The sequence below is a fragment of the Populus trichocarpa genome, chromosome 4 (genome assembly GCF_000002775.5).
Source record: "Populus trichocarpa isolate Nisqually-1 chromosome 4, P.trichocarpa_v4.1, whole genome shotgun sequence".
NCBI classification, from domain to species: Eukaryota; Viridiplantae; Streptophyta; class Magnoliopsida; order Malpighiales; family Salicaceae; genus Populus; species Populus trichocarpa.
The window spans coordinates 11,620,463-11,692,551 of NC_037288.2; the positions used below are offsets into that span (position 1 = coordinate 11,620,463).

Here is a 72,089-nt window from a genome sequence, read left to right on the forward strand (position 1 = left end):
CCATAATCACCATCCACATGTCAAACCGTGATATTCATAATTCCATTAACATAGTTTCCATTCTTCGGCTAGTTTTTCTCATACCATAATCATTTATATGATATGTTTCTTATTATTCATAATTGATTACCGTTGTTACGGTTGATTATGAATAATTATTAGGTTTTACCATTGCGGTCAATCACACAACATCCATGGAATTTCCATTATTGCGGTCAAAAGTAAATTATAAATTCTTCTTGCTGTTGTGGTCAATTACACATCATCCATACTACATGTTTTTCGCCTATGCATTTCAATTACAAACACATGTCGATTTCTTTCTCAAAGGCATGCCTTCAATTAATAATATCAATACACAAAATAATTTAATAACCATTATAATTTAACAATTTCAAAAACACATAAATAGGCAAGGGAGGGTCAATCCCTTACCTTGACTCCTATTATCCATGTTCCTGAGAAGTCGAGTCTCATCCCGCACGCCTCTCCTATAACTCCACATAATAATCACTATCACTCACCCATTCCAATATGAATTTCATCCATACCATCTTTCCATACAACACATTCAAACATAAGTTCGCAACCCAATTATTTTATGTATTTACACATAGTCTATTCATAATCCATTTAGTTCTCAACACTCATATACATCGGAGTTTCTTTTTAATATTTCATAATTTTCATCTTTCATCTCAAGCAAAGAACATGAAATTTATTCATTGAACCAAAACTCAATTTACCAACTTAATCAACACTATTCACATTTATCATATACATATTTGCACAATAACACAACCTAGTAATTTCTATAATACTCGCATTTTTTTTAATCAAATCACATTATAAAATCAAACATAATAATTTTATTCATTTCAATCATAATCGACACACCGACACATATCAAAGACATACAGCAAACACATATTCAATGTGATTTTGATAATTTCTTCATTTCTTCTCATTATGGCCAACTATTTATTTAGCAAGAAACATCCAATTTCTTCCTCATTTGTTTATTATCTTGAGTTATTTCTATCATATTCCATCTCAATTACCTCATTCTATCACAATTTCATAATATCCCCAATTACATACATGTACACAAATTAATACATCATAAAAGGTTCTTTTCCCACTTTCCTTTATTTTAGCCAAAACTTAGGTCTTGTTTTATTTGGCATCCTTTCAAAAATAATTTAGCAAGTTTATAAAATTTCAAGTCTTCATAATATTTCTCAACTATCTATTACATTTACTTATATCTCATGTACCCAAATGTCTTCCCATTTCTCAATTGAAAATTATATTCAACTACACTTAAGTCATAATTTACTTCGTAAAAGCATTTTCATCCATGAACATACAATGCATCTTAGTTAAAAGAAATTTCCCTTTATTATTTTCTTCACAACCGAAGATTAAGGTTCCTAATTCCTTTAATACATTTTCTTGAAATCATTATACTAATAACACAACAATCCATACCTATTTGCATTTATTACATCCGAAACATCATTTATTATGTTCACCATTAACAAGATGACTTTAAACTCATTCAATAATGTTTGTTTTGCCCCATAACATGCATTTACACACATTTAGTAGATTATACAAGATTTATTTCTCTTATTCCCTTACTTGGTCAAAGCTTAGGTTCCATTATTTAGTGTTCTTCTTGTCTTAACATGTTTTTAAGCCAGTACCACATTCCACAATAATTACATTAAAAGTACATCCATTTAATTAGAAATAAAGTAAAATGTTATATATAAAAGGGTATATATATATATATATATATATATATATATATATATATATATATAAAGTTGGTTGTATCATCTTTTCTCTATATCTGAAGACATTTTTTATAATATGAAATCTTTAAAAAATAAAAATCTAACAATTAATTGACAAATTTTTACTTTTCCTTTTTAATGACAAATCTTGAATTTGGTTCCATTCTTACATATGCAAGATCTTTTTTTTTTCTTGACTACATTGATATATTTTCATTAAAATTCTCAATTTGACCAACCTCTTTTCATTTTATTTGGATCTATATTTTAATAAAAATAATCTTTATTTATGTTTTCTTATGCAATCAAATTTCTCCTTATATTATTTAGCCCCCATTCATCTTGGTCCCTCTTTTTTTTTTTACCTCTCATTCCACCCCTAAATTTTTTGTTTTTTTTTTCCTTTTTATTATTTTCCTATTTTATTACACATAACAAAAGTACTGAAAATTATGAAAAAGATGGAAAATGGTTGAATTTCATTGAGAAAATATTTTTGAAAATCTATATCCTTGAAAACACATGAAAAAATTAGGGGTCAAAATGGGTTAAAATCACAAACACTTAATTGATAAATTTTTGAAAGCAAGTAGAATCAATTTCTATAAAATCAAATACTCTCAAATAAAAAACAAAATAAAGTACATCCATTTGATTAAAATTAAAGTAAAATGTTCAACAACCACATAAACATATATTTGATAAAATCTAACAAAAACACTTAATTGGAATGGTTTGAAAATTTACAAACTAAAATAAAAAAAATTAGAACACTTCAATTGAAAAGATTAAAACGTTTACATACCAAATATGTAATAATTTTGGTTTTTCATCATGATTTTTAGTTGTAATATGTTTAATTATTTTTTAAAAAATATTTTTTCCATGCAATATTATATAAAATAATATTTTTTTCACGAGATATGTATCCATAATTTTGCATGTACACTATCTAGAATAAAAATAGAATTAACAAAAACCTCAAGCTTGTGGGAAAAGTAATTTAGAAATGTCTTGATTCACTAAAAATTGAAATAATAAAATTATTATTTTTCCCTTCTAAAATAACTAAATTGTCTATTAAGGATAATTAGATCTTTGCACGAGATTTATTGATCATTTTAGAATTAATTGGGGATAACTCGATCTTTTTATATTTTTGCACATTATAATTACTTGCCCTTAAAAAATATTTAACTTGGACCTTAGGGAATTTTTGATATTTTACTTTTCACAACACAGTAAAATGATTGTATTGTCTTTAAAATCAAAATTTTATTACCTTTTTTTCAAAGGGCTTATTATTACTTTATTTTTGGTTTTTTTTTGTGTTATTATCATGTGATACTAAAACACTTTAATATTTTAATAAATATAAAAAAATAAAAGCTAGTGGCGCATACATTGAACATTCTAGTGAGTAAATCGCTGCATCATGTTTAAGCAGAGCTTACGACGGCTTAAGATGGTTAAAAACAACATTTTTTGGTGTTTTTCAATTCATCATTACGGGGCCCACCTCTTAGGTGGCACGAGTGGTGTAATTTCCTCCCGTTTGGTGTTAGTTTGCTTTTTTTATATTTCTTTTTTTTTTCTCCTTATTGATTCTCATGCTTGACCTTTCAAAATTTCACAACCCTTCAATTTATTTTTCTTTTGGATTTGGTCTCTGTCCTTTCAATTGATATTTTTTATTTGAATTATCTTATAGAATTAAAATTTATTTTCATTTTCATTTTCCTTTAATTTTTAAGTTTGTGAGATTTTTTCTCCATTCTTTTAATTGCTATTTATTTTATTTGAGATCATTTTAAACTTGATTTTTTTTTTACAATTTCATCCTCTATTTTTTATTGCTATTTGCTTACTTTGGCAAAACTTTTAAATTGATTTTTTTTTTCGTTTTCAACCTTCAATATTGAATTAGGCTTCTTGATTGAGTTCGAGTCTACGATTTAATGAGTTATAAATTTTAAAGATTAACCCAAGTTTAGGAGATTCGTTAAAGTTTATTTTTTTTCTTATAATCTTATATTTTTTCAATTTCATCCTTCAACATTAAATTTAATTGGAGATTGAGTTTCATTATTATTATTTTTATTTGCTTTCTAAAGGTTTTTTCACCAATCTTAAAATAACATTTGTCGGTCTTTTTTAATTTTAATTTTTTTTTGTTTTGAATTAAATTAAATCAATTGCTTAAATATTAGTATATCATGCTCACTTCATTATTTTTTAGTTTGCTTAAATAAATCTTTTTTGGGTTATTTTTTTTTAATTTTCAACCTTCAATATTTAAATTGATTAAATTAGGCTCCCTATTTTGTTTTGATTGAGGTTTCATAGGATTAACATAGTCTCATATCTTGGATCAAGGGTTAACCATAGTTGGCTCAGGTCGAGTCAATATATCATCGTCTTAATATTTTTTTTTAAAAATATTTTGTTTAATATATCATCATCTTATTAATATTTGATAGAAAGACCAAATACTTATAAAATGTAAAGTACAAGAATTGGATAAAACAAAATTTAGGGATCAAACTAACAAACAATTGAGTAGAGGGACCAATTGCAAAATTAAGATTTAAGCCCTAGAAATTCTAGCAGTCTATACTACAAGCAAGAGGGAACCCTAGCAATTCTGTATTAGCTAATGCTCTGCCATGCTCTTCCGTAACCGGCATATTGCCGCCTCCAATCATCATCACCTCCTATAAAAACACCAATACGCCAACCTGTTCTTTCTTTTTCTTCACAGATGGTTAAGATTGAAATCTTTTCTTGATCTTAACAAATCAACACAAATAGTTTCTGACATTAATCTATGGAAACGATGTCTAGTGGTGACACAAACATGATGCAAGATTCAGATTCAAATTCGCATCAACAACCCCATATTTTGCCTGGAAACATAAGACAAATATTCCAACATGCCATCAATGATGTTTTTGCAGTAAGAGCAGCCATTCGAAGCACAAACCAAGATGGTAATAGCAATACTACTGCGAGGCGGTTGCCAGCATCGAGGGACGCAATTGATGCCATGCCAAGAATAACAGTACAAGAAGGTGGGAATGATTGTGCAATTTGTTTAAATGAGATTGGAATCGGTTCTGAACTTAGAGAGATGCCTTGTAAACATGGGTTTCATTCGGGTTGTATTGAACAGTGGTTGAGGATTCATGGGTCTTGCCCTGTTTGTCGGTTTACGATGATGCCTGTGGAAGGAGCAGAGGTCGGGGCTAGTGGATCTGAATCTTAGTTTAGATTTTTTGATTATGGGTTTTGTTAAAGACTTGTCTGGAACATTGTAAGGCCATGCTTGCTTTTACTAAAAATTAATAGGAATTGATAAGGTTTTTTTTTCATTTCTTATTTTATGTTGTCCTCAATTAATTAATGAAAAGTGTAAACATAATGTATGCTTTTTTATTTATTTATGAATTTTTGTATAATGTTCTTGTTACATTTTGATTACAGAATTTTTTTTAGTTCGATTGTGTTGAAGCCTAATTGAGGCTCTCTCATTTTATTTTTATCATTCATCTTTTATTTTTTTAAGCTACCATGTCCAGCTCTGCAAGCTACAACTTCATCTACCATTGAACTAGCATTTCCATCTTTTAGGGTGAGTTATAGGTGACATGGACAAGCTATCCTGTGATATGTGATAGGATAAGCTATACAATATAATTGCCATCTTACCATGTAAGTTGCTTAAGATTTTTTTTTATAAAGTAAGCTATATATTCCTAAGTTTGTGAGAGAGAAAAATGATTTTTTCTCATCTCAACTTAAAAGAAAATTGTCTATTTCTCTATGTCTACTCCTTTTACATAAAAATCCACCTAAAAAACCCTAAATTAACTTTAGTATCATAGGGTTCTTTTGCAAGCAACACTCACCATCTAGCCTATTGTTTTCCGCTAAGAAAACCCAGATTCAGTGAAGTTTTTTCAAGTCTTATCAGTGGCGCCATCCATAGAAAATTGAATATAAACCTTGTATTTTTCTTTATCACTCATTTATAACCTACTCATAAAGCTTTCATGTTGGATAGCATTAAAACACCAGGAGGACGAGTTACTGACCTCCTACCATCCTTATCAACTCTAATGGACCTTTAACAACTCGCCTAATAGATGAGAGAAGTCACTAAGGCTGTGCTAGCTACTTAGCAACAACTCAGGGCTCTCTTTGCTTATCCACAGAGTATACAGACTATTATACAACCACCTGCACCTCTTTCTGTTGTACCAATTTCACCTCATATGCAATGACAACCCTAATTCTCATAAATGACAACTTAAATTAAGGTGTAAAAGATAATAGACAACATATTATTTATCCTGTAATAAGTAGATCACGTTACCACGAAGAGCCTTCTCATGAAGGATCCTTGAGATATGATCTTCATCAATCAAAAGGCAAGGCTCAAGGCCATAACCTTCACCATCGACCTCGTTCTCCTACAAAATATCATTCCAACACCCCACAACCTAAAAGGCTACATATTGAAAAAAGAGAAAAGACTCAAGTCAGATAATAGATTCATCACTATGACAGTTTTTTGAATACTCATCTTTTTAGAGACTTCATAGTTTCCAAGATGAACTTAAACTATTATGATGACTTGTCTAACCCTATGAAACATCTCTAAAATGTAAGAAACAGCTTGGAATTAGTGATTTAAGATACCAATTCCACGTGTAAAATACTCCCTATCACTTTTTAAATATTTACACGAGCTTGGTATCACAATTTAAAGCCTGGTTCCATATCTAGTTTTTAAAACTTGTGTAATATATTGATCACTCATTTCAGCACGAGTATTCTTGTAAAAAAAAGTTCAACTGAACTCTTCTTCATCACTCAGCTTGAGGGAGAAATCACAAGAGCCTACTTGAAAAGATTTAATGAAGAGATGTTAAAGGTGGAAAACTTGCTAGAACTAATGGTTATAGAAGCCTTGATTAATGGCATACACAACTACTTCTTATGGAAATGTCTTATGCACTACCTGATAAAAGTCTTTTCAATATGAAACAAGCTATGAAAATCATACCTATGTGGAAGAAGCAAATGTATCACGACAAAAGTTGCCAAGATGAACTTGGACCACCATGATGGCTTATCTGATCCCATAGAGTATGTCCAGAATACAAGATTTATCCTTTCAATGTGTCTCCACTACCAGTTTCCTCCTATTTGATACCTTTAGGGTTGAGGCCTTTGATGTTGTTGTGGCAATATCCTCTTCACATGTTTGTTGATGAATGCGGGTTTAACATTTCTTCTACTATCATTCTTCATATTCAAGTTTTTTCCAACTTGTTGTTTTTGGAAGTAAGGCCTTTCTTGCCTTTGCCATTGCTTCCTTTTTTGTAAGTTGTCTCTCAATTTTAGATATTTGAATTGAGGCCTTACTTGTCCATGACTTGTGTTCCTTATTTGCTGGAACACTTTCCTTGTTCCTCCATTTATGGAATTCCAGCGAGAAGCCTTTTTAGGTATCTTTTTAACATTGGGTCCTTGTTTGTTTGGCATTTTACCTTTCAGTACCCACAATAATTTTTAAGAATTCCATTTTTCTTTAATCTACATTTATGCAAGAAATGGTCTTTTTTATTGCAAAAATCACATATAGAAAAACAACTATACATAGTAGATTGATTAACATGCTCATTTGATTTTTGTTTTTCTACACAATTAGAACCTAAACCACTTTTATTTATGCTTTTGTTTTTTCCTCCTAACAAAACATCCAAGTTATCTCTACCTTGAGTAAACTTGGCTAAAGTTGAAGTCAAGTCTTCAACTTGTTTTTTAAGAGCATCATTTTTATTTTTCAAATCTTCTAACGATGATGGACAACTAGCAATAACCATTATTATGGTGGAATGGTTCAAACATAATCATATGGAATAGTGGAATGGTGAATCAATATTCTTGACATAACTATTGTTATCATGGTGGATTAAGATTCACCAACACAACCATATGAAAATGGTGTACCAAGAATCTTGACATAACCACAAACTTTTACTCCTATAACTATCGGGTCTTAGTGCCATAATATCAATCATTCCTTGTAATAAGCATGTCACCAGTATTCACATCCTAATTATAAGTTCACACTTCTCACATTAGGATGCAAAACCCCCCTTTACATTTGAATTTTTTGTAAAGTAATTTTTTAACAATGTAGTTGTTAAAATTTACATGGAGGGAAAATGATAATATAAATACAAAAAAGCTTCGTTTTTTTTTTCAACTCAGATGGGTCGAAGCTTGACTAAGCCCACAAAGATTGGTTGGGCCCCATAAAGATTGGTTGGGCTGAGACCCAACCAAGCCAATCAAAGCTCAGTTGGGCTGAGGCCTAATAAAGCCTTAAAAGGCTCGGTCTTGCCCTAACCCACCATCTTTTCTCCCTTATTACCCATCTCTCATTTTTTTGGGTTGCTACATTGAGTTGTATAAGCTAAAAGTTCATCTACACTTCAACTAGAATTGCCACATTTTAGGGTGAGCTATAGATGGCATGGGTAAGCTATCCGTGATAAGATATGCTATGCAATAGAACCACCACCTTACCAGGTAAGTAACTTTAGATTTTTTATAAGGTAAGCTATATATTCCTAATTTTAAAAGGGAGAAAGAGGATTTTTCTCATCTTAATTGTCGCGGGGCGACGTCAAACAACGCGTTAATGCCTCCTAAGAGGTGTGTTGGAAAAAGGAAGGGATTTTGAGTATAATCATAAAATTATGATTATAAGATTCAAGAGTCGCCATCTAGTATTAAGGTTACTAGGAAACCTATGGTCTACGAGAGTTCGGATAAGGGACTGGATGTGTAAGAGAAAGGCGCATCAACTCCAGTGTACCCTACCTAAGGTAAGTTGCATTGTTCTTTGATTGTTTTTCTAGGTCAAGTTTCTATTTGTTAGTCTCATCTAAGGTTCAAGGTAGATCTCCTTTTGTGAGGAAGTATTTACCTTATCAGGTTAAATCATAACCATTCTAAGGTCTAAATTTTAGCATCGCATTTATTTTGCATTTTGTATCTTTAATACCTGAGGGTATACTCTATTGTGTAGTTTTACACCCTCAAATATTAAAGTCTACAGTTAAACTCTAACACTTTAAATATAAAGTGAACAAAATAATTGGTGAATGATTTTTTATATTTTGGTTAAACCTTAACGGATAATCATAAACTAGCTATGATATTGATTAAAAAAAAACAAATAAGAAAAATTTCAATTTTTTTGTTTTATTATGAAAATATGCTTGGAAAACTTTTAAGATTTGACTGTATACATGAAAACAAAATATTTTTTGTTTTTGATTTTTTTAAAAGAGGAAATTAATTTAAATTTTTTTTAAGGAAAGTTCTGGAGAAAACCATATATTTTAATATCGAATCTATATCCTACAGTGCAAATATACAACCCGATATTATGCATAATTATTTGAAAAACATGGGAGAAAATAAAAAATATTTTGAAATGACCCTTGGAAATTTTTTGGATTTTTTTTTGTTTTTTTTGCTAATATTATATTATTAAATATAAATTGGGCTGGACCAGACTTAGCCATCGGGTTGGGACAAAATAGGTCCAGCCAGACCTAGTCGGGATAGGCTGATAGACGGCCTAACAGACCATTCTTCTCTTTTTTTTTTAGGGTGGGCTGGACCTGTCTTAGCCATATGGGCTAGGTCGAAACGGGTCTAGCCTACAGTCCATATGGTTACTGGGCCCAACCCATCAACCATATTAATTAGTTTGCCTTCTACATATAGTGGCTGGGGGGAAGGTTTTGGGGGATAAAGAGAAGTGGGTGGCTTGCCTAGTTGGGGGAGAAGAAAGGCCGGCGACATTTTTAGTGTTGTAGGGAAGACCGACAAGTGGTTGGTGGCGGCAACGATGACTGAGACGCGATGGAGAAAGTGGGGGGGAAGAAAAAGTGAGCAGAAATGATTTTTTCTCAACTTTGGTTTCTTATTTCTCCTCTTTCTGGCCATGAATTCCACCCCCTATTTATAGGAGGTGGAATATGGATATTTTGTCTTTAATGGTGCCAAATCTTGGCCCTTGATTCAGCTCCAATGAATCCTAACCGTTGGCTCAAAGTGGCTATTATAAACTGTTAAATTTGTCAGTTGAAGGCTGGTTGGGTTAGCCACTTTGGGGTGACACCACGACCGTTATGGTGTCAATCGGACAGAAAGGACCATACTAAGGTGTTGTAAGACGTCAGACTATCGTTTGCATGCAAGTTTTGTCAAATTTGTTGGAGAGATGAAGCATTAAATACCTTAGAAAGAAAGCCATCGAAACAACTTTTTCTTACTTAAATGAAGAAGAAGATGATTAGTTACGAGACGACGCGTTGTCTGGTCCTTTTGTTTTACTGTTCAAAACGATGATGTTTTAGACTTTTAGGGTTTTAAATTAGGGTTTTGGCCAAAGTTTATTTTGGTCTTTCATCTTTTAATTTATTTCAATTGCACCCCTAATTGACCCTAAACTTCTAATTTTATGCAATTTTATCCCTGCCGAATTTCAATGTTAGTCCTGAATTTCAATTCCTTTTTCACATTAGTCCTTAGTCTTGGATTTATGCAATTTGACTCTCAATTGACTATTAAATGTTTAATTTTCTTCAATTTCACCCTTAATTTCAATCAATGTAGTTCTCATAGTTTGACGCCTTTTACAAAATGGTTATTAGTTGTGAATTTCTTCAATTTAGCCCTTAATTAACCCCAAAACTCTTTCTTTTTTTTCGATTTTACACTTGATTTGAACCAATTGACTTTGTAAAAATTAAATTTGGTAACCTAAAATTCCAATCTTTTTAATTAAGTCCAAATTAAACCCCCAAACTTAATTTTCACCAATTAAGCCCCTAAAGGAAATTTTCCTTGGGTTTGACGTGGTTTTCACTATCAATTCCCCATTTAAAACTCGTTGTCTTTTTTATAATTTCAATTAATGGAGTAGCTATTGTACTAAAATCTTTTACAAATCTTCTATATAAACTAGTCAATCCATGAAAATTTCTTACCTCACTTACCGTCTTAGATGTAGGCCACTATTTTATAACTTTAACCTTAGTCTCATCCATCTCAATACCTTTTGTACTAACAATATATCGAAGAAAAATAATCTTTTCAAAGTAAAAGTCACACTTCATTATATTAATATACAAACTTTCCTTTCTAAGCACATCAAGTACCTGTCTTAAATGGTTCATATGCTTATCCAATCCTTTATTGTAAATCAATATATCATCAAAATAAGCAACTACGAACCTACCAATGAATGCATGCAATATATGATTCATCCATCTCATAAAAGTACTAGGCATATTAGTAAGTTCAAAAGGCATGAGTAACCACTCATACAAACCATATTTTATTTTAACAACAATTTCTATTCGTCACATTCGTTCATTCTAATTTGATGATTAGTTTTGGAAAATAAACAAGATTCATGGAATTCATCAAGCTTATCATTTAATCTAGGATAAGATGTCTATACTTTATCGTTATTTTATTAATTAATCTACAATCAACACACATTCTCCAAGTACCATCTTTCTTAGGTACAAAAAGTACGGGAACAACACATAGATTCATGCCTTCTCGAATGTAACCCTTTGAAATTAACTCCTTCACTTGCCTTTGAAGCTTTTTTTCCCCTCAAGATTACTTTTAAAGGCTGGTCTATTAGGAATAGTCGAACTTAGTACTAGGTCAATCTAATGTTATATTCCTCTCACAAGTGGCACTCCACTTGGAATTTCATTGGTAAATACATCTCCAAATTTTTGTAACAAAGAAATACAAATATTAGGAACATAGGAATCAAGTTTGTTAGTGTTAAAGTATGTCTCCTCATACAAGAGTAAAATCATAGGCATATCAGAAAAATAAACATGTGTAAGATCACTTTGTTTTGTATAAAAATTAAGGTGTTTCCTTAATTTTTTCTACACACTTTTCTTTTCTCACTCTTTCTTTCTTCTCTCCACACTCAACTTTCCTCTTTTGTTTTTGGCTAAATACTTCAAATTTATCTTTAATGGCCAAAACTTTATCCTTAGGTGTTTCACACTCATGACTCACTTTATTTTTACTTAACCTCATATCCTCACCATTATTTTGTAATGAGGTTTGTTCAGTTTTTTTTTTGCTTTTTTTAGATTTAATTGATCTATGTACACTTGTTTAAATGATAATGATGTAAGGGTGTATGTTTTCCCATACTTTTCCAGTGTATGCTTATTTTTAAAACCACCATGCTTGGTTTTCCTATCAAATTGACAAAGTCTCCCCAATAATAGGTGTGTAGCATACAAAGAAATAACTTAAAACCTCATCCTTATACATTCTTACCAAAAATAAGATTAAAACTTGTTTAGTCACCTTAACTTCTCCATATTCATTCAACCATTAAAGCTTATATGGTGTAACATGCTTAGTAGTAGTCAAGTTCAACTTTCTAACCAAAGTTGTGCTAGTAACATTAGTACAACTACCTTTATTAATAATCATACTACATACCTTATTTTTTACTTGACATCTATTATGAAAGATATTCTCCCTTTATTAATCAACATCTTTTTCACTAACCTAAAGTTCAAGGATCTTTTTATAATAAAGGATTCACCATTAACAATATATTCAATATCACTAGCATCTTTAAGTGCTGACATGTTGTCACATTCAAATTCATCATTAACTGCATCATCTCTCAAAATTGTAATCCTTTTATTTGGACACTCTAATGCACAATACTCAAGTTCTTGACACCTAAAACACTTAATCACTCGCTTATGCTTCTACTAAATATCATATCTTCTTTTTTCCTCTATTATCGTAACCTGCTTCTTAACATATGAGGGTTCAACAACTTTAGGTATTTTTATTATCTTTTTTTGTGAATTACATTCTCTTCTAAAATTTGACTTCCAACCCTGAGAGGATCCTAAATAATAGTCTAGCCTTGCACTTCCTTTTCTTTTCAATTATTTTTCCACCTTTATAGCCATATGCACCATATCTTTAATTTCTAAATAATATTGCAATTCAACCACATTAGCAATATATCTATTTAAACCATTTAAAAATGAGGATTGATATATAAAAAGATGACGTTCAAAATCATTTTAGTCGTGTTGTGATTTTCAAGATGAAACTATTCTTAGTAATTAATTAGGATATTAAATGGAAAATACTTATTGTAAAAAAAAAGTCTATGTCTAAATTTTATGTGTTAAAAGAAATGCCATGAAAATTATTACTTATCGTTGTTATTGTTGTTGTTATTACCTTTTTATATTTATATGTAAATGTTATTTGTTATTTTCAGGTCCATCGGGGTTATGTCAGGAGTGATCTTAGTTTAGCTATCTTTTGTTATGTAATTATGTTGTAATTCAAGACACTTATCTCCTATACTTAAAATGTAGTATTGACCTGTAAATTCAAATGTATGACTTTAATCTAATGATGTAATTCTAAGTACCTATTTTAACCATGCATGTTTATAATTGAAATTGGATCCTTCATTTGAATTTCATTATATGATATTATTAGGCATGATATAATTTATGTAATGATAATATGTAGCAATTGAATTATGCATTTTTTTTATGAATTTGAATTTTGTAATAATATTGAATAAGATGTGTTGTGTTGATGATGATTAGTCTGGTTAAGATCCAAGATGATTGGATCGGATTCTGAAATAACATAGGAAGTGTAAATCTAGTATTGTCGATAATTTAGGACCTCCTAGTATAGGGGAGACTCCGCCGAAATTTTAATGGATTTAAAAAAACATTCTTGAAATTTCTAGTTACCTATTGTGTGTTGTCCTAGAAATTTGGAACTGTTACATTTGTTATCAGAGCCACTGGGTACTGTTCCAGGGATTGGAATACCGATGAAATTTTAAAGTGTATTTCAGGATGGTCCGGACAAAACAAGGGACACATACTAACTTACCCCTCGTGCAGGGAGGAGATGATAACATACAGTTTAGGAGTGATCCAGATTGGGATCTGTTGATGACAGATAATGCCACTTATGTACCAGTGGCATCAGCTCACTCCGAGAGGGGTGAATCTGCAAGCTGTCAGAAAGATTCTGGTTCCCAACAAGCAGAGGTATCATTACATGGAGTGTCTAAGAGATAAAGACGACTGGATGGACTTTCGCCTAGGGCGCCAACAGTTGCGACTAATCCATACTCTAATCCTGTTTTTCTGGAACAGATAGAAAAAGCTGTTGCAACAAAAATGGTTGAAGCGTCAAGCTCAACTCCTAAACCAGAAAGGGTAGTCCTTTTAGTGCATTGGGTTAAAGGGATGAGAGAGATAGGTTGTGTGACCTTCTTAGGAGAGGAGGATGTTGAGGTAGCGAGGCATTGGTTAAGAAAGGTGGAAAAGGTGATGACTCAGATGCCAATGCCAAAGGAGTCTTGAGTTGATTGTGCGGCCCAGATGTTAGTTGAGAGTGCCCATTCCTAGTGGGAAACTATGAGAGAGAGGAGATCTAGAGAAGCACTTATATGGAGAGACTTTAGGGAGGAGTTTGATGAGAGATACTACTCATGGCAGCATAGGAAAAAAAATGATCAGGAGTTCCTAGACTTACGACAAAGAGATATAATTGTCCTTAAGTATGAGAGGAGGTTTCAGAATTTGTCTATCTTTGTTTATGCTTATCTCCCTATAGAGCACCATCAGGTAGAGAGGTTTCAAGATGGGCTTCGATAGGAGTTGGAGATGGTGTTGATAGCGATGCCATTTCAGTCCATCCATGAATTAGAACAAGCAGCTCAGGGGATGAAAAAGATAATTCAGGACATACTAAAATTGGTGAGTGAACAAGGCCATATGACTGGGGTCAAGAGGAGAGATTTTGTATAATCTACTAGCAGGTCTCCTCTTTTAAAGAGGGGGAAGAGCAGGCAGTCTTCAAGACAATTTCAGAGGAGGGGGAGTTTTATTGTAGGTGGAGAATCTAGGGGTTCCAGACAGATTACTAATAGGGGATCCTCAGGAGGTTTGGCTCAACAGGGAGCCAATGCTATAAAGTGGGTCTTTTGAGCAGAGGGGACATGTGTATCCATTGTGTGGGAGATGTAACTTGAGACACCCCAGATATTGTTTGGCGACACTAGATAGGTGTTTTATTTGTATAAGTAAGGGGCACCGTTGGAAGGACTACCAATATTTAGGGAGAGAATGTTTTTACTGTGAGGATGCAAGCTATAAGAAGAGAGATTGTCCTCGTAAGAAGCTGCACAGAGTCAGCAGCAGTCGGTTACTATTAATCGACCTGCAAGACCTACCTAGTCTGGGGTGAGTGCTAATCAAGGTCAACCAAAATTCCAAGAGGAGAGGACTTGTGGTAGAGTATACCACATGTCCCAGGAGGATGTGGGAGTTGCACCTGATATAGTGGCATGTACATTACAGTTAGAATCAATGCAAGTTTATGCTTCAATTGATCCTAGAGCTAATCATTCTTTTATAACATATCGAATTGTAGATAAATTGCATGTATTGCCAAGCGAATTAAATGTGGGTATAATGACTAGTACACCTCTAGGGGAATACATATATATTGATAATGTTTATAGGGTTAAAACTATATATCGAAAGGTTAGAATTGAAGGTAGATTTAATACCTTTGAAGTTATACGACTTTGATGTGATTTTGGGTATAGATTAATTGAGTAAATATAGAGCAAAAGTGGATTGTTTCACCAAAATGGTGACAATTCAAGGTATAGGTGGAAAAATGGTAGTATTAAAAGGAGAGAGAAAAGTAGTTCCAAGTTGTTTAACTTTCATCATGACAGCTGGGAAATTGATTAGGAAGGGATGCCATGTATTCTTAGCCCATGTGAAGGAAACAAAGAAAGAGAGTGTTGAACTACCCAATATTCTTATTGTAAGGGAATACCCGGATGTGTTTCCAGAGGAATTACCTGGATTGCCTCCCGTCAGAGAGATTGAAGTCTTAATTAACACTTTCCCAGAAACCAGTTCTATAGCACAATCCCAATATAAGATGACACTTGTGGAATTGGTTGAACTGAAGGTTCAACTACAATAACTACTGGATAAAAGATTCATTTGACCTAGCAATTCCCCCTAGGGAGTTCCAATACTCTTTATAAAGAAGAACGATAGTACCCTTTAGTTGTACATTGACTACCATCAATTGAACAAGGTAATCGTGAAGAATAGGTATCCATTTCTATGGATAGACGATTTATTTGATCAATTGAAGGGTGCCAGAGTCTTTTCCAAGATAGATTTGAGGTTTAGGTATCACCAGTTAAGGATTAAGAATCAGGATATAGAAAACTACTTTCAAGACTCGTTATGGACGTTACGAGTTTCTAATGATGTCTTTTAGGTTAACAAATGCCTTAACAGTATTGGGAAGAAAAGAGCTCCAAAGGCTTAAACTAGATGCTTATGAAACATTCATTGTACCTATTAGCAATTCAAGGATGAATCATCTTAAAGAGAGAGAGAATGATATGATTCAAGAAATGATTCAACAAGAAATTCAGATTCTAGTGTAATTGTGCCTACTATCTAGTTTTACGCTATCGAGCATAACTCTCAATCTTACCATTGGACTAGGTTGAAAGTTTACCAAGATTTTCCAGAAAAACTCATTCTACATTAGGTTAAAATTTTAGGTCTATCAGAGTTCTAAAAGGTATCACGATATAGGTTTGAAAATGCAATACATATTTTGTTATTTGTTGCCTTTTGACTTGTAGACTAGAGGATTATTTTCTCATAATGCAAGGATATTTAACAGCTTTTTTTTAGGAGTTTTCTAGTTCTACAAGGATCTTTAATGGACAACAACATAATTTTCAAGTGTGGCAATGATTCTTTTAATGTTCCAAAATCCTTTTCTTAGAAGGATTTTTGGGCTGGTTTTTTCTCTTGTACAGTTCTATCCTAACAATTATAATTTCTTGTTCAACCATTAGATCGAATTGAAATTTTACTAGACATTTCTAGAGATTCTGTTTTATATCATTTTAAGATTTCAAGTCAATCTGATTTCAGCAAGGCCTTGCAATAAGAATATATATTAGTTTTCTAGTTGATTTATGATTCTTTTTCATATTCTATTTGTAACTCTTTTATTATTTTTCTAACTAGTTTAGGACATTTCTACATAGTATAAATAAGATTATTTTGCTTGTTCTTAGGTTTTTAGCTTTTGAAATCATGATATTTTGAATAAACTTATGTTTTGCACGATGCAAAACTTTTCTCTTTACTGGAACAGAAAACAAATTTGACTTATCAAGGTAAAACTGACCTTGAAGTGTCTTCTTTATACTTCTTGTTCGCGAATTGATATGACTTGGGTGGAGATTCATTCCAATAGTGTTGATGTTTTGATTCCAGTAATCTATGTGTCACACTTATATCAAACCTGATTCTTTGACTTTTCCAGATTTGTCTTTCTTGCATATGGGTATTGTGACCATATGATCGGAGGTTCGCATCAATAAAAGTTTTAGCTAGTTTCTTCTTAAGTTAAAACAAATACCATCAAAATTCAAGTGCAACAAAATTTCCTCTTTGGTGATGCTATAGGATACTTGCAAGTTGCAACAGAGAATCATTGTATTTAGACAAGTTTGTATCTCTTTTGCAAAGAAAAAACAACGTGAACCAATAAATCAAACTCTACGAGTGTGCTCTTCAACTGTAAGTGGCTCATATGGAAGAGATGAGAGGCAATTTAAAACTTTCCTCCAGCTTAAGAGAAAAAGGTGTCATCGAAATAATAACAATGATAAAATATAGATTTGAGAAAAAGTCCTTTCAGCTCAATAAAAACCCCTTTCTGTTGCCGACCCAAAAAAGGAATTATATTCACAGACTAGATAAAGAACCTTTCCTGTTGGGTAGGTAAACACCATGCCCCCATAACATTGCAGAAGAGCCAACTCCTTGTTGCCAACAAGGGCCTACAATTAATTCAGGCACACAACATTGCTTTCACAAGCCAACTGAAAAAACCTTTCTATGAGAAATTTGTTAATTCTTTATTTCCTATTGCCATGCCAAGTCTGAAAATCACATCGAACACCAAATAAAGAAAAAGGAGCTATAGACCATCTACTTATTGAACAGAGCCTTGCTTCTGTAACCCACCCCCACCCCCACCCCCATCCTTTTCAAGTTCCAAAATTTACTTATCTATTTTATAGATAGAGCACTATTTGCACGAACTTATTTAGAATCTTGAAATCTGTATGGTAGAGTTGAATGACTAATATATATGCAGAACTATTTGCAATAACTAGTTTACAATTTTGAAGTTTGTATGGTACAGTGAAATAACTATTGCTTGATGTCATGCAAAATCTATACTTCAGTGTGCAGAACAGAAGTTTCATGTCTTCGATGACTCTTGACATTTAGAAACCTCCATGTTATGCAATCATTGCCCAAAGTTTTATGATTTGCCATTACATAATCATTCATAGATTCCAAAGCACATAATTGCAGAGCCATCACTCATGCAAAGGGAAAATGATAGAACACAACTTTGCACTTTACTTTTATCAGACCTATTCAACAACAGCTAGTTTATAATAAGATCACGCCAATTATGAAATATCAAGTTCAACAATAAATGGGTTAAAGTTAACCTAGAACAATCACCATATTTCAACGAGATTTTATATACTGCAACAACGACTATTTAAAAACAAAAATGGAGAACCAAATACAGGAATAAAGAAACGGATTATTATATCAAGTTGATGAAAGAAAGGATTCTTATATTCTCCAATATAACCAAATGTATATATAATCCCTTACAACTTATTTCCATGAGCTTATTTAAGTACACAGTAGCTCTGAGAAGATCCATTGGAGAAGGCACTTCTCTCCATTTTGACTCTACTCCTTTATTGGTTGTATCATCCCTATAGAATTAACAACAAAAGTAACATCCTACTTCTTGATCTTCTTTGTCTTCTTAGGTCCCGGAACCTCCAATCTTCCAACAGAACATCCACACCTTGCTCGAAACACAAGAACAGCTCTTCCATTAGTTGGTGCCATCTTCTTCAATTCAGCCTCCAATTCTCGATGATGATCGTGAGGCAATTCAAAAAGGCCCCTTTTCAGTCCATCTTTCACCAAGGTACCATTAGAATTCTTCACACACTCCTCGGTCTCCAACTGGATATCGAATTCTGCTGCCTTCCTTAAGCCCTTGCAGTTCGGATTCCCACATTTCCTAGCAGCACACAAAATCACTATCCAGGCAACTATTGCAGCACATAAAGAACTAATCCCTATAGATCCGTATATCACTGGATTTCTCATAACCTCCTCTTTGACCACATAATGAATAGCAGCAACAAATTCAATAAAACCAAGAGTTACAATCCGGATATAAGGAAATAACAAGAATCCACAAGCACCAATGACAGCTATCAAGATCACAACATCAATAACAGCTGATTGAGATCTATCACAAACAGGTATAGTTTTACAATTCGAGCCATTCACTGTCTTCCTATTCTTGTGCACATGATTATTGTTGTGCCTTGATTTTGGATTAAACTCACTGGAATTCACAGAATTTGCCATGGAAGCTGTTGATGACTGGTCAAATGAGTTGCAGACCGAGATTGAGCTATGGAAATAGACCATCTCAAATCAAACCCAATAATTTTGTTTTTTGAAAAGTAAAGAGGACGCCAACCCAGCAATCTTAAACAGTCCAGATCACAAAAACAATTGAAACCCACCAATCTAGAGCTAAATTCAGATCGACCCACCTCGTAAAAAATCGAAAAGATCAAGAAATTCACCTACTCTTGAAGATCAAAAGGCAGCAAACTGGTCGGTGCCTATATGCGTGTCTCTCCAGCAACAAATGATTAGAGAAGACCGCAAATCTCAATTAAGACTGAAATGATTCCACAGAAGGAAAAGGAAAAGGAAAAGGAATCAATCTTTAGCTGAGTGTTTTTGGATTGAATTAAATGGGTTTAACAGGGCTGGCCGGCTATGACGTTGCCAAGCCAAGAAGAAGCAGAGGAGTCATTAACTAGCCCTTTTGTTTTGATTTTTTTAATCTATCACAGTCGCTTATGGTTTGTTTGTTTATTTATGTTTTAGTTTAGAAGTATATAATTAAATAAATAAATAAATAAAGAGAAGGTCATACACGTTAGTTAAAGAGAGAATCATTTTTGGTGGTCACATACGAGGGCTGATATGAAGTGGGCTTGGACCAATGATGCTTGAATGATTTGGTGGGGTATACCATGGGCTTGGCCGACCTCTTTTCTTCGTTATTTATTATTATTTATTATTCAGTCATTTTTTTTAATTTAACGTAGGTGTCCGGCCCAGCTTGCGCGCACCTCGACTAATCCCACGGGTCCTGAAGTTAACGACCATGTAAGCCTCCAGTGACCATCATATGAGCAACCACAGGGCTCGAACCTGAGACCACAGAGGGAGCAAACCTCTTGGTCCCAAACTTTTATCACTAGATCACCACCTAGATGGTTATTATTCAGTCATTTTTGGTGTAAAAGGTGATTCCACTTAAAATGATTTGATGGTTCGGTTACCATGTTTATGACCATTCTAAACTATAAGATTCAAGCTTATTATATTTTAATTAGTTTCAGATTTCATTCTCCTCTCGAGTTCGTTCATTTTATTTTTTCTTGATAATTATACTTAAATTTTCAACATATTTGTTATAAAAAAATGAATATACAGGTTTTTTTAATAAAAAAATTCTAATCATAAATTGAAAAATATATGCATTGGTTAAAGAAGTTGAGAATCGAATATGCCAATAAATACAAAAAATAGTGTTAATGTGACTATTCGACTTGTCTTTTTGCGTGTTGAATAATTTTTTTGTATAGATGTTACTAACATGTTTTTTTTTACATTAAGTAAATATTATAACTATGAATCAAAATATTGATACCTACCTGTAATAAAATAAAATGAAGATCATATATATTAATGAATACGTGTAAGATCTCAAGTTAATTTTTAACGAGTAGAAAAATAAGACAATATTGTTACAGTGAAACATCATTTCCTTTTAGTCTTTGTATAATATTTTTTCCAAAAACAAAATGCAAAAAAAATAAAAATTACAAAAAAATAAATAAAGATAAGAACAAAAAGAATGATATAAATAGGTCAAGTGCATAATAATAAATATTTCAAGAATAAAAAATAAAAAATAATTTTTTATAATTATGTTATTTTGTCAGGTGATTTATCATTTCCTAAAATAATACAGATTCCCACCTTATAATATCCACCACAGTTAAAAGAAAATAGAAAAAATCTATAATTATGTCATTTCGTACATCATTTCCTTCTAATAAAACTTGTTTTTTTTTTTTTGGATTCGAGGAAACCCCACCCCCTGAAAAGCGTACTTTGTGGGTTCAGATGAGCAAGTAAAATCCCGGCTATCCCAGGCTCTTTATTTTATCATTATAAATTACATAGTATATGTTCCTACTTAAAAAATAATACATAAATAAATAAATATCCAATACTCTAATTAAATCAGAGACTTAAATTAAAGGAAAAGTTTATAAAATTCTTCTCCCTCTCTATGTAGTTTTTTATTTAAAGATTTTTCCATAAGCTTTCATCAATGGCATCATTCCTTCTGCATTTTTCTTTTCTTTTTCTTCTCTTTTCTATACTAATCATATATCTAATTATCAAATTTATTGATTATTTTTTTTTTATTATTTCGGCTATTTTTCTTTTGTCAGTCCAATTTGCCTAATTTTACTTTAGATTCTGTCTTAACATGATTATCTTAAGATGCAATGAGATTTTTATGCAGATTGTTAATTTTCGGGTTTTAAATTTTTTATTCAGAAAAGGAGTGTTAAAGGTAATAGATCTAATGATCGATTGTTGAAGATGAGTTGCCAGCTGTCCACCATTTTAGATGCAAATTCTAGATCTTAGTTTCTCTGTTAATTTTTTATTTTGCCCTTCCCATGTTAGCCCGTTCAGAATATAAAGAAATTTATTGCATCCTCGTTAGATCCTAAGCTAGATGTCGAAGCCTTTCTTAATTTTTTTTAATGAAATTCCTATCCATGTTAAAAAAAAAACACTAATACTTAATTTTATAAAATTAGTTTTTTTAATTTTATTAAGAATATAGTAGCGGTTATTTTTTAAATTATTTTTTATTTAAAAATTTTTATGTATGTTGAAAAAACAAAAACACGAATACTTAATTCCATGAAATTAGTTTTTCTAATCTTATTAATAGATTTGATTTACTTCATTGTAAGCTCAAAGTAGGGTTCTTGTTTTGTCTTTCGAATTGCTAAGAGAATTTAAGGACTATCAGCAATCAAATAGGAAAAATTAGTACAAAGACACAAGAAAGAAATAAGTTTTGCTTATTGTTTATATTATGGGTTTATTTTAAAATTATTTTTGGAAGACTAAAATTTTTTTTTTCAATTTAATTTTTGACGTGGATCTAGTTTAATAAGAATTATTATTTAAAGTCTATTGTCTTGTCCACCTTATGAATTATGTTTGATAAGTTTCTTCAATTTTTTTTCTAGAATAACTCTTCATAACTTTGATAGTTTTTTAAACAGTTTTTTTAACTCTTTAAAATCAAAATTGTCAAATTTAATTCAGGTTTTATAATAAGTAATCAAAACTGATAATGAAGGGAATTTATTTTGGTATTTATATAAAAAAATTTATAAATCTTGCTTCCAAAAATTCACTATAAAAAAAATAGTTTTTGAAAGAGTTTTCTAAAGTGTTTTTCTAGGTTTTTTACACTTTTTCTCACTTTAGTTTTGAGCTTTGTTATAAGTTAAGTTTGATTTTGTTTAAAGATACTTAGCTTATTATCTTGGATTCATTGACCTTATTTAGAAGTGAATCTAAATAAAGTTGTGTTGTTGGAATTTTGGAAGGATTATTGTAAACATCCTATGTACACCAAGTGATCAGCAATAAAGTTTTAAGGACAAATAATTCATTATTGATAACAATAAAAGCTTCATTATTTTAAAATGCTTTAACAAATATGTATCTTCCTTTGTTATAATTTTATCATATCACTATTTCCAAAGAAATTAATGTTGAGAAATTTCATCTATAATTTCATCAAAATAACACAAATTTAAAATAACACACTCACTTGTAGAAAAACACTTAATCAATCTTTCCCACTCTCCCACTTCTCTGTAATCTATTTAACACCCAATAAAGTGTAATAATTATTGGATTTCTCAAAAGACATGAATGCAAAGGAAATGGTATTTAAAAAAAAAAAAAACAAAATCCATGGATTTTATTAGACAACATAGAGTTGTTTATGGTTTGTTCGAAGACTACCTGAAGATCAATTCTTTCTTATAGGATTTGATCAACTCTTAAAAAGGCCCAGTTTCGATTCGTGGGCCTCCTTAAGTATTTCCTCCCTCAACTCCCTATTATTGGGCAAATATACTCTATTCCCAATCTTATTATTCCATTTTCTTTCATTCTAAATGGGAAATCCTTACTTCATTCCATCTTGTTCTTTCTCTTTAAGTACATTCACATCCCGTTCTTACGCTTCCTGGATCTTATCCCATAAAAATGGTTGGGCCCTCAAGCTAGCCAACAACGAGCCCCTTACCCCTATATTTAGTTGGACTTGTAAACTTTCTAACTCCAAAATTTCCGTATGATCTCGTACTATTAACCCATTTATCACTTCCTTGCTTTTTCAGCGCAAGGCATCAACTACAACATTTGCCTTTCTTGGGTGATAATTGATTATGTAGTCGTGATCCTGGATTAGTTCCACCCACCTTCTCTGGTGCATGTTCAACTCCTTCTGTGTTATCAAGTACTTACAACTTTTGTGGTCGGTAAAGATCTGTACTTGAGTCATGTATAAATAGTGTCTCCAAACTCGTAAGGCAAATACAACTACAGCTAATTCTAAGTCATATACCAGATAGTTCATCTCATGTGTCTTCAGTTGTCTAAAGGCGTAGGCAATTACCTTGTCATACTGCATTAGTATGCACCCCAGTCCTTTATTGAAGCATCACTATACACTACAAACCCTTTCAATCCTTTTGGAAGGGCCAACATCGAGGCCGATATCAATCTTTTCTTAAGCTCCCGGAAACTCTCTCCGCACTCCCTTGTCCAATCAAATTTGACTCCCTTATGGGTCAATTGGGTCATTGGGGATGCTATATTTAAAAATTCCTTGATAAATCTTCGATAGTACCCAGCCAACCCAAAGAAACTCCGAATCTTCGTCACATTTACAAGTTGCTCTCATTTCAAAATGGTCTCTACTTTTCTAGGATCAATATAAATCCCTTCCTTAGATATAATATGGCCTAAAAATACCACTTCGATTAGCCAAAATTCACATTTGCTCAACTTCGCATACAACTGATTTCTTCTCAATGTTTCTCAATACTATCCTCAGATGTTGCTCATGATCTTTTTAGGAGTAAGAGTAAACTAAGATGTCATCAATAAATATGACTACAAATTTATCCAGATACGGTTGGAAGACCCTGTTCATTAAATCCATAAACATTATGGGAGCGTTCGTTAATCCAAAAGGCATTATTCAGAACTTATAGTGCCCATAACGAGTCTTGAAGGTCGTCTTCTGGATGTCTTTTTCCTTAATCCTTAACTGGTGGTACCCCGACTTTAAATCAATCTTCAAAAACACATGTGTCCCCTTTAATTTGTCAAATAAATTGTCAATCCTGGGTAATGAATACTTATTTTTTATTATCAGTTTGTTTAGTTGTCGGTAGTCTATGCACAACCAAAATGTGTCATCCTTCTCCTTTATGAACAATATCGGGGCTCTCTAAGATGAGTTGTTAAGTCGGATAAATCCTTTCTCCAATAACTCTTGTAGTTGAGTCTTCAGTCTAACTATTCAATTGGGCCATTCTGTAAGGATTTTGCGACATTGGGGCCATACCCGAAAAAAATTTTATTGACACTTCAACCTCCCGTCCGAGAGGCAATCCTGGCAGGTCTTCTAGAAATACCTTTAGAAATTCCCGTGCTATTGAAATTCTCATCAATCTCATTTCTTTTCTCCCCTCTTCCTTTACATAGGCGAGGTAGACTTGACCCCTTTTACTTACCAATTTCCTAGCAGTGAGTGTTGACACTACCCCCCCCACACACACACTCCATTTCCTTCGCCTTTAAATTCCACCTCCTTCCATTTTTCGGGTCCGTCATCCGGATTCACAGCTAATGGATCCTGCGTCAAGATCCAATTCTCTTGGGTCCGGCTTCATGACCCAAAGTTCCAGGTCTTAGGCTTATAAATATTATTATTTGTATTATGAATATTATTTTTTTATTATAATTAAAATTATTAATATTAAAAATATTATTATTTGTATTAAAAATATTATTATTTTTATTATAAGTAAAAATATTAATATTAAAAATAGTATTATTTGTGTTATAAATATTATTATTTTTATTATAATTGATATTATTAATAAAATAATTAATAAATTTGAAAAACATTATTATCAATATTGAAAAATAACCATATATTTGATTTGAAGTGTAAAATTAAAAATTATTATTATTATTATTAAATTTTAAAAAAAACTATTATTACTATCGAAGAAAATCCATAATTGTTTTTGAAAGATTAAAAAACATAAAAATTTTGACAGATAAGTTAAATATTATTGTTGGGTTTAGTGTTGCAGCTAGACTCAATACTTTTGGGTGCGTTACAGCCAGATCCAATTCTTTTTAAATCTTAGATTTTTATGATATTTGAAAAGATAAGCGTACGACGTAATGCGGTCACTAACTATATATATATTTTTTATCTATTTCTCGTTTCCCATCTAGACGTATAATCATATTCCAAGTCATCAAGTGTAAAGAAAGTTGTTTCATCACAGAAAAGTAAGGCCAGTCTAGGTCAATTGAATCTGACCGAGCCCCCTTTCCTCAACTCATGCATTACAGCAGGCTTAAAGGTATACTTTCCTTCCTTGCTAGACTCAAATTCTCACCTCGTCCAACTCGACACATAAAGCTAGCAATGCATATAAGATATTGAAGGTCATTAACGCCAAGCATCTTCTTGGTTGTCTCTTAAAAACTGTTTTACAAGAACAAGACGGGAAAAGAAGGCTAGCTAGCACGAGCTTCTTCGATGAAAGCTAATTGCTGAGAAGGGAGAGGCTTCCAAGCACTTAACTTGTCCCAGGTTTTTTATGATAATGGTACAAAGCTTTATTTGTATTAGCTTCTAGAGCAGCCTGCCATGTTGGTGACCTCTAGTTGTAAGACCGATCATACACACACATTTTGTATATTAAAATTAATACACTAGTGATGGGAAAAAAATTACAATATTTAATTTGGGTACAAAAATAATTGGAAAATCTTTAGTGTATGCTTCTTGTGCATGAATTCTTTTGTCGATGTAAGGTTTTTATTTGACTTGAGAAAGCATAGAAATTTGATCATTTCCATTCTTTGTGGACTTTATCTTCCAATTTAAAAGGATATGAATATTTGCTTTGGATGTAAAGATCTTCCACAAGCTTGAAAGTTTTGTTCATGTGAAGTCTTTATTTGACTTGACTTGAAAGTAAAGAAATTTGATCATTTCCATTCTTTGTGAACTTTGCCTTCCGACTTAAAAAGGAATTTCAAGTAATTTATATTTTTACTTTATTCTTTTCTCTCTCTCTCTCTCTCTCTCTCTCTATAATTAATTATTATTTTGCTTTCTTAATTATTCATTAACATATCATGTATTGTTTATCTCAAATGTCCTTCAATTAAAGGGAAATTTTAAAAAATCAATATAAAAATATCTTTTAAGTAAGAATCATGAAATATATTTACTCTAGGTTTATAATTTATTTTGGACCCAAACAAACTAGCTTACATCCCCAAAGTGTTTGAACCATGATTTGTACTTTTAAAATTTTGATGTTTACAAAACCTAACCAAATTCAATTAAGGCTTAGAGTTTTTACACCTAGTGAATGTAGAGTGAACAATATTAATAAGAGGTGAGCATCCAATCTCTCTTTTTTAGAAAATGAAGAACATTCTAAGCATATTACAAAGCCCAAGCTATCATAATGTCAAATTTAAAAATTTTGTTGTGTTTGTGTAGAAAAGAGATTCATACCTAATTTTTATACAAATCATTTCACAACTAATAAAATAGGAATGGTAGGGAGTTCTACGGCATATTTCATAGAAAATGCTTGATTTTAGATGAATTTTTTTTTACACCACACCCACTTTCATATCTCTATCACATTCACTTGAATCATTTAGATAACAATATGGGTTAGCTCAAGATCTAGATTGTGAATCGGGTATTGACCTGAGTTAACTCAAGATTTGACTATTTTATATATAAAAAAAAACCTTGAAATAACATCATTTAATTTTTTTTTTTAAAACTAGTCTTTTCCACTAACCTGAACGAGGCTAGGTTCCTGGTCAATAGGTTTACCCACCGAGTAGTTTTAGGTCTAAGAAGAATAATGTAGAATATTGGGTTAAAAATTTCTAAATCAAATAGGGGTGATCATTTTCGATTCGGTTTGGTTTTTACCTATAAAAAACTACCAAACCAAAAAAAAACCCGAAACCAAATCGAAACCAGCCCAAACCGACCGGTTTTGGTTCGGTTTTTGCTGGCCAAAACCCAAAAAACCTATATGTTATTTTTTGGGCTTTTTTTGGCTTTGTAATGGGCTTTTAATGGATTTCTGATGGGTTTGCAATTAATGTTGATATTGTTTAATTTTCTTTGAAGATTCCAAAGCATATTTAATTTTTTTACAACGAAATATTAATTTGTATTAAATTGTTATTGACAATCTTATGTTTATTAAGTTTTTTTACCACTAAATATTCATTTATATGAAATTATTAATGTCAATCTTGTGTTCAATATATTTTTTACCTTCCTAATATTTTTATGCTTATGAAAAGTTTAAATAACACACACTCATAATCACACACCAATAAGTTAAAATCTAAATTACAAACCATATTGCCTTCAAAGGGCTTAAAGAAAAAACAACAAATTAATAACATTATCATAAAACACTTCAAGCCAAAAAAATAAATCTTCATTTGCACACCGTCTCCATAAAAATGCACTTCAAGACCATTGAACTTCGATTCCTGGAATTCATAATCTAAAATTATAACATGATAAATTAAATTAGAAGATATGAAAATAAAAAAATAGTATTTTTACCATACGTTTTCAATAAATCTTCATTTGCATATTGTCTCAATAAAAAAGCACTTCAAGACCATTACACTTTGATTCCTGAAATTCATAATCTACCCTCACCCCCACCCCATCAAAATCCAAATGAGAAGCATGCTATTCTGCATATGATCTGCCTGGAAAACCGTAAACAGAAGTGTTACCCCCAGTTCAGGGAGCTATTGCTACATCATACAAGATGTTTACTACTTGCTAAGGAGCTTCACCATTTAAAAAAAAAAGAAGTAAAACTTATATCATCCATTCATTTCAGAAGCAGTAGCATGGTAAGTGATAGTGAACAAAACTATATTAATTAGCACAAAACAATAAAATCTCCAAATCCATGATCCATAATAACAAAAAAGGATTGCAATCAACAGGGTCCATCTTGCATCTAAACTTGCCCACACCACAAAACCATCCCTATTTCTCCATCTAAGAAACAAATAAATAGATCATAAAAGTCCTTCATCTGCTAGTTAGTTACTAGCAAAGTAGCAGACATAGAAGTGAAACCTCAAAACAGCTTCAAATCCAAAATATTTGCCTATATTAATAGATAATTCAATCTTCCAAACTCTAACTCTCGCCTCTTGGAAAAGCAGGCAAACAGTAAATTCACAGCCAAAGCTATCGATGCAATTTTTGCAGTACAAGAAATACAAAACCGAAAGAAGTCTACAATTCACCTCAAACTAATGCTTTGACAATCAAAATAAATTTATCAAACAGTCAACACCGTGCCTAACATCAAAATCAATTCAACAAAGAAAATAAACATCAAATCCAAGGCTTAAGTAGCCAAACAAACACATAGGGAGCTAAAAATTAGTCAAGAAAAAACTTGAATTGGAAAAAATTCTCAAAGAAAACCCTCTCCTTCAAATCATTTTCACAACAATAAACCATTCCAAATCATAAAAAAAAAAAAACTTATCAAACCAAAAATCCACATAAAACCCAAATCAAAATTCCAAAACACATACTAATTAACCATTATCAGCTCCCTGAGTCCTGTAACCAATCCCGAAATCCTCCGGTCAAATTTAAACAAAAAAAACATGAAAACCAACCCTTAACAATCATACAAAAACACAACTAAAATCAACGCCAGTAAAAAAAAGAAATAATATAAAAAAGATAGCATACCAGACAACTCCTCAGGATCCCACTTGTAAACATCAAGTTCCCGAATAATATTGAGTTTTATCCTTTTCTTACATATATTCTTCTTCAAGTAGTAAAGCACAAGCTCCTCGTCTGTCGGGTGAAACCTAAACACAGGCGGCCACGCCATTTCATCAGCGCCGAGACAAGAGTCGGCTGTGACCTTTATCGATATGTTTGACCGATGATGAGATAGAGAATTTTGAGAGAGAAAAGTGATTTTTTTATTTAATTTTTGGAGTTGATTTATAGGTCACACAAAGTAATAGTAAGGGATTGAGAGGCTTGACTGGTTTCAAACGATGGAAACACAAACTGTTTTGGATCTCTGTGTAACTGTGTTTCTATTTTCTAAGTCTAAGGAGATTGGAGAGGGAGAGGGAGAGGCGGAGAGGCGAGAGGGTGCGGGTGCTCTGGTACGGGGGTGGGTGCTCTAGTTAGGGTTAGCAGCGAGGGAGAGTGTTACTCTGTTAGGGAATTAGGGGTAGTGGAGAGAGGCGAGAGTGGCAGCGTTTTGAAAACACAAAACACTGGTTAGGGAATTATGTCGTTTTCTATTTATACCGTCAACACAAAACACTGGTTAAGGACCTTTTTTTTTTAACCGGTTCGGTTCGGTTCGGGTTAACCAGTTCCTGCATTACAAAACCGAAAACCGAATCGAACCGGGATTTTTTCTAACTATTCTAATTGGTTTTTTTCGGTTCGGTTTTTTTGGTTAATTTTTTTTGTTTTCTCGGTTTATTCGGTTTTTTTCCACATCCCTAATATCAAATACAGTAATAAGAGTATTTGTATAAAAGCAATAACATATGAATAAGAATCTTGCCAGGGACACAAATCTTGGAGAATATATAAGAAGATAGCACCTCTACTACTCATTGATAAAATCTCACCATAAACTATATGTTTTCCTCAATTATACTAGAATAATTTTTCATGTGATTAAAGAAAAAAGGAAAGCAAAGGAATTTGTCACGTGATTGGAGGTCCATTCACATGAACATGGACATGGACTCTTACTAGTTGGGCCACCACCCAAGACAATTAAGAGTTGGAAATTCATGAAGGGAAAGAAAGAACCACAAGATTCTCTCAAGTGTGTGATATTATCATGACTTGTGGGAGGTCCCGGCTCCCATCTAAAATCATTAGTGTAGGTTAATAGTTGTTATTTAAAGTATTTTTTAAAAAAATATATTAAAAAAATAATTTTTATATTAGCGTATTAAAATAATTTAAAAACATAAAAAAATTAAAATTTAATCCATTTATGTTTGGAATGCAATACTAAATAAAAGCGTAAAATGAGAAGGCGGATAAAATAAATCTAGAGACTAAATTGAACAAATTCAGCACCAGAGAAGGGGGGGGGGGGGAGTCAAGAAGCTTAATGGCATCACGTGCATTGGGTCCCCTTAACAGCTCATGGCATCACGTGCTTAATGGAATCGGAGCCGTAGCCAACCTTTGCCGAAAATAAAAACACAAAAAATCTATCTCGGATGGTTTTTACTACCCTATATATAATAAGACATTGGTTTGATTTTGATGGATCAAACCATCTCTAGTAAATTCACGGGGCTACCACTAATATGATAATTAATTTATAACATATCATGGATTTAAGCTAATTACTTGGCAATTACATCATTAAATTATTGTATAAGATTAGTTAGTGCACCAAAGGATCCACAAAATGCATCAATACTTTACGATACTTTAAAATGTTATGTTAATATCAGGGTTATCAATTTTATTCCGGTTTGTGTTTCTTTTTTTTAATTAGAATGATTAGTTTTGAAGTATTTTAACATATTATTTCGGGGTGTGTGTATTCAAAATACATAATTTTAAATTAAATCTAAAAACAAATTAACTTAAAATTATACAATTCAAATTTCAAACACAATATCAATGTCAAATATCTAAACATAATTTCAAAATTTAAACATTTTTATTAAGGAACTACTAAATTATCGATATGCGCTACGCTTCAGGTTGGATCATTTTTTTAACATTAAAAGAAACATTCAAGTGTAGATAACTTGAACGAATGATAAAAATATAGTTTGACTAAAAAATTCAAGATGATATTTAAAAAAAAATAAAGATAACAACATATTGAATCTATTCAGGTTAACCTTCTCAATTCACAACCCAAGGGGAAAAAATACTATTCATGAAACAGAATAGACAAAACAAGACCGGAATGATCTAAGATTTTGAGCAACATAAAATTTGTTATAGATTGTTCTGTTTTTTGAATTAGTGCGAGATATACTAGTTATTCTGGACAACATAATGAAATTGACCGCCTTGATTTAAACAAATGGGGTATCCAATTTTACAAAAACTCAAAATTAGGGGACTATATAGAAAGAGTCACCTTGTTTTAGTTGTTTTTTTCTCAATCATTGATAAACAAATGAAAACATATATAAAAGTAAAATATTTATATTATCGAACCCAAAAAAAGAGGGGGAAAAGAATAGTTTATTATTATTATTATAGACCTTCAATTAATATATGATTAACCTTGATAGTTGCTTAATTACTTGTGCTATAATAACCTTGTTTGTTTGGTATAGGGTTAAGAGAATCCCAAATTAGGTGTCATTTGCTTTGTGATGATATATAATATAAGCATATCAAAGAAGAAACAAAAAGAAAGGAAGAGAAAGTAAAAGCAACAAGAAATGGAAATAACTTTGTACCTCTTTTTTGGTGCGAGTTGTTTGGTTGGATTCTCTGTTATAAAGAAAAGCAAGCGTGTTTGGCCTTCTCCGACAACAATTGAAATCTGAAGGGCCTTCATCAACTTCTCTGTCTTCATTCAATCCGGTTTCACTGTATCCTTGGATTTTTTATTTTATTTTTTTCAATAGAAATGAACAAAGGATCAATCTTTAAATCTATCGCCTGATTTTGTTATCAAAAGCCTGCATTATTTTATCAGCAACTGCGGGATAGTTGGGCTGATCATTGTTGACATTATTAATTTGGTATTCATTTCTTTAAGTTATTTAGAATGTGTGAGTCTAGATTGATGTGAACTTCTTGATCACTGTAGTCAAGTAACCCTCAATAAAGTAGATAATAATCTAAAAAGCTAAAAATTTAACCTAGAGTTAACCATGTATCTAAGAATCAAATGTATTGAAAAAAAGACTTGAACTCAAAGATAACCTTGTATCTAAGAACCCTAAATATGCGAATAACATCATGAAGCCAATTATTCTTCGATAAGTCAGTGTACGATTTTTGTCCCTGTAAAGAAAAGTTGTTTTGCCATAAATAATAAACAAAAAGAAAACTTACATTTATTCTCCAACTTGCGGTTACAATTTTCACTAAAAAAAAAATATATATTCTTCTCTAACTAATCCTAGTAGACCTCTTTTAGTTTGCAAGTTAATGAACCTAAACTAATAATCAATTAACATAAATCTAATAATGAAATAAACTCCTAAACAATGTCTAGTGGGCCAGAACAAAGCCAAATTAAAAATAATTATTCAACATTAAATAAATAAAATAAGATAATAAAAATATAGTCTTCATGCTAAAATTCCTTCATGTAGCCTGAATCTCTAATTTTCGCATATTTTTGGTAAATTTTCAGTCCTAACTTCAAGCACATCGTTCTCTCTCGTCTGATTGAAATATTAAGTCTACCATATAAGGTTGGAAAGTTTAAAATATTTAGTTTCTAGCCCAACTTGATCTCAACAAAAATCCACCTGTAACTCCAGATATGTTCCAAACAATATACAAATATCTAATCTGACAGATTTAACAAGATTTGTCTAGTAACTTCAACCTTCTGAAATAATATGTTCTCGAACTCCATTTAACCTAGAAATTTGCCAAATTATATTTACATTATCTCATTGTAAAATTTCAACTCATTCCGATATATAGTTTTAAAGATATACTCGATCTCAAAAAACTAGTAGCAAATATTTTAAGAGAATAAATTCAAACCTGACTTCATTTCCATCATGTATTCATCATGAGGCCTTGATATCCAGAGCTTCCAAAAAGAGTTAGCATAAAATATGCCTGTACTGAACAATCTAGGGATGAGCTAAACATGGGAGTCTTCCCTGTATAGATGTAGTGCCAGTATAAACAAGTTGGATTTCCATTCCCAAATTTATTTTAGTACAAATGGGATTTATGGTACACAAACTCAATTCTGTGCTAAGCTCTCGGTCTCTCACTACTTCACATATAAATATGTACATTAACTTGGCAAACCATCTAACTGGACACAAAAAGCATCGTCCTGGACTGCATCCAACAAAAAGATAAATACTTCAGTGTCTACTTCTGCTAACTAGGATAGTTCTCTTCTCCTATGCTCTTTCCACGTATAGATTCACTGCAAGATACTATTGACAAACGAGGCCAGTGACTGAACTGTGAACCTTCGGTTTATAAAGCTGTAAAGTGGCACCAGAATGTGTTTCCACCACTTGGAACATATATTAAGTTAAAAGCTACCCAAAATACGAGCTCTCCTGAAATTTGAGTGATCTAGACAATGCTGCAGGATTAGCTTGTAAGACTGGAGAGGTTTCGGCTTCATGATTCTTTTCGACCTTTGAATCAAACGCCTTAAACAGTCCTCGCCCACCAATCAAGTCAGGCTTATCATTCTTAATCCCCAGAGTCGTCCATATAGAGCTTTTTGCAGCTTCACCTGGGTCAACAATCCTGAGCGTTTTTGGGATCCAAAGGCATCTTTCAGTGTTATTTTCTTTTGCCGACTCCCCTTCTTCAGAGTTGCTAGATTTGAGCATGTTTTCATCCCTTGAATGTTTCCCTAGGGTTGGAGAGTTTGGGCCAGAGCTCGAGGAGGTTTGCTTGGGAGAAGATGGCTGAGGAAGCCAAGGGATATTCCAAGCACCTGGTACGGTGCAACCCCAGTATGCTGCTGCAGGATAGAATGGCATAGGAAAACCGGGAGGGCAAAAGGCAGGTGGGGGTAATGGGGAGCTCCATTGAGCTGAATTCCAAGGGTAAGGCCAGGGAACTCCAGGAAAACATGGTATCTCAGGGGGAAAGCCCTGACAATTCTGCATAGCTGATTCTTTCGACATGCTTTTGCCTGCCTCATCAATTGAATTTGACACTGTGACTGAAGATCCATTAGAATGGTCATCACTGTTTTCTCCACTTCCATAAGAAACTGGAATCCTCACTGCATCAGGTTTATGAGACCCGTTTCTTGTGCAATTCCGCGTTGTTTTATCTGCAAGGTTCAATACAGAAGCCATTGATTCATGAAGAGGTGTGTCAGAGCCAAAGGTTAGCACTGTTCCATTAGTTTTCATTGAAGGATGGTAGACCCCATTTGGAACATCAGCTCGAACATTCTGAAGAGCTTCAGGAATGGTTATGTGACGATAATGAGAAGCTGAGTTCTTGTTTTTGCGACGACCAGCACCCACAGGCACATTCCTCATGGTTCCCCCAGCTGTCCAATATCTCTGACAATTCTTGCAGAAGTGTCGGGGTTGGTTCACGTTGTAATTGTTGTAGTAACAGAACTTGGTGTCCATGCTATTACAGCGGGGGCATGGAAGGATCTTATCAGGTTTTTTCAGGGTCTTTTCTTGCGAATTACTTGTATCACTATCTTCTTCTTCTGTCCTTGAAGTTTGCAATCCTTCACTCTCCTTCTCAATGGAAGGTGTTTTAGGGTTTTCACTTGTCCCTGAGGTTGCATCTGGATTTGAAGGCTCTTCAGTAGCCACGGGTGAAACTCCATCTTCCAGTTTCTCAGTCAGGCTTTTTTCCACCGAGTCCTGAATTGATCATAATACAATTAATAAATACAAGTAAAAACACTAGATTCTTGAGAAACTGTGAAGAGGAATAAGAATGTGAAAGGAGAAACCAGATAAATTTACAACAAACAATCACATAACAACGACTGAATTTTCCTGGAAAATACATATTTTAATTGTATTAAAGTTGAACAAGAAGTGAGACAGAAGAAAGACATTAGGGCTATTAGAGTGTACTTCTGAGTTCAGTTTTCTTATAGGAAGTCAAAATGAGGTTTATCCTATCTCAATTCCTCCATTTAATAGCAGTTTGGGGTCAGTGACATTGTTTTCCTTGAACCGTTAACCCTAAACTAGATGCTGCTCCCATTGACAACTCGATAACTCACACGGACAACATGGATATGGCAAGAGAGGATATTGTTGTATGACAAGGTTGACGCATTTCTCATTCAAAATAACAAAACCAAGAAATGATGAGCATTTGTGTTTCGACACACTTGATTGGTCAGAATGGTAAAAGAAACCTATTGCACCCCCCCCCCCCCCCCCCCCCCAATCTATGTAAATCTGAATAGAGCAGAATTACAAAATGATAAACTAGAAGATGAAATAAGATTTTGCTGATCACTTTTATGAGAATCTACAGCCAGAAGTATATTGATCTAAGCTGCTCCTAAATTAAAAGTAAGCACGACTAATCATGTGTACTTTAAGTAATGGAAAATTGACAGAAACCTCTACAAGGAGGCTGGGCTAGGTTAGGTAGACATGGATGGTGGTATGAAATTTCAACCACAAGCATCAAGGACACTCCTTTTTTCCACCCTTTATTTAGATGAATCAAGGAAATACTGTTAGATGAGCTATCAAGAAAAGTCAAACTGAAAATTAACTGCAAAAAATGATTGCAGAAAGCCTTTTAAGGAACAATTCAAAATACCAACCACTTTTTATACAAGAAAAAGGATTATTTTTTGGGGAAAAATGGGTTTTCAAAGATATACTTAAGGAAGAAATTATACCACTGAGATCTAACAATTCAGCACCCAAAATCCAGACGGTAAAATAGAATACAGAAGTTGGTTTGAGAGAGAGAGAGAGAACACAAAAAGGCAACAAATCAAAATTTCCCATTAAAAACAAAATCCACAAATCAAATATAATAATTCTGCGAATCATCTAGGTAGTTAATTGAAACACACTTGTTATCTATAGACCTGCAATCTCCAAGCGAAAGAAAATTTACATAAGCCATCTGAACCAAATCAATAATAAGCACAACCAGTCAAACACTGGCGTTTAGAAACCAAAACAGCAAGCAAGTGAATTTCAAATTCGACAAGAACTAAGAAGAACCCATTCATTCTTTTGACTTTCTAAGAAATGGGTCACTCTCAAAATCTCATAAACCAATCAAATAATAATTATTTACCTTATCATCAGCTTCTATATCTTCTTCTCCATGATATCTCTTATTATTATCAGAATCGGCGTCATAAAGAGAAGAGCTTGCACAAGATGGACGGTCTTGATCCTGACTATCATCATTATCTGTAGTGGTAGTAGAAGAGATCTCTGTCACTTGAATAGTCTTCCCAAACAGCTTAATAGCCGGGTCTTTTGGCTCCAACATTTCTGCCTGCTGCTCTCTGCGTCTTTTTTCTTCTTTTTTTTCAACTAAAAAAACTGTAAGCTTCTAGAGAGAGTTGGTATTTTTAGTGAGAGAAAGGGTGTCAAGAGATCTGACACTAGTGTTAAGTTTTTGGTGTCAAAAGTTTTTGTTCTCCGTTTTTGATCCATTTGCAGGTGGGTGGTGCCACGTAAGCAAGAAGAGTAATTCTGAGCCAGGAGTTTTGTTTGTGGCCTTGAAGGAAAGATTTTTGTTTTCCTTTTTCTCTTCCTTCTCTTTTTTATTCTCCTCCTACCACTCTTTTTCGTTTCAGTCCTACTCAGCCACCCCCTTTCCATTTCTTTCAAATGTCCGCTTTGTTTTTATTATTTTTATTATTTTCAAATATTTATTTTAAAAATATAGTTGTGATTGTTTTTTAAAATATTTTTTTATTTAAAAATTTATTAAAATAATATATATTTTTTATTTTTTAAAAATTATTTTTGATATCAGCGCATCAAAAATGATTTAAAAACATCAGAAACATATTGATTTGAAGTAAAGAAAAAAATAAAAAAATTTTATTTTTTTTTTTAAATATTTTTAAAACAAAAAATAAAAATAAAAAGATAAAGCTACGAGAATATACAAATAACTTTTGTATTACCTAACTAAATTAATTGATTAACTTATGACTGATGGCTGAAAGTTTTCTCTTTAAGCTAATACACGTACTAGAACCTTTAACTCTTTTCTTTTCTTTTTTATAAAATTCTAGAAAAAAGCATAAAAATATTCTGATTGATGAAGAGGTTTCCTAAATCTAAAGTGTAGAATAATTAAAAGCAGCTTATCTTATAATAAAAATATTCTTCGATCCATTTGTGTTTTAATCAAGATTAAGTTCTTTGCTGAATAATGTTAAAACACACTCATTGAATCAATTTAATATATATATATATATATATATATATATATATATATATATTAAAGAAAAAATAATAATAATAATTGAAAAAAGCTTCTTCTCAATCTTGCCCGCTCATGATATTTTGCTTGAGGGGACCAATTTTGTGGACGAAATCGTATGTTGACCTATTATTCTTTTGAAGGTTTTTTCTCTTTGATTACGAGGGGTGTATTTCTCTTATCTTATCATGAATAAATTAATGTGACCCCCCGTATGTTTGCGATGGTTGTCGAGTTTGTTAAGAAAATATAGCTCGTTTTGATATAAAGTATTTTTTATTTAGAAATATATTAAAATAAAAATTTTTTATTTTTAAAAAATCATTAATTTTTTTAAAAATACTTGTGAAACATAAAAACAAACAGCGTGAATAATTTTTTATTGATAATTTAAATTTCACCATTGATTTTAGTGATAGCACACGACATTCTTCGATTTATAAATTATTATTTATATGACATGTTTTTATCTAGTAATTATTAATTTTATTTTGAAATAACTTTCTGATATAGTAATATTACAATTAAAAAAAAGAAGAAATAACCCTACCCAGGCAAACATGTTAATTGCCCAAAGACCAAAATTCCATCAATAAGAAGTTGAAAACAATAAATATTTGAGAAACGTGAAAAAAATGAAAACCTATGTTTTAATGGTTATTAAACCCGGTCCGGCCCAGCGGGTTGATCCAGAACCCGGTCGATTCAGTGGCTGGATCGGTTCGGGTTTAATAAAAGACCGACTTAAACAACAACCCGGCAAAACCCGGTCGACCTGGCGGGTTGACCCATGACCCGTGCGACCTGGGCAAACCCGGACGAGACTCGTTGGATATTGCATCAAGAATTGGTGATAAAGAGCTGGTGCTGTGGACCTGTGGTTGTCAAGGAGAGTGAGGAGAGTTGTAGCTGCTGGCTATAGCTGGAAGGAGAGACCTTGTGATGGGAGTTGTTTGATTATTACCGTTCACTTGATCGAATGGATATAATGTTGTTGTACTTCCTGTGCTGGTGTGTCATGTTGTAGTTTAGAGAATCCATTTTCATCTTCTGGTAGAAAGATCTTGATGGGGTCTAAGTCATCTTCATAGTCTTCTTCTTGCTGTTGAGGAGTTGCTATGCGCCGCCAAGGCAGAAGCTTTAACCTTCCTTAAAGTGATGTTGCTTGATAAATTAGGGCTTTGATTTTAAAAGGTTGTTTAAATACACGTTGGCTATGTGTTGTGAATTTTCTATCTTGCCCTCTATCTTGTTTTGCCAACAAAACTGTTGGAGAAAGGCTATATTGATTATCATATTTATAAATTAATACGAGTAAAATAGAAGAATTTGATTAAAAAAATTTTAAAATATTTTTTTAAATTTTATTATTTATAACATTATAACATGTATAACTTATATTTACATGAATTTTTTTAAAAAAATTTCATATTAAATATTAAAATTTTAAATATATTTTTTTAATTTTTTCCGGGTTGACCCGAGTTAACCCATGAAACCCGGGACCCGATTTCTTAGCCGGGTCAATACCCGGACCGGGTTTAATAAGTATGGTTCAAACATGTCTAGGCTTGATTATGTTGGTCTTTTTTATTTCTTAATTTTTTTTAATATTTTCAAATGAAATCCTTTTTTAAATATAATAATTACAATAATATTTCAAAAAACATGTGATGACACATAAGATTAGATATTTTTAATGGTAATGTTAACAAGTACTTTACGTATAATTAAATATGAATTTAATGTAGATATTTTTCTATTAAAAATTCTCATGAATATTCAATAAGAGTAAAATATCTATTTTTTTTTATTGTGAAGTTTTTATACATTTTTATTTAAATTAATTATTCTTTTATTTTCTTATACATTCACGTAAAAATTATCAAGATTTATTTATATTTTATTTTTTATTTAAACTTGCTTTTCATGATAAGTTTTTATTACACAAAGCATGTTATATATATAAAAAATATTCTTATATCAGAATGAAATATATAAACAAAGTAGTGAGTTTTAACTAGAGATATTTTTGGCAAACAAATCTTAAGAAAAAAACTGTGCACAACACAATTTTGTCTTAATAATTTCTTGAAAAAAAAAGAAATCTTTTTTGCTCCCGAGTCCTCTTTGAATTTAGACTTAAAATTTTTCTTGAAGCTTTACTGTTTGAAACCCATGCAAACAAAATTTAATCAATGAAAAAGACAGAAGGCGAGCCCCAAGATAGTTGAATTATGAACATAAACAATCGAAGAAGATAAAATTACAGCTGAGAGAATGCAGGAGTCCAACCATATGACAAATAAACATCAAAACTGATGCACTCTCTCAAGTGGACTTCATGTTACTCTAAGATCTAGCAGAAAACATCGACATCCAGAAACTTGCATTTGCTCGAGCTATGGACATCATCTCCTTCTCTTTAAAATAAGTATTCAGCGTCAAAAGAGAAGGCCTGAATTGGGAAGTGAAAGAGCCTCTGGGGTCGAAGAAATCCTGCCGGCAGGACTCAGATTTTGTCTCCTCGTAATTGTTCTTCTTAATCTTCCAATCCGAGCCAAATCTGTTTTTCCAATTTCCAAAGCTTTGGGATTCGGAGGCGTATCCAAACTCATCCACATACTTCTGCTTCCATATATCATTGTTTGAACACAAACTCTGCTGCTTTGAATTAATGCATGAAGTGTCGCGACATCCGTGGCAGGAAGAAACCCCAAATCTTGAGCTTTAAATCTGATGATAGGCTCATAAAGCATGGTGGAAGTCTCACCAGTCCTCTCGGAAAGTTATATGGACAACGGCATAACATGCTGATCCTTCGAGGCTTTCCAAAACTCGTTAACTTCGCTCATCCTGTCGTTCTCAAGACAATTTGTCTGCAACAAATCCAAAACTGGGGCAAATCTATTCTGATCGAAAGTCAGATACAACTTTGTCCTGCTCTCGGCCGAAGACCCTGAAACTACAGCACCATTATTGATCAACCTCCTTATATTCAAAACAATTGATTCAGAAACATCCTCCTTCTCCAAAAGTTCAGTAAGAGTGTAGGAAAGCGACAGTGGGGTGGCTGATGAAGGCCACTCTTCTGGGAATTGAAGTCCATCAACAGGTGTTCTAGATACAGGATCGAATCCAACAAGACCAGACTCCAAGAAAGCTTCATGAACAGAAACAACCAAGAGGTTGAGAACTCACTCTTATCACCTAATACACTCCTCAATATACGAGCAGAGAACCTCTCACAGGCCATATCGATAATTTAAACTCCATTGAAAAACAAATTCTATTATAATTCCTCCTTCTCTTATTAACATGTTTTCTTGTTGTCTTGATTTTTTTTTTAAAGTCAACCCATATTTTTACCCGTTTATCAAGTTATTTTTAAATATGTTAAGTTATTTGAATCACATAAAAATAACTTCAACACAATTTAACTTAAAATATGAGTTAGACAAAGAGGCTAATTTGCCGAGCGATTGTAATAACAATACCAAAAAGTTTCTAATAACCTGAATAATCATTTTTATGTTCAAGAAATTTTTTACTATCAAGTGTAATGTCAAAATTTAACTTTTTGCTTCCTAGAAATTACATGTTCGAGTCCCACAAACCTCAAGGCTACTGGAGGCTTACATGGTCGTTAACTTCAGGGCCCGTAAGATTAGTCGAGGTGCGTGCAAGCTGGCCGGACACCCACGTTAATCTTAAAAAAAAAAAAAAAGACTTGAACCTAGAAAATTAAGGAATGAAACAAACTTCCTTGACTAGCAAGACAACTCATTGAGATTTCCATAAACGTCAACTTAATAACTTGATATATTAGCTTGATTTAATCATTGAGATCCCTACTTCATATTTCCAGAAGAAATTGGAGAGCATTCAATAACAACTACTCCCATAAAAAGAAATGCCTCAAAGTCTGCTAATAGTTCAAGACTATAATGCCATTTTCCCCTATCAGTGATGTTAAACCTGTTTATTTTCTTTAACCCATCTCTGTAAAGATGGTATAATCATGTTTGCGAATCTAACATCTTGCATGGTGTTAACTCCAGCGGGTCTGAACCTTGATCTTGCATGGTGTTAACTCCAGCGGGTCTGAACCTTGATCTTGCATGGTGATAAGGTAGCTAGGTTGTGTATTTCTTAACGTCGAATTTATTTTCATATATTAATATAATTGTTTGTAACCTTCTTATCACATATATATGGTATTATCTCTATGGTGGTATCTATAAAAAAAATGTCATTGTGCTCTTTAAAGCCCCGTGATTAATCTAATTTTTCCAATTTGACCACCTCATTAAAGAAAATGCTTCAATTTAGTCCCTGAAATCACATTATGTTAGATTCAACAACCAACTAACTAAAACCAGAAAGCCCGCCCTTCTAAAATTTCAGTCCTTCCCTTCAAATGATTCACATCAGCTCTTCTTCAAGAAACTCTCCATTTTTAAGAATCTTTCAAGAATGGCCTCCACTACTTCATCGCCACTACCTCAGGATTCAGCTACACCACCATCGATGTCCCTGCCTTCGCTCTTGAGGGCCAAACTCCGTCCGAACCGAGGAAACCCAAATTCAGCCATAAACTGGTCACCACCACCAACATCAAGACTAAGGCCACCATCATTGGGCTCACAGAGGTCACCGTTACTTTCACCGCCGACGCAGTCATCCCTGAATTCAACCAGGGACTATCTCAGAAGTAAAGCCATGGAAATCCTGGAATCACCAGATACCTTACCTCTTACTTGTCTTATTGAAGAGCTTAACTTCCCTGAAACCTCCACTGATTTAATGTATGCCCAAAACCTCTTGAATTACCTTAAAAACAATTACCTTACGTCCTTCTGTTTTTGCCTTGTTTCTTTCTATAAGACTTGCGGCTCTGAATTTGGAAACTGCAAGGAGTATGCCTTTGATATTCTATGCCAGATTCTTACAGAAGATAAGGAAGGACCTTGTCAAGAAACCTCTTTCTTGGATAAAGAAATCAAATCTGCAATTCTTGATTTTTTGAATACAGAGAGTTCAATAAAGAATTTGAATAAGATTCGCGATTTTGTCGCCAAGATTGCCACTAAAGAAGTAAGACTTGGAAATGATTGGCCTGAGCTTCTTGAGTTTGTTTATGAATCTTTGGATTCTGATTCTGAAGAAAAAGTGAAGTATGCTGTTTCTTTGCTTTATAAGTTGATTCCGCATTGTGCTGTCGAAGATCTGGTTGTTAGTCCTGATTCCTTTTATGATAGTTTAGTGGATATATTTGATTCTGATTATATGAGTTTAGAGGTACAGGTTGAGGCAGTTCTGACCTCAAATCGTTTTCTCTTGTACTGGACGAATCGATCGAATCATGATAGATTGATAGGTATAGTGTCCTTATGATTCAAATAGTGGAGACCATTTCCACTTTGGTTGAGCATAAATCAGACAAAGATGTACAGGCGGTAGTTAAGGAATTGACTGTGTTGACAAAGGAGAAGCCATGGACTTTGAGTAGCCAATTTGATTATGTAGTTCTATCTGTGCTTAGGATCCTAGGTGAAGTCGAACTCCAAGACAAAACAAGAATTCTTGCACTAGAATTTGTGATTGCTTTAGCTGAAGAAAGAGTTCAGGGTCGACAGATGTCTTGAATTGTCTGATGAATCTCCTTTCGAGAAGTTATGTTCTGATGTGTTACCAGCTTTGGTAAAAGCACTAAGTAAGGTAATTTCTATCTGGAAATGACATTTTTTTTTTAATCAAAGAAATGACTTTTTGTTAAGCTTCGCTGCTATTTAAGAAATTTGTAATTTGTAATTGCTATTGCTGAGTAGGAATCCTTGCCCGAAATTGCTGCAAGAATTTTGGACTCATTGGAGGAATGCATGAAGGTCTGTATTGCTTTTAATAAATCTGTACTGCGTATAGCTGTCTATGATCTTACATCAGAAGAATTCAAATTGCTTGTTTCTACTTTAATCATATTTTTTTCCCTCTATATATCTTTCCAAGGATAGTGATTCTGCTAATCGAATTCATATGTTATAGCAAAATGCTGTTCGCGTACTGATGTGCTCTTTTATCTTTCAGATGTCTGGACCTGTTCTAGATGAAGACCAGACTGACTTGTTCTTGAAGAAGATAATGAATGTTTTGAATTCAAGAAGCAAAGTAGGGGACATTGATGTAATAAAGCAGACGTTACAAGAAGAACAAAAAGTTTGTGACAAAGTCTGTAGTTTTTGTCATCTTTAATTAGATATGCCTTGCCGCTTATTTCAAATTTAATTATCTGTGCAGGTTCCTTGAAATGAGTTCTGTTTCTTGCCTTATGTTCATTTCTTGATGCAGGCCGTTGATTGTTTGGCCACTTTCATCAGAATACAAAAGTCTTCTTTCTCACCATTCCTCGGCAACCTTTTGCCTTGCATACAACTTATGTGGGTGAGTTTAACAATTCATTTCTGCTCAGATTCTGTGATGCTAACAGATCTCAGTTTCATCCATAAAACTGTAGCATGAATGCTGCTTCTAGGCTACCCTGATGACTTTCCAATTCCGATCTAATTGTTTTCATTTTCCCTTGTTTCTTTGCCTTCAGGAAAAGGATAAAATAGCTAAAGAGCGAAGAACTGGCTTGCGCATATTTTGTGATGTTGCGAAGCAATTCCCAGAAGAAGCATTCAGGTAGAACACTTCGTTTTTATTGATTGAGCTTGTTATTTAAATGTGCTTAATACAATCTGATAAAACAGGCAGTACAATATTTGTCTTCTGTTTCTGTTTGAGGCATGCAAGGATGAGAACCCCGAAGTTCTAGAGGTTTATCTCCCACTCATGCCTGTAATGTTGGCACGCATTCATGTGGTGCATTTCTGATTCAAAATACTGTCGTTTCAGGTGGCTGTGCAGGCAATTGGGATATTTGCTGAGTTTGGTGGGTCTGCATTCAAGTCTCTTCTTAAAGGTTGCTTGTTATACTGCTTTCTGCTACATGAGTTAGTCCAGTGCAGTCTGTTACTGTAATAAATCACATCACTTTTTTCTTCGGCAGGGGCTTTTTATGCTTTGAAAGCGGTTATAGACCATCCTAAGGCGTTGCAGATAGAATATGTAATGGCCCATGATGCTGCTGTTTCTGCTCTAGGAAAATTTTTGCAGTTCCATCGTGAAAAACTCAATGCGGCACAGGTATATATATACTTTTTTCCTATTCCCAGATCAATGGAAAAGGAGCTTTTATGTTTTACCAAATGCGTACACATAAGCTTTTATGTTTTATGTTTTACCAAATGCGTACACATAAGAAAAGTGCTTTCTTGGCAATTACAAATTGATGAACTCTGAATCGCATAGCAAGGAAAAAAAGAAGGAAGAACTTTCCTAACATGCAAGCAAGATCTAGTTGCACTGAAAGGCAATAAATGCAGCAGTTAAGCAATAATATCTTTAGGTGAAAAGGAGTTTGTTTAACACTTGTGATGCTTGCATAATAAGTGAATAAGCAGATACAAAAAGAACATAGTTGTTGTCCAATTATTCTAGAAAAAAAGAGGTGCTTGATAAATCGAAAAAAAGAACTGAATATAGCAGTGCTAGCCAGAGAGTCAAGTTGAAAGCTGGCGCTGGTAAGGTCTATGCTTCTTACCAGCTTCAGAATGGTGGTGCCATAATAGCTTATTTTCCCTTTCATCACCAGCAATACATCCTCATATTTGCTAGTGTAGTATAAATCAGATTGTATGTGTTCTTCAGAAGAATTACTCATTGGTCATCATGGCACTGGATTTCTTAAACACATCCAGGTATGCTTCCGAACAGTTTGTTGTGAGAAAGGTCTAAAACTTGCAAAGAAGTTATATAACAGAGTTCTTCAGGGATGGAGGCATAAAGATTATTTGACCATAGCATGATAACCTTCAAATTAGACAACCTTTCTCCAAGCCATGAGGGAACAATACCAGCTAATTGATTTTCAGCAAAGTCAAGGGTTTGTAACTGTGATCAATTTTCAAGTGACAAAGGTATGCCACCAGAAATGATGTTCTTTTCAAGGCTCAAAGATTGAAGGTAACTGTAGTTTCCTAGCGAATTTGGAATGTCACTGGTAAAAGTGTTGTTGCCTAAATATTGTCACTTACTCCACCAATCAAGTATTTCTAACAAAAGATTGTTTCTAAGATTGAGAACTTGCAAAAGCTTTGACTCGTCCATCCTATCACACAAAAAATAGGAAATGGGACCTGGCAGAGAGTTGTCCTATCACAGTGATTCAGTTTTTTTGGAGCATCAACGATGCTAAAGAAAACCAAGACGCTTCTCATGTATAGGGCTATAAGCTCTTGTAATGGACTTGTCTTGATTCTGGGGACTGCTAGATCCTATTTCAAAGAAAGTTTTACAGTGGATTCAATTCAAGCTCTTGCCATTTATTTATGGGCATGAAAGAGTTAATCTGTCATATTTTTTTTTAAGACAGGGCTAGGCAGAAACTAAAATCTAAGTCTAAGGTGGTGATAATTTTTTTTAACATGGAAAGGTAAATAGCAAGGTTATCCAGGCTGATTTTCCAGCAACGTTGAAGCTAATATGCAATGACAGCAACAAACAAGCATGTTTTTCAAACTAAAGGCAACATTCTTAGGCTGTTGCATCCAGAGAAGGAAGCATTCACTGCAGATGTTGTAATGACAGTAAGAAACTAAGAAAGCATCTTAATGCAGAAATTCTGATTTGTTGATGAATCGTTTTTTCACAAACCACTGTCATCGAAGTGCCACTGTGACTAAGAAATCCAAAATTTTCAGCTGAATTCTTCGATTCCATAGACAATCTAGACACTTTCTCTGGATCACACACTCCAATCCCAAACAACGACATCCTCTTTGCAAGCTCGACCGGATACAAATCCTCTACCCTCTTATCAACCCACTTCCTGAATTCACCCAGACCAATAGCCACCACCACCCTTTCCCTCCCAATCACCCTAATTCTCTTACAATCTCAGCCTTAATCATAAAACACATATCTCAACGCCTCTTCCCCAGCTGTCCACTTTTGTTAACCCTATCCAGCAAAAGGATGCCTATATAGCCATGAGACTGGTGGAAAAGCTTCATAGAATTCACAATGACGCGTCTAGCCAGAGAAAAAAGCAATTTGTATACTATTGTGTGCAAACCGTGGCCATGCCAACCTAATGCCTGTTTATTTGCTTGAGTGATCCCAAAACAATAAAAATTCTTCACTTCACTTTGACCAAGCAATCATGTATATTTTATATTTTTATACAAACCTTGAAGTAGAGATCACGCTCACCACCAATCTCCAAAGAAAGTCTCAACAAGAAACACAGATTCTCCAAGCATGTTTGTGTCCACAACCAGCACCACCAACGAAGAAAAAGGGTAACAGGCTTTCTCCTAATCCCTCTGCAAAGTTCACCCCAAGGCCATCTAGATCCTTAGAAATATGAAACTCTTTTATTGAGCACTGTACTGATTTTAGTTAGCAATGTAAATAGAAGAGCTGCAAGCCAGTGTGTGTTGCAAACAGTATCAGTTTCGCAATGCAAGGGGAAATATGTTTTTGTTTATTGAATATGTTGCTTGAATGTTTTTTTATTCAATTTGAACAGAATGGTACTTCAGGAATAGTCTTCCAGACCAGCTTAGACCTTGCAAGGATGAGATCCCCGAAGTTCAGGAGGATTATCTCTGACTCAGGCCTCTCATGATGGCACACTTCATTAATGTTCCACAGGAAATTGGTATATTTGCAGAAGATGGTGGCCTGGTGGGTCGGTATTCAAGCCTCTTATTCGAGGTAGCTTTGTTATTCTGCTTACTGCTATATGAGTTATTTCCTATACTGTCCTTCAATGCTTGAGTTCTTTTGGCAGGGGCTGTTCCTGGTTTAAAAGTTTGGTGATAGGGTATCCTAAGGCGTTGGACAGAGAATGTGTAATGGTCAATGGTGCTGCTGTTTCTGCTCTAGGCAAAACAATGCAGTTCCATCGTGAAAGACTCAATGTGGCAAAGGTATGTTTACTTGTTTCTTCTTTGAGATTATTGGCAAAAGAAGCCTTTGTGCTTTACCAAATGCATTTACATTTCTTAGTGAATTTCTTCGTAGACTTTCCTTTTTGGACTGATCTTGTGAGTTCTAGCTCAGTTGAAAGTAAAAAGAGATGTTTTGCATGATTCCATTGCATTTTTGGAAAGAAATCCTCCGATATTTGTCAACAATTCATGCTCTGAAATAGTACAACACCACTATTTTCTCAAAAATGCTGGTCAGTGATCATTCTGTCAAGTGTGAAGCTGGTTTCTTTATTTAGCAGGTTATCGAGATGTGGTTAAGCCATTTGCCACTAAAAATAATAGAAATCAGGCAACAGTTTTGCATCATCGGCTAATTCAAACAATAAAGGTTAATACAGCCAAAAATTCTCCTTTCTGCTATCATTTCAGCATAAGCATCGTCAATACAGCAAAAAATTCCCTAACTAACAAACACAACAAATTACAAGCATCATTTGTTGAAAGAACTACATTACGCGAAGGCAAAGACATGTCAAGCACAGAATAAAGCTACTTGATGAAAAGATGATTTCAAGCCAACCAGAAAAATAAACAAAACTTAATATTCATTCCCCCATGCCTTCGTCCTCATCTTCGGCGTCATTTATCTCAAGATCAGCAAGCAACTCCTCTAGAGGAATGGAAGGTATATCTTCCCCATCAGTCATAGATGCCATCTCAGAAGGCTGATATTCTTTGTTACGATACAATGATACATTGAACCTCAACTCCGGGTTCTCTTCCAGATCTCTCAGGAACTGTTCATACTCTGAGTTCATCTTCTCTTGGTCACCTCTAGCTCTCGTGTCATCAACCTCCATATTGAGGGACTTTAGCTTCCAGGAACGAGGCTTCCCTCGTTTCCTCTGGCGCTTCTCTTCATAGCTTTTCTTTACCAAAATTGCTTCTGGAATGACTAGATTTTTGTACTTGTCAAGCTCCATGTCATTACTGTTAGCTCCATGTAAATCATAACCAAGAGCATAATCACCAGGTTTCAAAATATGCCCCAGGTGCGTTTTTATGTTGAACATGGTATCATTCTTCCCAAAATCTGACATGCGAGCAACAGTGGCATCAGCGAGAGCATATCTAGACCCACCAATATTAACTTCAGGGGAAACAAAGTCCACATCAAATACAATATACTCTACAAGTTGCCTGCTAGTGAGAAGAGACTTAAAGGGTGTTCTCCAGTACTGGTCAGCATCCAAGAAGCAGTGTCTCAGGGTGAAAGGATCTAACAAAGCAATGCTATTTGTCACTTTCGAGCAGATCACAAGAGGACCTAGATTCCCCAAGCTAACAGCAACCCTTGGAGGCAAGCAGACTAAATCCTCACGGCAAATTGGAGAGATTTCAACAGAGAAAGTATGTTTGTAATTATAGTTGTTGCTCTTAGTATCATGGGAAACAAGTTGCTTGTCAGTGCGACTCTTTACTGGAGCTACTTTACCCACAAAGTCAACAAATTTAACACCATGGCTACGATTTGCAAAGAAAAAATCAATACCATGATCCATTTGCTTTATTTTAATGGCACGGGCAGCAGCATCATGCTTCAAAATCAGCTGCTCCAAGTAAAAGAAAGTTCTTCTATGAGCAACATGTTGCCGGAGCTGGACACCAGCAACCCACTGATCAGGGTTGGCCTGAACTCTTGTGCAAGAATCACACATTTGGTCCTGCTGAACATACTCAATAACATATGCTTGTTCGAGTATTGCACCATGAAGGACCTCCTTCTGAACTCTCACTCGGAGCTTGATCCTCTTGGAATGTGGTTCAGTCCAAATAAATTCCGCATTTACCAAAATAACTCCTGTGGACTTCAATTTCAACTTCTTCAGACAAAATGCCATCAACTCCCTCGATTCCAGTTGGGCCCTAATCCGCGTACTAGGTGGATCCAAGTAGGTATCACACTCCGGGCAATGTAAAAGAATTACATTCTTCTTTAGACCTTCAGTGATGTCAACTTCAGAGCGCAAACACTTAACACACATATTAGCAGCATTTGGTTGCATAGGAATACCACATTTGCAACACAAAACACTTCCAATTGTTTGATGAACCATAAACATGCCTGCTTCTTCGGCCATATCTGGCAAGTATAACACAAAGAATAAGAACACGGACAACACAAAGCAAACACACATATATCAAGATTTGCTTTTCTCCCTTATATTAACTTGACAGACTATAATTCCATCAAAAGACAAAATTTACAATCCAAATCCAGAGAACTAAACAATATAAATCACTGCAATGCTTCTTTAATCTAATATACCAGCTACACACACCAAACAACCTCATAAACAGCTAAAACTACAAGTATTTCAAAACCCCAGGTGACAACCTCAGTTTCTTCGACTTAAGATTCAAAATCTCCACCAAGTTCCTAACTTTATCAAACTTACTTAAACATGTCTTGTCAAAATTTCCTTAATAAGTTTATAAGCAACTTAACAAAAGCACCAGAAAAGCAAAAAACTAAACTAAACTAAACCAAAACCCAACCGCCAATAAACAGCAAAAAATAACAAAAAAGCAAGAAGCCAGCAGTCAAATTTTGTAATTCCTCTATTGTTTTCCTAAAATTTTCTCGGGAAACAGCCAGAAAAATAAGCAACGATAATGAAAACAAGATCAAGTCTTTACCTTTGATTGATTGAAGATCCAAATGAAAACGAAGATTTTATTATTTTCTTTTTTGTGAAGAGAAAGTATAAAACCCTTGAGGGTCGGCTCTTAAATTCTTAACCAGGTTTGAAGAAATGATAAGATGCTATAAATATCTTTGTGAACACTGAACAGACTTATTTGGGCCTTTGTCAGGGTTGCCGGGTCAACTTAGAAAAGCCCAAAAGATGGTTTCTTTGTGTTCACACTTGAGTAATAATGGCAAAGGCAAATTTGAGTTAGGATGTTGAGCATAAATCCAGGGATGATTTTCATGTTATGTGCATCATAATTATAAAACCCAACCCAGTAGTTGACCCGGTAAAATGACCGGGTCACGGGTCTTGTGGGTCAACATGGGTCAACCCCTCTCCTTAAATATAAAGAAATCAAACTGCTACATCATCCCTAAACCGCATAACCCAGTGATGAATTGCTTACCTTTTCCTACCCATTTTTAGCATAAGCAGCCGAATGAAGAAGAAAATACTTGTGTAACTAAAATTTAAGCAGTAGAACAAAAATAAAATGGTATTAGCTTCCAACAAATCCAAAAGATTCCTTAAAAATCGCAATAAATCATAAAACATAAGAAGAAAAAAAACCTAAAGCTCACTCGATTCATTTCCCATATGTTCACTGTTGCAAAGCTAATCAATCAACAAGAAGATCAAAAACTAATAATACAAGCAACATGGAGGAAATGCCTTCACAGTCAGTGCTCAATGTGAATATGACATGAGAGGCAAAGTTCTTGGTCATGAGCAAGAGGATGTGCTCGAACTGTGTTTGATGCTGTTAGCCGATGGATTATGCAGTATGCCCAGAGCTGTGGTAGCTATCAGAGTAACTGAAAAAGTTGAACAACTTGTAGTCTCATTAAAAACCAGTTATGTAAATGAAGAATGAAACCGACAACAACAAAGTTCATGTTTGCAAATCATATCAGATGTTTCTCTTCATGGGTGACTAAATGATGGTTGTCAAATGAGTACTTTTTTCAATTATTTGTTCCAATCCGAAGAAGAGCTTAAAAAGCATGGAAAAAAGAGGGAATCATTCAAAATTTGCAGCAATTGTTTGCAATAAGAAATCTCAACAAAAAAAAAAAGTAAGCAGCGTAAGGAAAATAGAGCACCTGTAGAAATAAACACTAATTTCTCCGATGAAATCTCAACCAAATATTTGTTCTGCAAAAGATAACAGAGAAGGAAATTGGGGGTGGGCTGCTCTTCTTAGGAAATTAGGGCATCGTTTTGCTGCCAGCGACTCAAAGGAAAGTTAATATATATATACGCCGGGTTGACCCACCGGGTCGACCGGGTTGATTCTTTATATATATATATAAAAAAAAAATAACTAACACAAACGATTACTGTCCACGCGCCATTTCTATGTTGAAGAAAACTTTTTTATTGTAAACAAAAAAAAGTCCACGTATATATTTAATCAAATATCTCAAAACTTATATGTACAAATAAATAAACAGCGAGTTGTATATATTATATTATATAAATGTTACAGCGAGTTGTATATATTCCACGATAATATAAATTATATCATTATATATTATCTAAAAATTTAAATTTTTAAATTGAAATAATTAATATAATATTAAAATCTTGTTAATTAAGTATTCATAGGTTTAAAACTCACCGCTCCTATTTTATTTGATAAAATTAAGTACATGATAGTAATGAATATATACAAGTTTTAAACCTAAAAGGCTTTTACCTTATGGTATATTAAAGAGTAATATAAATTATATTTTGGGACCTCAACTAACAACATAAATTTTTTTGGTTCAAATGATTCTTTGACAATATATAAATCAAATTGATTAAACGGTCACGAGTTCGAAACTCACCACCTCTATTCAATTTGATATAATTAAGTACAAGTTAATAATAACATCTTGAGACCTTATATAACATCTTAAACTTTTGGGTTGAGATGATTCTTTGACAGTATGAAAATCAAATTGACTGAGCAGTTACGAATTCAAAACTCACCAACCATATTCTATTTGATATAATTAAGTACAAGCTAGTAATCATATATTAAGACGTTACCTAACAGCTTAAACTTTTGAATTAAGATGATTCTTTGACAGTATACAAATTGTTGTAACTCAATTTTCAACCCCTATTTTTGTACATGTTTCAAAAATTAGAAAACAAATTCAAAATATATATATTTTTTAAAAAATTAATTTTGTTAATTTTAATCATTTAATTATTTTATTCATTTTATTTAAATTTTTTTGTGTGTAAAAAAAATCATGAAAAATCATAAAAGAATACAAAATACAAAATAAAAAAATACAGTTGGGGTTGAAATTAGACCAATAATTAAGCATCACAAGCAAAATGAAGTTTGAGAATTTTTTGGTAACAATTGAGGGTTAAATTGAAGAGGAGATTGAGAAATGAGGTTAATTTGATTTAATTTGGCTAAGAATGAAAGAAGTTTGAAGTTTAATGATAACTCTTTAAGCAAATAGCCAACTTAGAAATCAATAGAGAGTTTAATTGAAGAAGAAAATTAAATTTCAGAGTAAGATTGGTCAAAATTATATGATTTTAGAAACTAATAGTGAATTTACATCAAATAATTAAATCTAGAGGAATAAATTGATTCAGTTAGGGGCACAATCAAAAGAAAAAAAATATGATTTAGGAATTTTGATAAACTAAAGACTAAATTGAAATTGGAAAGATGGATTAATTCAATTTAGGGTTTAAATTGAAAGAAATTTCAATATTAAATATCTTAATTGAATGAAAATAAAAAATAAAAAAGTCAAGGACTATAATGAAAGAATAAAATATTAAGGGAACTAATTGATTTTTTGTTTAATTTCGTGTAACCCAACACAATCTAATCGAGATTCTCCTCGTAAAACAAATAAACTTGACCCTCTTACTTTTCAAACCATGAGATTTGAACAACACTAACAACCTCATCTCACCTATAACAACAATCAATGGTGGTGAAATCTAGCTAAAAGAGAAACCGAGAAGACAGTGGAAAAAAGAAGACAATAAAACCGAATGTGCTTGTGTTGGTTTCTTTGTTTTGTAGATAATGGTGACACTCGGAGCTAGCACATGAATAAATAAAAGGGGATGATGCTCCCAATCCACCTGGTTTTGGCCCTTCACGAGTGGCAGCGTTGAGTTCACGTACCGAAAACAGTGGCGGCATATGGAACCACGTGCCACCATTGTTCATACACTCCCTGCAATTCTAGTGGTTTCTTATGATTGATTATCTTGATCTTGTCCTTGCAAATTTTGGATCATTTGATATGTTAAATTGTGTTTATTTGTAAATTTGTCATTGTTGGTTGTGTGTGGAAAATTGGTATAATACGTGTTGCATGTTTTGCTTTTTTGCCATGGATTAAATAAATGGTAAAAAAAAAGGGGACAGAAATTATACATTGATTTTAACTTGCATCATGGCCAATCATAAATAAATAAATAAATAAAACATCAAAATCTCTTTTGAAATAATTTAGTTTTCTAAAACAAACCATGATTAGCATAAAAAAAATAAAAGAATAAAATTATCTTGGATGTTTTAGCATTGTAAAATTTTTTTGCTTATGTTTTTATAGTATTTTTTAAAAATATTGTTTTTGCATGTATTTATCACAAGTTTATCAAGCCCATTAAAAGCTTGGCCAAAATAACATGGCCTATTGTGCCTACATAAATATAAAAAAAAAAAAAACCAAAAACAATCCATATTTTTCTCCACCTAAATAAACAATAATGAAAATGGTTAAATAACATGATTTTTTAACAAAAAAATTAAGTTTATTTTTGCCATTTCTAAGGGTCCAAAGCCATTTTGTTTTTATCATTTTTACAGATCCAACACCCATTTTTAACAATTTCAACATAATCTTAATGTTTTAAGGATGCTTCTTAATTTTTTTTTCATGAGTATCCTATTTTTAGGGACTACTGTCATTTTTTAATATGTCTAAAGACCGATGTCAACCTTGAAAATAAATTGCGAACAAGCTCGGGATATCATAGCATACGAACAAATCTAGGAGAAATACACAAAGTAAAGGTAACTTTTCGTAAGAAATGATGTTGTAAGGGTAACATTATTCTTTCCTTAACCATAACTAACTCTTTACCTGAATCTTTAGAATCAGTGCTAATTTTCAAGATCTCTAGTTTACTCTAATTATTAGGTGGCGGCTTTCAATTTCCCATAATATATTTTAGTCTTGGTCGATGTCAACTGATATGCGATACAAATCAAAGATTATATCATGAAGTTAAGAGATAAATATAGATCATGATATCTAATCTTGTGTCATTGGAAGCTATTCAAATTTTTTATTTCATTATATGTTAATAATAAAATATGAAATTTTCTAATAATAATCATATTAACAATATATTGAATGACAATTTGCTTTATGTTTTTAATTTTAATAATAGAAGAAATATGTATTTTTATAGTGAATTTTCAAACTTGATGTAAAACCATTTAAATGTATAATGTCAAATTTTCAATAAAATTTAATATTTAATATTTTTTAATTATAATTAATAATATTGATTAAATATTAACAGAAATATTCAATATATAGTTGGAATATACACTCTTAAAAAGAAAACTAGTTTTAATAATAGCAATTTAATTATTGTGTTATTCTCAAATAACTAAATATGATTGAAATATTACTTTCTAATTATTAAAATTTAAAAGATATTAAAATAATAATAATAATAGTAATAAATATATTGGAAATTTTAACTATTCTTATATTTCTAAAATGAAAATCTTATTAGCTAATAACATTTGGAATCATAAAATAAAATTCTTGACAAGAAAAAAAGATGTAGGATGACCAAAAATTTGTCAAAGAAATTATATTTGAAAAAGATAATTATCAAATGATAATAATAAAATTATTAAGTGAGAATAACACCATTATTCGTGAATAGATATTGTAATGGTTAAGTATAAGCTACAATGTTAATTAGGTATTATCACATATAAAGTTAATCAATAACCATTATTTTTATTATTAAAGAAATCAGTTAATCAATAACCATTTATTTTTATTATTAAAGAGACTTAAGTGAACAAAAATTTGAATAATCACATATAATGTTTTTAATAATAATAACCAAATAACTTTTACACTTTAGAATAATTTTAAATCATATAAAATATATATTTATAATAATGACAATTATATAGATTATTTCAAGAAAAATTATCAATATTATGTTTCCATATTTATGCTGTTTTGAAAGAATAAAAATTCATTATAAAACTATTTAAATGAAAATTTTATTTTATGTATTTATTTCTGTTTTTTAATCAAATATATTTTTATATTTATATCTAAGTCCAACCATTCTAAGTTTAATTAAATATATTTATATAAAAAAATTAATTTAAAAAATACCTTCCACTGCACTCTCTCTCTCTCTCTCTCTCTCTCTCTCTCACAAATAAATTTATGCATGTTTGTTAATCCGTCAAAAAACTGATGTTAAGCATCTCACGAGAGTTGGACTCCACAAAACTAACAAGCACCTACTGAATAGAAATAGCTTTCTGCCACGTCAGAACATATTCCAAGTAGGGTCCACCATAAAAAATAAAAGTGAAAAATACCCCCTTTTTCTAATTCTCCCATTCCAATTTGAAATTGTATTGAAGTATATTTGGCATGAAAAATGATTAAATTAATATTATTTTTTTGCTGTTTTTTTAATGATTTTAATGTGATAATATAAAAAATATAAAATATAAAAAAATTATTTTTAAATAAAAAATATCTTACAAAAACACTTAAACCACTGTACTAAACATGCACTGAATTTCCTTACTATTACCACACGCGCTCCCAGTTATCACACGTGTGAAGCATCCACCAGGGGTTCCAGAAAGATTCCATTTCTAGTGGCTCAGCTTTTTCCTGGCAAATGGAGATTTTCTACAGAACTGACACGTGTGGAGAGCCCAAAAGCTCGTTGCGATCTTTTTCTTTGTTCGTGTGAAGACGTGATTTAAGATAATTACCTTATTAATTATGGATCAACACGTCAGCAAGTGAAAAATATTATTTTAATGTTAATGGGACGGCCGGCAATGAGGCTTTCTATGCCACCAACACGCTTAAAAGCATGACGGGTTGGGACAAAAGAGGCAAAAAGATAGCGAGATAGATAGGGTTATGCTTTCACTCTTTTTGTAATTTTATATTTAGTTTTTGTACACGTATTAATTAAGGTACTATATATATTATTTAGTGGATTTGGGCATGCTTGGAAAGGGCATGATTGTCAAAAGAATCCTCTTGTTCTTTATTATATGATCCAAGGAATCGAAAAAAAAAGAAAACATAGAAAAAGGAGAGCTACATATTGACAAAAGAGTTGAACACAACGGATAAACGTTTTTTTTCCTCCGAGCCTCCATGCACCATAACAAATCTTATTAATATATTTTAAATTTATTTCACGTTATATATAGGAATTATTTATATGTGTCTGTGGTTGTTTTTCAAAGTGTTTTTTATTTGGAAATATATCTAAATAATATTTTTTTATTTTTAAAAAATTATTTTTAACATCAGCATATCAAAATAATTTGAAAACACCAAAAAATATTAATTCAAAGTAAAGAAAAGGATTATTTTTTTAATTTTTTTCAAAAACGTTTTTGAAACGCAAAAATAAACAGGGCCATGTCTATGATGTCCTCCGTGGGTCAAAAATGAATTAGATCGATTGAAATAAAAATCATACAAGGTTATAATTATACTTTGGCATATATGGACATTCCATCTTGTTTGGTTTTTTATTTTATTATATATACACCAAAAAAAAAAAACTATGAAATTGAAGGCTACCTTTGTTGGAACTATATCATACAAGCAAGCTAATGATTTAAGTGAAAGTTGCAATGTGTGGAGTTTATATTGCAATATGGACAAAGGAATCGGTAGAAAAGGAGTTTACAAAGACCGACCAAGAGATGCCTTAAAATCTAAATAGGCTTATCGTGATGGTTATGGGCCAAAAGTGGTGTCTTTTGTGTTGCAACGTTTACTTCGGATAGTTATCTCCGTATGAATAATGCTTACTTAAAACGAAAAAAAAAAAAAAAAAAACTAATGAATGTTAGAGAAACAGATACAATGGCAGAATTGTGATATAATTTCACCTATTTATTCATGTAAGATCCGTTATATTCATCACATATAAATAAGTGCGTAATGGTTGCATACAAGTTTTCATGAAAAACATTTGTTGGAATTTAATTTTTAATATAAGCTCTTTGGCATGAAATATTAACATGCTTTAAATAAATTACAGGTGAATGAAAAATTGATCTTAAAGAACTCTTGGTTAACAAGTTTTAGTGAAACCCAAAACCCTCTAAAACAAAACTTTCTTAGTGTTTATATAATGAAAAAAATGAAAAGTTAAAATTGGATCCAGAGGGAAACCTAAACTTTTAAAGGGAAGATGTTCTAAGTAAAGTGAGTTTTGAACTAAAACCCCCTACGCGCGCTTAGCCTTCGGAGCGGGCCTAGGCTTTGAATTGGGTTTATTGTAAAATGATTTTTTTGAGATAAAAAAGATTATTTTTTGCCAAATGAAAATTGAGCTTGGGCCTAGTCCATGAAAATTTATTTCTTCCAACTTATTGATTTGTCCAACTTATAAAATGAAGAATTTGATCTGTTTTTCCAAAACTCTTTTAGTAGTAATTGAACATATATTTTAGTTCAAAGGTCATTTGATTTAAATAAAAAAATATTCAGTTTTAATTTTGATTTTATGTTGGGTAATCAACGTTAGTGGGGGAGTTCCATAGCTTTAGGTTCCTAAAATTCTCTTTAAAGGGGTTGAAGAAGAAGAGTTTCGAGTTGGTATTTTTGCACTGTTTTGGACAATATTGCTGCAGAATTGTCAACTCTTCTTCTACCCAATTTTTCCAGTTTTGCTCCTCCATTTTAAGCTCTTGTTTTCCTTTTTAATTTCTTCTTAATCTAGACCTTAGGTTTAGTCCTTGTTGAGAGATAATTGAGTGTAATTTTCTCAGTTTGTTGGACCTTGTTTAGGAGTGCACCTAAACAAAATGGTGTTGTTAGAATCTTGTAAGGATTATAGAAGAAAGTCCACTTGCACCAAGTGATAAGCAATAAAATCTTAAAGACAAATAATTAATCATTAAGAACAACAAAGCTTGATGAATTTTAAATGCTTTAACAAATAAGTATCCTATTTGGTTTTGTTTAATCTTATACATTAGAATGCATGCTAGGATTGTGATTCAATCATTTATGCAAGTTTATATATTTATATAGTAAACATAATTTTATATATTTATATAGTAAACATGTTAGCCTTTTTAATATGATTGCAAGTTGTCATATTCTTATTATATTATATTATATTGCATGTTTATAAACTAAATATAATTTTCTCACTTATCTAATGTCTAATTTATTTGTGATTTTTTGACAATAATATTAAGGCTTTATATATATAGTCTTTGTTTAGTTTATAATTCTTTGTGATAACTATATGAAAAGTTAATGAAGATATTAGTATCTTTGTATTGTAATTTTATCTTGAATATATTGAACAATATACAATATGATGTTTATAGTTCAACCAATAGTATAAAGACACTTTGAAAAGCTTCAGACAAAAAGTTAAAAGTTGAAGTTGTCATTATAAAAAAGTTTATAATTGATAATTTTTAGATTTCAAGATAGTTGACTCAATGTTTGTTATGAGTTAAATTCTAGAGTTTCGACTCACCTTGCTTGATATTTATACAAAAGATATGGTTATGTGGCAAATGCTGAACTAGAACAAAAAAAGAAGGGAAAAAGACTTTTATGGATTGCATAATCCATAGTGTCCATAAATTATCAAAATAACTAAAGGAATTCAGGTCAATTTAACTATTAATATGAATAATGAACTAGGTTAATATATTATTTTAATCATTTGATAACATATTCTTGTCATAGCTTAAGTGGGGTAACATGTGATGCTGATTAGGTGAAGGTTGTGGGCTAAGTGACGCTGACATCATTTTTTTTTAAGGAGACAAATGACCTGTCATTTATGTATTTTTTTTCTCAAAAAAAGGGCGTAGTTGTCTACTCCTTATAAAAAGAAAAACAAATATTGGCCCAAGTGTGTAGGCCTCTCTTAAGCCAACACGCTTGGGGTTTGTTGTAGTGGACCCATGACTTTTTTTTTTATTAGCATTTCATTTCATTTTATTTTTTTATCTTTTAAGTTTTTTTTTACCAATTTTATCCTTTAATATTGAATTTTATCATTCAATGTTGAGTTGGAGGTAAATAAGTTTTTGTATTTTTTATCATATTACAAAATAAAAAATTAATTCAACTTGGTGGAGTCCATAACCTAGATCGTGGGTTTAATAAAATGACTAGGGTGGACCTGACCTTTTTTTTTCTTTGGACGTACTCAGTTTAAAAGGTCATGTCGGGTTAACTCCCACATAATTTAATGTAAAACCCGACTTAAGCAAATAGTTGGTTCAGAATTTTTCAAATTTAAACCATTGTACCATGTTTAATAACAATGCTAAAATGTTTCCAACAATCAAAATATTATTTTTTTATGTTCCAAAAGTTTTGATCCAAGCCGCGATGATAACACGTGAAATAAACTAGTATACAACTATAAGAGCTAGCACATTAAATGTGCTAGTTCTTTTATTTTTGTTTATTATTATAATCTAATTATACCTTAACAAAAAAATTTACCTTAAAGTCTCAAACTTACATTACCCAACACTTTATTATTTAAATAATAGTTTTACTCTTGTATTTTCTAGAATTAAATGTGTAATTTCACATAAGAAATTCACTATTAAATATATTGTATATCCTTTAGAATTAATTAAGTAAAAAAATTAAGAACAATAATTGTCACAAGAGACATCTAGGTAAGTTGATTTAGGATTGATAGGGGTAAAATAGACAAAATAAAATTAACATTTATTTTTATGATAACTAGAAACCCTAACTCATATTCAATTTTTTTTAGGTAAGGAGATAGTTATGCTAAAAGCAAGATTAAAAGCACCATAAAATATCCTACCTAAGATAAGTTATTTCACATTTGTTTTTATAATAAAAGGTGTCTATTGTGTCTAGGTGCTAAGAAATTTGCTTAAACTAGTATGTGTGTATTTGTTATCAATGCTAATAAAAAATAATGATTTGGGATCTAAGCCGAGATATAAAACCTACTCATCACTTCTAGAATATGGGTGTTAGACCTAAATTGATGATAATGGTTAGTTCGGCTTTGACCCATCTTTTTTGTCTATGTTATAAAATAAGTCCAAAGACCATTACTCTCCCTTAATAGAACTTTGTGGTGTCTTATTAACCAGGCCAAAGTCTACTTACATTGATAAGGAAAAATATATCATAGAAACAAATCACAAGGTGTTTCACACATGATAAAATAATATGTACACACAAATATTAAAAAAATATTTACGTGGTTTATATAAAGTTTGAGCATACATCAAAATGAACTTTTGATTTTATATGGAAAAAATAAAGTCTCAACTTCTCAATGTCAGGATAATTTCAAGGAATGTACCATCCATAGGTTGACTTTGATAAAAAAAAAATCTTTATTTATATATTTTTTAGAAAACAAAAAAGTCTGGACTTATTGAGGATAAGATCCATTTTAGAAGTGTATCATCATGTGGTTGATTCTTTGATATAAAAAATAAATATTTATATTTATATAAAAAATCCTTATTTGTTTAGAAAATTCATCAAGCATATTTTTTTATATAAAAAACAAAAATCCATATCCTCACATTAAATTGACGAATCACATAAATCATTGTAAGTTAACAAACCCTACATAAAACATCCACACATAAAATTGATAACGTAACACAATTCATTCAGTACTAGTAAATCAACATGACCAATGATGCAATCCAAATCGTTTAGAAAAAAAACAAATCAATGCATTATGGGTTGAAATTGACCTCCAAAAGCTATTAATATAACTCAAAATTTGTTGAAAATTTAACTGGCTCACGATGGTGTGTGGCTACCATTCGTGGAAATATCACTTGGATTGTGGTGTGTCACTGCACTCATCAGTAATGTGGGGAGGCATGTGAGCTGGTAGATCGAGTGTTTCTCGTTCCTTCTTTCTGGTTACACTGGTAGTGTAGTCCATCGCTACTCGAGGTGGGAGATTGGTGTTAAAGAATGTTTTGGCTTATTTTCTTCTGTCCCTCGGGTTTTGCTATTATTACTATCGATTTTGGTAAATGAGGAGGGAAGGCAATGACAAAGTTTTCGGATCAGATCTAGGCTGTAATGTTTAATTGATTACGAGAGGAGAACGACAATAGTGGTTAGGCTTGTTGATAGGAAAGGAAAGGGGTTGGGGTGGTGTTTGCGATCGACTATTGAGATAGAGATGGGAGTAGTAGTTACATTTCTTCAGGGCCATTGGTGAGGAGGATAGGGTTACATGGTTAATGGTGGCTACAAAACTTTTTTTTTTTTTTTTAGATTAACGTGGGTGTCCGGGCCAGCTTGCGCGTACCTCGACTAATTAATCCCACGGACCCTGAAGTTAACGACTATGTAAGCCTCCAGTGGCCATCATATGAGCAACCACATGGCTCGAACCTGAGACCACAGAGAAAACAAATCTCTTGGTCCTAAGCTCTTATCACTAGGCCACCACCTAGATGGTTAACAAAACTTCTTCTTATTGTTAATGGTGGTTGTGTTACAGTTAGAGGGCTAAAAGAGAGGCTGAATTACTGAGGTGATTTTGGTAGTGGAAAAAAATGTCTTAGGTTATGGCTGCCGATAAGTTTAGGCTACTAGGGTTATTTTGGTTGGCTTAGACTAGTTTCTACATGTTTTTAGTCCCATCTCTTTTCCGAGACTTTTACTTTATAGTGTTAGGGTTCTTTTCAAAATAGAAAAACTCAAAACTAGATAGCAACTTATATTTTATATTTTATATTTTTACTCTTAGTTTATTGAGATGTCCCCTTCGATAATAATAAATTCATACAATTTCAAGGGTCTCGCTTAAAAAAATTAGTTTATTTTCTATAAATTCAAATATTTCATGAATTATTTTTATTATTAATTAAATTAATTTTAGGATTATTTCGCATTTGTTGGAAATGAAATAGGATTATTATACATGAATTATTAGTTTAGGGATTGTTTCATATCAGAGTTAGGGTTTAAGTGAACTTGTAGGATAAGAAAAAAATAAGCAAAATGATTCTAATCCAGCGACCCATATATATTTGTGTGTTTCCAGTTTAGGTTGTCGCTTTGTGATGCTTCGTAAAGTAAAAAAAGGCTAAACTATGGGATTTAAGACGAGACAATCAACTCTCCAACCTATTGAATTCCTTGTGTTTATTTTCTGATATAATTAGGATTAAACTAAGAGGGTTTTTTGTTTTTGTTGTAGCTGTTACGTTTAGGACAAACCATGAAATGTTTATGTTTGGTTAACATTTAAACCACAGTTTTAGAATATAAGACCCTTTGATTGTGTTGGTCCAACCACAGTTTTAGAATATTAGATCGACATCCTCTTTTAAGATCCTTGATATCCTTCCACTAGATTTGTTTTCCTTTCATTTTCTTCTTTGTTGTGTTGACACACCACTATGATTTATGCCAAGAGATCTTGGTAAGCTAGGCTTGGCCATTAATTGTGCTCCTTTGTAGTCTCTGCATGCTAGATGTTATGCAACTGTTTATCATGCAAAATCATTACCTTCTTCTTCGTTATGTTAGCTTTGCGCATGCATTTTGTTTTCTTTCAAGAATGAAAGTTGTTGCTTGTAACTCTTGGGGTTCATCAATAAGAAGAAAAACCAAATCATGAAATCAGTTTCAATAGACTATAGATTGCAAGACGAGTAATTCAAATTTTCCTCAAAGATCCTCCATTCAAAACTTTATATAGATTGAAATCAATTATGTTATGTTAATGACTGGTTACATTACATGATTTTTTTTTGTCATTGATTGCCTATAAAATACAAACTCATTTTATTTTACTTTCAATTTTATCCTAAGTTTGTTCATATTGACCCTATAAATAATAAATTTATAGGTTTGCTCCCAACCATAAGATTATAGATAGATTGAAAATAATGTTTAGAGGAATTGATTTGAATAAATCTAAAGTAGTAGTATGATGGTGGTTTGACTTGGGCAACTGAAAATAAAAATAGGTTAAAAACAAGATGAAATTGTGAAATGTACGTAGTGGTTGAGGAAAATTTATCTTCTTTTCCTTTTGTTTTTGGCCTGTTCGACTTTGTTGTTTTTATTTTTGCTTTTATAGCAGTGAAATGTTGGTTTTGTGTAAATCTTTTAGATAAACTTTAGGTATATTTTGTATTTGTTAGTTCAGCCATGTTAAATGTGATATAAGTTCTAGATAATTTCTTTGGATATCCATTTTTCATTAGTGGTTATTCTTTAATTCAAGGTCCATTTAATTATCCAAACAATCAGTTATTAAAAATCACAGCCCGGGCCATTGTTGTGCAAGGTCAAGTTTTCAGTTTGATAATGCCTAGTAAATGTCTTTAATATTTATCATTGACTGCCTCCAAAATGCATACTCATCATGCTAGATTGTTGTTTTTTATTCTTATTGGTTTCGGTATAATACATGTTGTTGTTTTTGTTTTTTTGTGTTACCTTAGCTGTAGATTTATTATGTATTCTTTTTTTAGTTTAACGTAGGTGTCCGGGCCAGCTTACGCGCACCTCGACTAATCCCACGGGCCCTGAAGTTAACGACCATGTAAGCCTCTAGTGGCCATCATATGAGCAACCACAGGGCTCGAACCTGAGATCATAGAGAGAGCAAACCTCTTGGTCCCAAGCTCTTACCACTGGGCCACCACCTAGATGGTTGATTTATTGTGTATTCTTCATCATTATGCTAATGTAGTTTTTTTTTTATTATTTTCATTAGATGGAAATTTTAGATGATATTCTAGTATTTTGTTTGAACATGACGTGTCACAGTTCTTTTTTTTTTTTCTTGCAATAACATCAATGGTTGTCACCATCTTAATCCTTCATTTATGTGTTGTACAACTTTGTTTGAACTTTTTCCATGCCTATTACATTTTGTATTTGCTTATTATTTATTAACAACACAACTCCATCTATACATTATTGTGCTCAAATATTTTTCACCCAAATTGCATATGCTCATTGTTAATGATTACATTTTAGCTAGAATATTAAATTTTTAATCGTTTGTTTAGAAACAACATTTTAACTAAGTATATGGAAGATTCTTAAGGTCAAGATAAAGCATGTTGGACTAGAGAGATAATACACACTTTTTGTAACATTTGTATCAAGGCGATTGAGAAAGGCATGAGACCAAACACGTATTTTGACAAAGCTAGATTGAAATTCATTAAAAATAGCTTCAAATAGCAGACTAAGCATGCATTCATAAAAGGACAATTAAAGAATAAATGGGATGAAATAAAAAAAGATTGGAGGATATGGAAGAAGTTAATTTCTGAAAGTGAAGTTGGTTGGAGTTTTGAATTAGGAATAATTTCTGCAACTAATGAGTGGTGAAAATCCAAAATCCATGTTAGTTTGTTGTTAATTCAGCTATGTAATTACATTAAGTTGGTTTAAGTTTTCCTTTCATTCATTTTGATTCATTAATATCATTTATTTTCTTTGTTGTTAGAAATATGAGGACCTAGAAAGTTTAGATATTCTAGTATTGAGCCAACAATGTGTTGTAAATATAATATTATATTTACAAACATTGTTGCAATTGAACAATTTGATTGGGCCTCTATCTAAAAGAATGTTGTCTGATGATGATGGGGGATGATGGATTAAGGAATACTAATAATGAGGATTTGAATCTCAAGAAAGGAAGTGAAGATTCAGAGGAGGATAGTTTACCAAATTTTGTTGATGATGTCAGTAACATGGTTGTTGGTGTTAATGTTGCAAATAGTAGTAGAAACTGTAGTAGTAGTGGGAAAAGAAAAGCCATTCAATAATCTACGCATAAGAGTTGTCGCACCCGACATCGCGGCGGCCCTAAAAAATATTTACATGGAAAGAACAGATTTCTAACATCTTGTTCTTTTAGGGCAAAACGGTCTTGTTTGAGGAGTCACCACCTAGTATTATGGTCACTAGGAACCCTAACTGGTCAACAAAGATTCTATGGCTCGGGATTGGTTACGTAAAAAGGAAGATATTATCACCCCTTAAACGTTCTGCCTGAGGCAGACTGCATTGCTGGTTTTGTCTTAAATTGCTAAACATTTATTCGCTTATGCTATGATGATTTGTTTATAATATTCCTGACTCTGGCGCCAGTGAATATTCGAGCTCGAATAATTCCAACTCTAGCGTTGGTAAAAATTCGTAGCTACGAAAAATTAGATCAATATTTTTTATTCCCCACTCTAGCGCCAGTGAATAAATAAATAAAAATAAATTGATTTTTACGCATGCACATATTTTTTATTTTTCTAGCTAAATAAAATAAAATACACCGAATAAAAATAATATAAATTTAAACCGGTATTTTTATTCCTGACTCTGGCGTCAGTGAATAAACCAATAAATTTACATTATTTTTATTCATGCATACATATTTTTTATTTTTTTCTACCTTTTTTACTTTCCTGTTTTTTTTGTTTTTTTATTTGTTTGGGCTGGGTCCAGCTCAACCCACATGGGCGGGGCTAGACCCAGCCAGCCCGGCCCGGTCACTGGCCCAAGCCAGTGACCCGGCTGGGCAACATGAAGCACGCGTGAACTAAATCACGCGTGCATGAGTAGATAAAGGAATTAAAATTAGAATGTACAGTAGGAAGTGAATTAAAATGAAAAGCAGGGAAAGAGAAGCTTACTTACCTGGCTCTGGAAATACCGAAGACAGTAGCAACAATGGTTTTGGTCTCGGTGGCTTTCCTCTGCTTTTCTGTCCCCTCAGTTTTTTTCGTTCCCAGTCTCCCCCTCTCTCTGTTTCCTTTGGTTGCCCTTGCGTCTGTCTGTTCGGGGGGAAGGGGTTGCAACCAGAGTCGCGGCTAACACTGGCCTGGAAGAAGACGATGATGAAGGTGCAGTGGCTGGCCAAAGTTTGCTCTCTCCTCTGTATAATCTCCCTCCCTCTGTTCGTTGCTTTTTTTCTTTAATCTCCTCTGTTTCCTTGAGAAGAAACAGAGGAACGAAAGTCAGTTTATTTTCTTCTCTCCCCCCTGGTTTTTTTCCGTCTGGGTTTCAGCTTCTTTTAAAACGGACAACCAATCCACTCTTGATCGATCCTTTCTAAATGAAGGGGTGTATGTGTAATAAACTTGTTGACATTGCTTTGCGAAAACAAAGACATCATTTATGTTGTGGAGTCTAGCTTTTGAGTTGATTTCGACCAGACCATAGTGCGGATCAACTCTGATTCCTCTGTCAGTCGTGTCATACCAATAGAATTTGAATAAAAACACTATATTCTGCTCGTTATGATATTGCAGTTCGACGACCTCTTCTAATCTACCATAGTAGTCAACTTCTAACTCACTACTAGTGGATCCCTTAACACAAACACCGCTGTTGTATGTCTTTCTTCCTTGCCCGTATTCTTCAGTATGGCAAACATATCCATTGACAAAATACCCGTTGTAGCACTTACATTTTCTTTCAGGCCCCAGGCTTAGTGAAGACAATGACTTAGGTGAACTCCTTCCCATTTGATAAACCTTGTATGTAATGTACATCAATAAACAGTAAATGAACGAGAATCTCGTAATGACATGCATACGTACAGTAATTTTGCAAGTTAGAATGAGTTTGTGATAGTGCTTACATGTGTTCTGAACCACGTGGCAAACTGCTCATCTTGTAATTGAAAGATCTGGGATTCGGTCAGCTGTGAGTTATTGGAGAGAAAATATTGACGATGTTGCCTGCAAGTGATAATGAGTGTATGATATTACAATATATAATTAACAGTATATTACTAACAAAGTTTAATTAGTATAAACTTACTGAATAAAAGGTCTTAGCTCATCACAGTTAAATAGAACATAGTTGTGTGCTTGTTTGAACTCTATTTCCGTCAAATATCTTCCTCTTACAGCATTTTTAGGTGTGGGTCGTCCAGTATTGGAGAATATTGACAAGTTCCCACTGGAAGGCACTTCACCGCCATCATCATGCCGTGGAACGCGATTGATTCTCGTTCTCAGATGAGGTTCGAAATAGTACGAGATAAATGTTGAGATCTCCTCAACAATATAGGCCTCACATATCGAAGCCTCAACATGCGCCTTGTTCTTAACCTTTTTCTTGAGATTAAACAAGTACCTGCATTGAAATATTAATCAACTATTTTAAATTAAGAAAAACATATAAAATACTTTTATATATGAATTACATTGCAACGGTAATATCTAACCGTTCGAATGGGTACATCCATCTATATTGGACCGGTCCTCCAGCTTTTGCCTCAAACGGTAAATGTACAGGGAGATGCTCTATTGAGTAAAAAAATGATGGAAGGAATATCATCTCAAGTTTGCATAGTGTCTCGACGATATTCGTTTGAAGCCTCTCAATGTGATCAACATTCAACTTGCTGGAGCATATATCTCTGAAGAAATGACTGATCTCCGTGAGTGCATCCCATATTCCTTTTGGCAACAAATCACGAAAAGCTAATGGGATGAGTGTTTGCATAAACACGTGGCAGTCATGACTCTTCATTCCATACAATCTGCAGTCCTCTATATTAACCAGCCTTGATATGTTCGATGCATGTCCATCCGGAAAACGCAGACTCTTAAGCCATTTGTAGACTAGCAGTTGTGCGTTTTTCTCTAACACGAAGCTTGCTTTTGGTTTTGCGACCCGTGACTCATCATAAACCAACTCCATATTTTTACGGTTACAGTATAAAGCTATATCCAATCTAGCCTTGATGTTGTCCTTTGTCTTCCCCTTCACATCCATGACGGTGTTGAAAATGTTCTCAAACATGTTCTTTTCGATGTGCATGACATCAAGGTTATGGCGGAGCAGATTGGTCTTCCAATAAGGAAGCTCCAAAAAGATACTTCGCTTTACCCAATTATGGGTCAAACCAAAATCAGGAAACTTTTGCTTACCTGATTGAAGGCCAAACACAATGTCACCGTACTCTGAGACAACATCATGCAATTCTTCACCAGAAAGACGCGGGGATGCAACATCTTTTTCAACTCTGCCAACAAAGAAATCTTTTCTGTTCTTTCTGTACCTGTGATGAAGTGGCAAGAAGCGACGATGACAGTCAAAAAAAGAAGCTTTACCTCCATTTGCTAGCGTGAATGCCTTGTCGTTTTCCATGCAGTATGGACATGCGAGTTTCCCATGCGTGCTCCAACCAGAAAGCATTCCATAAGCTGGAAAATCATTGATAGTCCACATCAATGCCGCCCTCATAAGGAAATTTTGTTTCCTAGATATATCATAAGTCAGAGCTCTGGAGGACCACAACTGCGCCAACTCATCAATCAACGGTCGAAGACAAACATCTATATTCTGCCCCGGGCTTTTGGACCGGGTATGACAGTAGATAAAAACATGAACTCCGACCTCATACACATTCCCGGTGGCAAGTTATAAACTGTGAGTATGACCGGCCAACAAGAATAAGGAGCAGCAAATGACCCAAATGGGTTGAATCCGTCTGTACACAACCCAAGACGCACATTTCTTGATTCAGCTGAAAAGTGAGGATGAACACTGTTAAAGCGTTTCCACGCTTCGCCGTCAGAAGGATGAACCATCACTCCATAAACTGCATGGTGTGCTTGGTGCCATGTCATGTGCTCAGCAGTCCTTGGTGACATGAATAACCTCTGCAGTCTAGGTGTGATCGGGAAGTATCTAAGTTTTTTATATGCCACTAGAGTCTTTCCCCTGCCAGTTCTAGGTTTGTAACGGGAATGCCCGCATGTCATGCACTCGGTCATCTCAGCATTTTCAAGGTAGTATAACATGCAGAAGTTAGGGCACATGTCAATTTGTGGTATCCTAAACCGATGGGTTTCATCATGGACTTCGCAGCATAGAAGTTCTCTTTCAGCCTGTTCCCTTCAGGTAAAATGCTTCTCGCCCATTCAATAATCTTGTCATACCCGGCCTCACTCAACCCGTGATCTGACTTGATGGTGAACACTTGTGCTACGGCCGATAATTTACTGTGGTTTGTCAGAATCTTTTAACAAATAAAAAAACCTAGCTGCATCTGCATTAGGTTCTTCTTCTACGATTGGACATTGAGTACTGCCATTACCTTGATTCATTCTCATTGCATCCATAACCATATTTCTGTAAGGATTAGTGTTGTCATTTGCCGCTTCATGCACGTTGCTAGCACTAGAAGTAGACCCAACCACCGGTTCTTCCATTCTCCTCTTACTACCAAATACTTCTCCATGTGCATACCAACACTGGTAATTCTCCATAAATCCTTTGTGTAGAAGATGCATCATTACAACATCTGGATGCAGATACCTTTTATTTTCACACTTCCTGCATGGACACCTAATACCACCTCCAGTAAAATTTCTGGGAATAGATGTTGCGAAATTAATAAAACCCTGAACCCCGTTACAATAATCCATCCTCCGCAATCCTTGGGGTGAATCTCGATACATCCATGAATGATCATCCATGACTTATATCGAACCTCTATAAAATTATGATGACATCATGTATTAATTAACTAAGTTAGGTAAATAAACTTGCAAAAATATTACTTTACCTCGAGATTATCCAACAAACCAATCACAACTTCTCATAAATATTAAATATTCATTATTATTTATCAACGTCCATACGAATTAAAATATATAATTAAATTTACAGAAATTACCACTCCGCAATACCATTGATAAAACTTTAAACGGACCCATTAAGCAAGCTATTAATTATTTCAAAATAGCACATGTAATTCATATACTAACAAAATACATATACTAAAAAAACAATAAAATTGACATTTAATTAAATGTTAAAATTTAAAAAGACAGAATTAATTACTTACAAAAATTGATAAAATCCGTCGGTAAATCAGAACACGGATGCTGTGACCACAAAACTTCAAGAAATATAACTTGTTGTGCTGATATGAGGAAGATTTTTTTTTTTTGGGGAGGGGGGGCTGGTTGTTTGCAGATGGGGAGAGTTGGGATTAGGAAGAAGAAGGAGAAATAGGGGAAGAGAGGGTCAGCAGAGCTGACATGTACATATATATATATATATATATATATATATATATATATATATATATATATATATATATATATATATTAACTCTTTCCGACGGTTTCACCGACGGACACTCCGTCGGTGATTCTGACGGACACATAAACACGTCATCGTACGGATCTGCCATTTCAAATCCCTTGGTGAGTCCGTCGGCAATTTAAACGGCGAACCGGTCACGTCACTGTACGGGCTGTCGTTTTGAGTCCGTCGGAAAAAAATAACCCGCCAAAACCTCCACGTCAGCGACCCGCCTTTTTTTTTAATTCGGAAACTTTTCCGTTCGTAATTCTGTCGGTAGAATTACGGACGGAAAATGGTCCGTCGGTAGTTACCGACTGAATTACAGACGGAAAAGTGTCCGTCGGTAATTTCGACCTCAAATTACCGACAGAAATATTTCGTCTGTAAATCCGTTGGTATTTAGCGAATTTCAGGTAGTGAGGTTTGATGCTTCCGTGTACTGCTTGCCACTATTTGGACTGTCATGGTTACTTATTTCAACATGCCGCAATTATTGTTATGTTTTTGTACTTCAAATGTAGACAATGCAGCCCTAGCTGAGAAACTTTGTGCGGTGCTGATGGTAGTTTGAAATTTAGTTTCTGTTGTGGTATTGACTTGGATTATTAGTCTGATTAAAGTTTAGGAGACAATAATTAAGTTTGAAAATTTGTTAAGAATTCATTGTTTAAAAGTTCAAATATCACTTTCAAATATTCCTGAGTTGAAAGTCATGAGGTCATTGCATGCAGTAAAGTTGATGTGCAACATTCTGTTTTGAGATACATGTAAAGGTAATCCAAATATCACACCCCATGAGTGGATAGAAACCATCACCGTGAACTCAAAACTTCTTGAGCTGCAAGCATCATCTTCAGACAAACCAAATTTAACTATCTTGTGTATCTGATCCTCACTGCCATGCTCTATCCTGAAACTGTGGAGTCATTTACTTCGAATCCCAAGCATTGCGTCAAAGCCCAAGAGTACAGAGTTCAGAACGGAAGAATTAATGGAGAGAACCGGAGGACAGAGCGGGGGTGCGGTGAAGAAGATATGCAACTACAACTCTCTCGCCTTGAGATATTGTAGCAGCAGCGAAACCATAAAAATTAAGCTGAAAGATGCATCCAAATGTCGGAAGCCATCTGTGAACAGTAACAAAAGATGAGGATGGTA

At 33.1% G+C, this 72,089-nt stretch overlaps 5 protein-coding genes and 1 long non-coding RNA gene across 8 annotated transcripts; 3 read left to right on the plus strand and 3 right to left on the minus strand.

The window, feature by feature from the left end:
* Positions 1-4,638: 4,638 nt before the first annotated feature.
* Positions 4,639-14,308, plus strand: LOC7463037 (E3 ubiquitin-protein ligase RING1). Its single transcript, XM_024600119.2, has 3 exons — positions 4,639-5,040; positions 13,841-13,990; positions 14,099-14,308. Exons 1-3 carry the CDS (start codon positions 4,639-4,641, stop codon positions 14,306-14,308), a joined length of 762 nt encoding a protein of 253 aa, XP_024455887.2.
* Positions 14,309-18,612: 4,304 nt separating this feature from the next.
* LOC7472599 (uncharacterized protein At5g19025) lies at positions 18,613-19,997 on the minus strand. The gene has a single exon (XM_002305995.4). The coding sequence runs from the start codon at positions 19,547-19,549 to the stop codon at positions 18,842-18,844; it is 708 nt and encodes a 235-aa protein (XP_002306031.2). The 5' UTR covers positions 19,550-19,997; the 3' UTR covers positions 18,613-18,841.
* Positions 19,998-33,503: 13,506 nt separating this feature from the next.
* Positions 33,504-37,024, minus strand: LOC7463038 (cyclic dof factor 3). Its single transcript, XM_002305996.4, has 2 exons — positions 36,606-37,024; positions 33,504-35,188 (listed from the first exon to the last, which is right to left on the minus strand). Exons 1-2 carry the CDS (start codon positions 36,804-36,806, stop codon positions 33,878-33,880), a joined length of 1,512 nt encoding a protein of 503 aa, XP_002306032.3. The 5' UTR covers positions 36,807-37,024; the 3' UTR covers positions 33,504-33,877.
* A 6,830-nt stretch (positions 37,025-43,854) lies between these two features.
* On the plus strand, positions 43,855-45,266 carry LOC7463040 (uncharacterized). Its single transcript, XM_024598686.2, has 5 exons — positions 43,855-44,195; positions 44,353-44,438; positions 44,507-44,573; positions 44,652-44,718; positions 44,806-45,266. The coding sequence occupies exons 1-5, from the start codon at positions 44,097-44,099 to the stop codon at positions 45,096-45,098; spliced, it is 612 nt and encodes a 203-aa protein (XP_024454454.1). The 5' UTR covers positions 43,855-44,096; the 3' UTR covers positions 45,099-45,266.
* Positions 45,267-45,539: 273 nt separating this feature from the next.
* Positions 45,540-47,950, plus strand: LOC18097702 (uncharacterized). Its single transcript, XR_002981433.2, has 2 exons — positions 45,540-47,576; positions 47,653-47,950. It is a non-coding gene; the product is annotated as an uncharacterized LOC18097702 (long non-coding RNA).
* Positions 47,951-48,183: 233 nt separating this feature from the next.
* Positions 48,184-51,787, minus strand: LOC7472601 (uncharacterized). 3 transcript variants are annotated; one of them, XM_024599671.2, is made up of 3 exons: positions 51,654-51,781; positions 51,223-51,365; positions 48,184-49,937 (listed from the first exon to the last, which is right to left on the minus strand). In XM_024599671.2, the coding sequence occupies exons 2-3, from the start codon at positions 51,275-51,277 to the stop codon at positions 48,400-48,402; spliced, it is 1,593 nt and encodes a 530-aa protein (XP_024455439.1). In that variant the 5' UTR covers positions 51,278-51,365; positions 51,654-51,781; the 3' UTR covers positions 48,184-48,399. The 3 variants fall into 3 exon arrangements, with proteins under 3 accessions (XP_024455439.1, XP_002306035.2, XP_024455441.1); XM_002305999.4 differs by lacking the exon at positions 51,223-51,365 and having other exon boundaries at positions 51,654-51,787; XM_024599673.2 differs by lacking the exons at positions 51,223-51,365; positions 51,654-51,781 and adding an exon at positions 50,495-51,191.
* Between the last annotated feature and the right edge of the window lie 20,302 nt (positions 51,788-72,089).

What these genes read in the sequence shown, in the direction of transcription:
- LOC7463037 (XM_024600119.2), top strand. Translation starts at nt 4,639, where the DNA reads ATGTCTAGTGGTGACACAAACATGATGCAAGATTCAGATTCAAATTCG. An exon ending in TGCCTGTGGAAGGAGCAGAG is followed by an intron (nt 5,041 to 13,840) that starts GTCGGGGCTAGT and finishes CCCCTCGTGCAG; the next exon opens with GGAGGAGATGATAACATACA. An exon ending in CTGGTTCCCAACAAGCAGAG is followed by an intron (nt 13,991 to 14,098) that starts GTATCATTACAT and finishes TTTCTGGAACAG; the next exon opens with ATAGAAAAAGCTGTTGCAAC.
- LOC7472599 (XM_002305995.4), bottom strand. Translation starts at nt 19,549, where the DNA reads ATGGTCTATTTCCATAGCTCAATCTCGGTCTGCAACTCATTTGACCAG.
- LOC7463038 (XM_002305996.4), bottom strand. Translation starts at nt 36,806, where the DNA reads ATGTTGGAGCCAAAAGACCCGGCTATTAAGCTGTTTGGGAAGACTATT. An exon ending in ATATAGAAGCTGATGATAAG is followed by an intron (nt 35,189 to 36,605) that starts GTAAATAATTAT and finishes TGATCAATTCAG; the next exon opens with GACTCGGTGGAAAAAAGCCT.
- LOC7463040 (XM_024598686.2), top strand. Translation starts at nt 44,097, where the DNA reads ATGCAGGCCGTTGATTGTTTGGCCACTTTCATCAGAATACAAAAGTCT. An exon ending in AGAACCCCGAAGTTCTAGAG is followed by an intron (nt 44,574 to 44,651) that starts GTTTATCTCCCA and finishes CTGTCGTTTCAG; the next exon opens with GTGGCTGTGCAGGCAATTGG. An exon ending in ATTCAAGTCTCTTCTTAAAG is followed by an intron (nt 44,719 to 44,805) that starts GTTGCTTGTTAT and finishes TTTCTTCGGCAG; the next exon opens with GGGCTTTTTATGCTTTGAAA.
- LOC7472601 (XM_024599671.2), bottom strand. Translation starts at nt 51,277, where the DNA reads ATGACCAAGAACTTTGCCTCTCATGTCATATTCACATTGAGCACTGAC. An exon ending in ATTGAGCACTGACTGTGAAG is followed by an intron (nt 49,938 to 51,222) that starts GCATTTCCTCCA and finishes TATACTTGCCAG; the next exon opens with ATATGGCCGAAGAAGCAGGC.